At 33.6% G+C, this 72,089-nt stretch overlaps 1 protein-coding gene across 4 annotated transcripts; it reads right to left on the minus strand.

Annotated features, from left to right (window-relative positions):
• Nucleotides 1-26,078: 26,078 nt before the first annotated feature.
• LOC143226853 (uncharacterized) lies at nt 26,079-50,016 on the minus strand. 4 transcript variants are annotated; one of them, XM_076458351.1, is made up of 5 exons: nt 49,896-50,016; nt 48,931-49,067; nt 45,876-45,988; nt 31,360-31,522; nt 26,079-27,521 (listed from the first exon to the last, which is right to left on the minus strand). In XM_076458351.1, the coding sequence occupies exons 2-5, from the start codon at nt 49,037-49,039 to the stop codon at nt 26,491-26,493; spliced, it is 1,416 nt and encodes a 471-aa protein (XP_076314466.1). In that variant the 5' UTR covers nt 49,040-49,067; nt 49,896-50,016; the 3' UTR covers nt 26,079-26,490. The 4 variants fall into 4 exon arrangements, with proteins under 4 accessions (XP_076314466.1, XP_076314463.1, XP_076314464.1 ...); XM_076458348.1 differs by having other exon boundaries at nt 31,360-31,537; XM_076458349.1 differs by lacking the exon at nt 49,896-50,016 and adding an exon at nt 49,767-49,895 and having other exon boundaries at nt 31,360-31,537.
• Between the last annotated feature and the right edge of the window lie 22,073 nt (nt 50,017-72,089).

Consider the following 72,089-nt stretch of genomic DNA (forward strand, 5'->3'; position numbering starts at 1 on the left):
TTATAACTATATTCAGTAGTTTAATCAAGGTAGACAGAACTGAACAGTAATGTTAATAATAAATTCTAACTTCCCTCTCTACTTCACATATATCCTTGTTATAACTATATTCAGTAGTTTAATCAAGGTAGACAGAACTGAACAGTAATGTTAATAATAATAAGCTTCCTCTCTACTTCACATATATCCTTGTTATAACTATATTCAGTAGTTTAATCAAGGTAGACAGAACTGAACAGTAATGTTAATAATAAATTCTACCTTCCTCTCTACTTCACATATATCCTTGTTATAACTATATTCAGTAGTTTAATCAAGGTAGACAGAACTGAACAGTAATGTTAATAATAAATTCTACCTTCCTCTCTACTTCACATATATCCTTGTTATAACTATATTCAGTAGTTTAATCAAGGTAGACAGAACTGAACAGTAATGTTAATAATAAATTCTACCTTCCTCTACTTCACATATATCCTTGTTATAACTATATTCAGTAGTTTAATCAAGGTAGACAGAACTGAACAGTAATGTTAATAATAAATTCTAACTTCCTCTCTACTTCACATATATCCTTGTTATAACTATATTCAGTAGTTTAATCAAGGTAGACAGAACTGAACAGTAATGTTAATAATAAATTCTACCTTCCTCTCTACTTCACATATATCCTTGTTATAACTATATTCAGTAGTTTAATCAAGGTAGACAGAACTGAACAGTAATGTTAATAATAAATTCTACCTTCCTCTCTACTTCACATATATCCTTGTTATAACTATATTCAGTAGTTTAATCAAGGTAGACAGAACTGAACAGTAATGTTAATAATAAATTCTACCTTCCTCTCTACTTCACATATATCCTTGTTATAACTATATTCAGTAGTTTAATCAAGGTAGACAGAACTGAACAGTAATGTTAATAATAAATTCTACCTTCCTCTCTACTTCACATATATCCTTGTTATAACTATATTCAGTAGTTTAATCAAGGTAGACAGAACTGAACAGTAATGTTAATAATAAATTCTACCTTCCTCTCTACTTCACATATATCCTTGTTATAACTATATTCAGTAGTTTAATCAAGGTAGACAGAACTGAACAGTAATGTTAATAATAAATTCTACCTTCCTCTCTACTTCACATATATCCTTGTTATAACTATATTCAGTAGTTTAATCAAGGTTGACAGAACTGAACAGTAATGTTAATAATAAATTCTAACTTCCTCTCTACTTCACATATATCCTTGTTATAACTATATTCAGTAGTTTAATCAAGGTAGACAGAACTGAACAGTAATGTTAATAATAAATTCTAACTTCTCTACGAGTGTGTAAATGCTGTTAATACACATATATCCTTGTTATAACTATATTCAGTAGTTTAATCAAGGTGGACAGAACTGAACAGTAATGTTAATAATAAATTCTAACTTCCTCTCCACTTCACATATATCCTTGTTATAACTATATTCAGTAGTTTAATCAAGGTAGACAGAACTGAACAGTAATGTTAATAATAAATTCTACCTTCCTCTCTACTTCACATATATCCTTGTTATAACTATATTCAGTAGTTTAATCAAGGTAGACAGAACTGAACAGTAATGTTAATAATAAATTCTACCTTCCTCTCTACTTCACATATATCCTTGTTATAACTATATTCAGTAGTTTAATCAAGGTAGACAGAACTGAACAGTAATGTTAATAATAAATTCTACCTTCCTCTCTACTTCACATATATCCTTGTTATAACTATATTCAGTAGTTTAATCAAGGTAGACAGAACTGAACAGTAATGTTAATAATAAATTCTAACTTCCTCTCTACTTCACATATATCCTTGTTATAACTATATTCAGTAGTTTAATCAAGGTAGACAGAACTGAACAGTAATGTTAATAATAAATTCTACCTTCCTCTCTATCCCACATATATCCTTGTTATAACTATATTCAGTAGTTTAATCAAGGTAGACAGAACTGAACAGTAATGTTAATAATAAATTCTAACTTCCTCTCTACTTCACATATATCCTTGTTATAACTATATTCAGTAGTTTAATCAAGGTAGACAGAACTGAACAGTAATGTTAATAATAAATTCTACCTTCCTCTCTACTTCACATATATCCTTGTTATAACTATATTCAGTAGTTTAATCAAGGTAGACAGAACTGAACAGTAATGTTAATAATAAATTCTACCTTCCTCTCTACTTCACATATATCCTTGTTATAACTATATTCAGTAGTTTAATCAAGGTAGACAGAACTGAACAGTAATGTTAATAATAAATTCTAACTTCCTCTCTACTTCACATATATCCTTGTTATAACTATATTCAGTAGTTTAATCAAGGTAGACAGAACTGAACAGTAATGTTAATAATAAATTCTAATTTCCTCTCTACTTCACATATATCCTTGTTATAACTATATTCAGTAGTTTAATCAAGGTAGACAGAACTGAACAGTAATGTTAATAATAAATTCTAACTTCCTCTCTACTTCACATATATCCTTGTTATAACTATATTCAGTAGTTTAATCAAGGTAGACAGAACTGAACAGTAATGTTAATAATAAATTCTACCTTCCTCTCTACTTCACATATATCCTTGTTATAACTATATTCAGTAGTTTAATCAAGGTAGACAGAACTGAACAGTAATGTTAATAATAAATTCTACCTTCCTCTCTACTTCACATATATCCTTGTTATAACTATATTCAGTAGTTTAATCAAGGTAGACAGAACTGAACAGTAATGTTAATAATAAATTCTAACTTCCTCTCTACTTCACATATATCCTTGTTATAACTATATTCAGTAGTTTAATCAAGGTAGACAGAACTGAACAGTAATGTTAATAATAAATTCTACCTTCCTCTCTACTTCACATATATCCTTGTTATAACTATATTCAGTAGTTTAATCAAGGTAGACAGAACTGAACAGTAATGTTAATAATAAATTCTACCTTCCTCTCTACTTCACATATATCCTTGTTATAACTATATTCAGTAGTTTAATCAAGGTAGACAGAACTGAACAGTAATGTTAATAATAAATTCTACCTTCCTCTCTACTTCACATATATCCTTGTTATAACTATATTCAGTAGTTTAATCAAGGTAGACAGAACTGAACAGTAATGTTAATAATAAATTCTACCTTCCTCTCTACTTCACATATATCCTTGTTATAACTATATTCAGTAGTTTAATCAAGGTAGACAGAACTGAACAGTAATGTTAATAATAAATTCTACCTTCCTCTCTACTTCACATATATCCTTGTTATAACTATATTCAGTAGTTTAATCAAGGTAGACAGAACTGAACAGTAATGTTAATAATAAATTCTACCTTCCTCTCTACTTCACATATATCCTTGTTATAACTATATTCAGTAGTTTAATCAAGGTAGACAGAACTGAACAGTAATGTTAATAATAAATTCTACCTTCCTCTCTACTTCACATATATCCTTGTTATAACTATATTCAGTAGTTTAATCAAGGTAGACAGAACTGAACAGTAATGTTAATAATAAATTCTACCTTCCTCTCTACTTCACATATATCCTTGTTATAACTATATTCAGTAGTTTAATCAAGGTAGACAGAACTGAACAGTAATTTTAATAAAAAATTCTAATTTTCTCTCTACTTCACATACCGTGTTTACTCGCTTATAAGACGGGGATTTTTCCTCGAGATTTCGAGCTCAAATTGGGAGGCCCGTCCTATAGGCGAGGTCTACAGACATAGAAAATAAATATGAGGCAGAAATGGAATGAATGGATGGTCAACGGTGAGAAGCAGCTGACGAAGGCGGGAAACCTTAAACGACCGGAATTAGCTACAGTTTGTCAGTGGATTGTGGACTCTTGGAACGAGATTCCGTAAGATATGGTTATCAGATCGTTCCTCAAATGCGGAATTTCGAATTCCATTGACGGCAGTGAGGATGATGAACTTTTCAGTGAGTTTATCGGCGGCAGAGATGACGTAGAGCAGGAGGAGAACACGGAGGGATGTGACCTCTACGTTGATGGATTGTCCGAGGAGCAGTTTTATGAACTGTTTGGAGATAGCGACAACGAATAATTTGAAGGCTTTTGAATTTCATAACTTGCATACTGATTTGCTGTGTTCTATTAAAGTGCAGTTTGCGTAAACTTTTTAATACTTTGAAGAAATGTGGTTTAAAAGTTAGCATAAACGTACTTTGATACTGAAATATGTTGTGATAAGTTTTGTGCGTTAGATTGTTCTTTGTTATGTGTTTTAAATATGAGTATTTATCATACAGTAAATAAAATAGTTGATGAAATTCCATTAAACGCTTGAACACCGAGTTTGGATTTATTCATTTATTTTCACTTTTCTATCTCTTCTATTTTTCTCCTTCTAATCTGAAATCGAAATATCGTATACGAAACCCAAAATTAGGTTTATATTAATTTCCATTGTTTTCACTTTTCTCTCGTTACCTGCTTTCCTTCCTTCGTCTTATAAACGAGTCTAAACAGAATATCGACAATCTCTCAGGTGAAGTTGGGACCCGTCTTATAAGCGAATCGTCTTATAAACGAATAAAACGGTATATCCTTGTTATAACTATATTCAGTTATTTAATCAAGGTGGACAGAACTGAACAGTAATGTTAATAATAAATTCTACCTTCCTCTCTACTTCACATATATCCTTGTTATAACTATATTCAGTAGTTTAATCAAGGTAGACAGAACTGAACAGTAATGTTAATAATAAATTCTAACTTCCTCTCTACTTCACATATATCCTTGTTATAACTATATTCAGTAGTTTAATCAAGGTAGACAGAACTGAACAGTAATGTTAATAATAAATTCTACCTTCCTCTCTACTTCACATATATCCTTGTTATAACTATATTCAGTAGTTTAATCAAGGTAGACAGAACTGAACAGTAATGTTAATAATAAATTCTACCTTCCTCTCTACTTCACATATATCCTTGTTATAACTATATTCAGTAGTTTAATCAAGGTAGACAGAACTGAACAGTAATGTTAATAATAAATTCTACCTTCCTCTCTACTTCACATATATCCTTGTTATAACTATATTCAGTAGTTTAATCAAGGTAGACAGAACTGAACAGTAATGTTAATAATAAATTCTAACTTCCTCTCTACTTCACATATATCCTTGTTATAACTATATTCAGTAGTTTAATCAAGGTAGACAGAACTGAACAGTAATGTTAATAATAAATTCTACCTTCCTCTCTACTTCACATATATCCTTGTTATAACTATATTCAGTAGTTTAATCAAGGTAGACAGAACTGAACAGTAATGTTAATAATAAATTCTACCTTCCTCTCTACTTCACATATATCCTTGTTATAACTATATTCAGTAGTTTAATCAAGGTAGACAGAACTGAACAGTAATGTTAATAATAAATTCTAACTTCCTCTCTACTTCACATATATCCTTGTTATAACTATATTCAGTAGTTTAATCAAGGTAGACAGAACTGAACAGTAATGTTAATAATAAATTCTAACTTCCTCTCTACTTCACATATATCCTTGTTATAACTATATTCAGTAGTTTAATCAAGGTAGACAGAACTGAACAGTAATGTTAATAATAAATTCTAACTTCCTCTCTACTTCACATATATCCTTGTTATAACTATATTCAGTAGTTTAATCAAGGTAGACAGAACTGAACAGTAATGTTAATAATAAATTCTACCTTCCTCTCTACTTCACATATATCCTTGTTATAACTATATTCAGTAGTTTAATCAAGGTAGACAGAACTGAACAGTAATGTTAATAATAAATTCTACCTTCCTCTCTACTTCACATATATCCTTGTTATAACTATATTCAGTAGTTTAATCAAGGTAGACAGAACTGAACAGTAATGTTAATAATAAATTCTAACTTCCTCTCTACTTCACATATATCCTTGTTATAACTATATTCAGTAGTTTAATCAAGGTAGACAGAACTGAACAGTAATGTTAATAATAAATTCTACCTTCCTCTCTACTTCACATATATCCTTGTTATAACTATATTCAGTAGTTTAATCAAGGTAGACAGAACTGAACAGTAATGTTAATAATAAATTCTACCTTCCTCTCTACTTCACATATATCCTTGTTATAACTATATTCAGTAGTTTAATCAAGGTAGACAGAACTGAACAGTAATGTTAATAATAAATTCTACCTTCCTCTCTACTTCACATATATCCTTGTTATAACTATATTCAGTAGTTTAATCAAGGTAGACAGAACTGAACAGTAATGTTAATAATAAATTCTAATTTCCTCTCTACTTCACATATATCCTTGTTATAACTATATTCAGTAGTTTAATCAAGGTAGACAGAACTGAACAGTAATGTTAATAATAAATTCTACCTTCCTCTCTACTTCACATATATCCTTGTTATAACTATATTCAGTAGTTTAATCAAGGTAGACAGAACTGAACAGTAATTTTAATAAAAAATTCTAATTTCCTCTCTACTTCACATACCGTGTTTACTCGCTTATAAGACGGGGATTTTTCCTCGAGATTTCGAGCTCAAATTGGGGGCCCGTCTTATAGGCGAGGTCTACAGACATAGAAAATAAATATGAGGCAGAAATGGAATGAATGGATGGTCAACGGTGAGAAGCAGCTGACGAAGGCGGGAAACCTTAAACGACCGGAATTAGCTACAGTTTGTCAGTGGATTGTGGACTCTTGGAACGAGATTCCGTAAGATATGGTTATCAGATCGTTCCTCAAATGCGGAATTTCGAATTCCATTGACGGCAGTGAGGATGATGAACTTTTCAGTGAGTTTATCGGCGGCAGAGATGACGTAGAGCAGGAGGAGAACACGGAGGGATGTGACCTCTACGTTGATGGATTGTCCGAGGAGCAGTTTTATGAACTGTTTGGAGATAGCGACAACGAATAATTTGAAGGCTTTTGAATTTCATAACTTGCATACTGATTTGCTGTGTTCTATTAAAGTGCAGTTTGCGTAAACTTTTTTAATACTTTGAAGAAATGTGGTTTAAAAGTTAGCATAAACGTACTTTGATACTGAAATATGTTGTGATAAGTTTTGTGCGTTAGATTGTTCTTTGTTATGTGTTTTAAATATGAGTATTTATCATAAAGTAAATAAAATAGTTGATGAAATTCCATTAAACGCTTGAACACCGAGTTTGGATTTATTCATTTATTTTCACTTTTCTATCTCTTCTATTTTTCTCCTTCTAATCTGAAATCGAAATATCGTATACGAAACCCAAAATTAGGTTTATATTAATTTCCATTGTTTTCACTTTTCTCTCGTTACCTGCTTTCCTTCCTTCGTCTTATAAACGAGTCTAAACAGAATATCGACAATCTCTCAGGTGAAGTTGGGACCCGTCTTATAAGCGAATCGTCTTATAAACGAATAAAAACGGTATATCCTTGTTATAACTATATTCAGTTATTTAATCAAGGTGGACAGAACTGAACAGTAATGTTAATAATAAATTCTACCTTCCTCTCTACTTCACATATATCCTTGTTATAACTATATTCAGTAGTTTAATCAAGGTGGACAGAACTGAACAGTAATGTTAACAATAAATTCTAACTTCCTCTGAACTTCACATATATCCTTGTTATAACTATATCCAGTAGTTTAATGAAGGTAGACAGAACTGAACAGTAATGTTAATAATAAATTCTACCTTCCTCTCTACTTCACATATATCCTTGTTATAACTATATTCAGTAGTTTAATCAAGGTAGACAGAACTGAACAGTAATGTTAATAATAAATTCTAACTTCCTCTCTACTTCACATATATCCTTGTTATAACTATATTCAGTAGTTTAATCAAGGTAGACAGAACTGAACAGTAATGTTAATAATAAATTCTAACTTCCTCTCTACTTCACATATATCCTTGTTATAACTATATTCAGTAGTTTAATCAAGGTAGACAGAACTGAACAGTAATGTTAATAATAAATTCTACCTTCCTCTCTACTTCACATATATCCTTGTTATAACTATATTCAGTAGTTTAATCAAGGTAGACAGAACTGAACAGTAATGTTAATAATAAATTCTAATTTCCTCTCTACTTCACATATATCCTTGTTATAACTATATTCAGTAGTTTAATCAAGGTAGACAGAACTGAACAGTAATGTTAATAATAAATTCTACCTTCCTCTCTACTTCACATATATCCTTGTTATAACTATATTCAGTAGTTTAATCAAGGTAGACAGAACTGAACAGTAATGTTAATAATAAATTCTAACTTCCTCTCTACTTCACATATATCCTTGTTATAACTATATTCAGTAGTTTAATCAAGGTAGACAGAACTGAACAGTAATGTTAATAATAAATTCTAACTTCCTCTCTACTTCACATATATCCTTGTTATAACTATATTCAGTAGTTTAATCAAGGTAGACAGAACTGAACAGTAATGTTAATAATAAATTCTACCTTCCTCTCTACTTCACATATATCCTTGTTATAACTATATTCAGTAGTTTAATCAAGGTAGACAGAACTGAACAGTAATGTTAATAATAAATTCTACCTTCCTCTCTACTTCACATATATCCTTGTTATAACTATATTCAGTAGTTTAATCAAGGTAGACAGAACTGAACAGTAATGTTAATAATAAATTCTACCTTCCTCTCTACTTCACATATATCCTTGTTATAACTATATTCAGTAGTTTAATCAAGGTAGACAGAACTGAACAGTAATGTTAATAATAAATTCTACCTTCCTCTCTACTTCACATATATCCTTGTTATAACTATATTCAGTAGTTTAATCAAGGTAGACAGAACTGAACAGTAATTTTAATAAAAATTCTAATTTCCTCTCTACTTCACATACCGTGTTTACTCGCTTATAAGACGGGGATTTTTCCTCGAGATTTCGAGCTCAAATTGGGGGGCCCGTCTTATAGGCGAGGTCTACAGACATAGAAAATAAATATGAGGCAGAAATGGAATGAATGGATGGTCAACGGTGAGAAGCAGCTGACGAAGGCGGGAAACCTTAAACGACCGGAATTAGCTACAGTTTGTCAGTGGATTGTGGACTCTTGGAACGAGATTCCGTAAGATATGGTTATCAGATCGTTCCTCAAATGCGGAATTTCGAATTCCATTGACGGCAGTGAGGATGATGAACTTTTCAGTGAGTTTATCGGCGGCAGAGATGACGTAGAGCAGGAGGAGAACACGGAGGGATGTGACCTCTACGTTGATGGATTGTCCGAGGAGCAGTTTTATGAACTGTTTGGAGATAGCGACAACGAATAATTTGAAGGCTTTTGAATTTCATAACTTGCATACTGATTTGCTGTGTTCTATTAAAGTGCAGTTTGCGTAAACTTTTTAATACTTTGAAGAAATGTGGTTTAAAAGTTAGCATAAACGTACTTTGATACTGAAATATGTTGTGATAAGTTTTGTGCGTTAGATTGTTCTTTGTTATGTGTTTTAAATATGAGTATTTATCATACAGTAAATAAAATAGTTGATGAAATTCCATTAAACGCTTGAACACCGAGTTTGGATTTATTCATTTATTTTCACTTTTCTATCTCTTCTATTTTTCTCCTTCTAATCTGAAATCGAAATATCGTATACGAAACCCAAAATTAGGTTTATATTAATTTCCATTGTTTTCACTTTTCTCTCGTTACCTGCTTTCCTTCCTTCGTCTTATAAACGAGTCTAAACAGAATATCGACAATCTCTCAGGTGAAGTTGGGACCCGTCTTATAAGCGAATCGTCTTATAAACGAATAAAAACGGTATATCCTTGTTATAACTATATTCAGTAGTTTAATCAAGGTGGACAGAACTGAACAGTAATGTTAATAATAAATTCTACCTTCCTCTCTACTTCACATATATCCTTGTTATAACTATATTCAGTAGTTTAATCAAGGTAGACAGAACTGAACAGTAATGTTAATAATAAATTCTACCTTCCTCTCTACTTCACATATATCCTTGTTATAACTATATTCAGTAGTTTAATCAAGGTAGACAGAACTGAACAGTAATGTTAATAATAAATTCTACCTTCCTCTCTACTTCACATATATCCTTGTTATAACTATATTCAGTAGTTTAATCAAGGTAGACAGAACTGAACAGTAATGTTAATAATAAATTCTACCTTCCTCTCTACTTCACATATATCCTTGTTATAACTATATTCAGTAGTTTAATCAAGGTAGACAGAACTGAACAGTAATGTTAATAATAAATTCTACCTTCCTCTCTACTTCACATATATCCTTGTTATAACTATATTCAGTAGTTTAATCAAGGTAGACAGAACTGAACAGTAATGTTAATAATAAATTCTACCTTCCTCTCTACTTCACATATATCCTTGTTATAACTATATTCAGTAGTTTAATCAAGGTAGACAGAACTGAACAGTAATGTTAATAATAAATTCTAACTTCCTCTCTACTTCACATATATCCTTGTTATAACTATATTCAGTAGTTTAATCAAGGTAGACAGAACTGAACAGTAATGTTAATAATAAATTCTACCTTCCTCTCTACTTCACATATATCCTTGTTATAACTATATTCAGTAGTTTAATCAAGGTAGACAGAACTGAACAGTAATGTTAATAATAAATTCTACCTTCCTCTCTACTTCACATATATCCTTGTTATAACTATATTCAGTAGTTTAATCAAGGTAGACAGAACTGAACAGTAATGTTAATAATAAATTCTAACCTTCCTCTTCACAAATACTTCACATATTTATCCTTGTTATAACTATATTCAGTAGTTTAATCAAGGTAGACAGAACTGAACAGTAATGTTAATAATAAATTCTAACTTCCTCTCTACTTCACATATATCCTTGTTATAACTATATTCAGTAGTTTAATCAAGGTAGACAGAACTGAACAGTAATGTTAATAATAAATTCTACCTTCCTCTCTACTTCACATATATCCTTGTTATAACTATATTCAGTAGTTTAATCAAGGTGGACAGAACTGAACAGTAATGTTAATAATAAATTCTACCTTCCTCTCTACTTCACATATATCCTTGTTATAACTATATTCAGTAGTTTAATCAAGGTAGACAGAACTGAACAGTAATGTTAATAATAAATTCTACCTTCCTCTCTACTTCACATATATCCTTGTTATAACTATATTCAGTAGTTTAATCAAGGTAGACAGAACTGAACAGTAATGTTAATAATAAATTCTAATTTCCTCTCTACTTCACATATATCCTTGTTATAACTATATTCAGTAGTTTAATCAAGGTAGACAGAACTGAACAGTAATGTTAATAATAAATTCTACCTTCCTCTCTACTTCACATATATCCTTGTTATAACTATATTCAGTAGTTTAATCAAGGTAGACAGAACTGAACAGTAATGTTAATAATAAATTCTACCTTCCTCTCTACTTCACATATATCCTTGTTATAACTATATTCAGTAGTTTAATCAAGGTAGACAGAACTGAACAGTAATGTTAATAATAAATTCTACCTTCCTCTCTACTTCACATATATCCTTGTTATAACTATATTCAGTAGTTTAATCAAGGTAGACAGAACTGAACAGTAATGTTAATAATAAATTCTAACTTCCTCTCTACTTCACATATATCCTTGTTATAACTATATTCAGTAGTTTAATCAAGGTAGACAGAACTGAACAGTAATGTTAATAATAAATTCTAATTTCCTCTCTACTTCACATACCGTGTTTACTCGCTTATAAGACGGGGATTTTTCCTCGAGATTTCGAGCTCAAATTGGGGGGGCCGTCTTATAGGCGAGGTCTACAGACATAGAAAATAAATATGAGGCAGAAATGGAATGAATGGATGGTCAACGGTGAGAAGCAGCTGACGAAGGCGGGAAACCTTAAACGACCGGAATTAGCTACAGTTTGTCAGTGGATTGTGGACTCTTGGAACGAGATTCCGTAAGATATGGTTATCAGATCGTTCCTCAAATGCGGAATTTCGAATTCCATTGACGGCAGTGAGGATGATGAACTTTTCAGTGAGTTTATCGGCGGCAGAGATGACGTAGAGCAGGAGGAGAACACGGAGGGATGTGACCTCTACGATGATGGATTGTCCGAGGAGCAGTTTTATGAACTGTTTGGAGATAGCGACAACGAATAATTTGAAGGCTTTTGAATTTCATAACTTGCATACTGATTTGCTGTGTTCTATTAAAGTGCAGTTTGCGTAAACTTTTTTAATACTTTGAAGAAATGTGGTTTAAAAGTTAGCATAAACGTACTTTGATACTGAAATATGTTGTGATAAGTTTTGTGCGTTAGATTGTTCTTTGTTATGTGTTTTAAATATGAGTATTTATCATACAGTAAATAAAATAGTTGATGAAATTCCATTAAACGCTTGAACACCGAGTTTGGATTTATTCATTTATTTTCACTTTTCTATCTCTTCTATTTTTCTCCTTCTAATCTGAAATCGAAATATCGTATACGAAACCCAAAATTAGGTTTATATTAATTTCCATTGTTTTCACTTTTCTCTCGTTACCTGCTTTCCTTCCTTCGTCTTATAAACGAGTCTAAACAGAATATCGACAATCTCTCAGGTGAAGTTGGGACCCGTCTTATAAGCGAATCGTCTTATAAACGAATAAAAACGGTATATCCTTGTTATAACTATATTCAGTTATTTAATCAAGGTGGACAGAACTGAACAGTAATGTTAATAATAAATTCTACCTTCCTCTCTACTTCACATATATCCTTGTTATAACTATATTCAGTAGTTTAATCAAGGTAGACAGAACTGAACAGTAATGTTAATAATAAATTCTACCTTCCTCTCTACTTCACATATATCCTTGTTATAACTATATTCAGTAGTTTAATCAAGGTAGACAGAACTGAACAGTAATGTTAATAATAAATTCTACCTTCCTCTCTACTTCACATATATCCTTGTTATAACTATATTCAGTAGTTTAATCAAGGTAGACAGAACTGAACAGTAATGTTAATAATAAATTCTACCTTCCTCTCTACTTCACATATATCCTTGTTATAACTATATTCAGTAGTTTAATCAAGGTAGACAGAACTGAACAGTAATGTTAATAATAAATTCTAATTTCCTCTCTACTTCACATATATCCTTGTTATAACTATATTCAGTAGTTTAATCAAGGTAGACAGAACTGAACAGTAATGTTAATAATAAATTCTAACTTCCTCTCTACTTCACATATATCCTTGTTATAACTATATTCAGTAGTTTAATCAAGGTAGACAGAACTGAACAGTAATGTTAATAATAAATTCTAACTTCCTCTCTACTTCACATATATCCTTGTTATAACTATATTCAGTAGTTTAATCAAGGTAGACAGAACTGAACAGTAATGTTAATAATAAATTCTACCTTCCTCTCTACTTCACATATATCCTTGTTATAACTATATTCAGTAGTTTAATCAAGGTAGACAGAACTGAACAGTAATGTTAATAATAAATTCTACCTTCCTCTCTACTTCACATATATCCTTGTTATAACTATATTCAGTAGTTTAATCAAGGTAGACAGAACTGAACAGTAATGTTAATAATAAATTCTAACTTCCTCTCTACTTCACATATATCCTTGTTATAACTATATTCAGTAGTTTAATCAAGGTAGACAGAACTGAACAGTAATGTTAATAATAAATTCTACCTTCCTCTCTACTTCACATATATCCTTGTTATAACTATATTCAGTAGTTTAATCAAGGTAGACAGAACTGAACAGTAATGTTAATAATAAATTCTACCTTCCTCTCTACTTCACATATATCCTTGTTATAACTATATTCAGTAGTTTAATCAAGGTAGACAGAACTGAACAGTAATGTTAATAATAAATTCTACCTTCCTCTCTACTTCACATATATCCTTGTTATAACTATATTCAGTAGTTTAATCAAGGTAGACAGAACTGAACAGTAATGTTAATAATAAATTCTACCTTCCTCTCTACTTCACATATATCCTTGTTATAACTATATTCAGTAGTTTAATCAAGGTAGACAGAACTGAACAGTAATGTTAATAATAAATTCTACCTTCCTCTCTACTTCACATATATCCTTGTTATAACTATATTCAGTAGTTTAATCAAGGTAGACAGAACTGAACAGTAATGTTAATAATAAATTCTAACTTCCTCTCTACTTCACATATATCCTTGTTATAACTATATTCAGTAGTTTAATCAAGGTAGACAGAACTGAACAGTAATGTTAATAATAAATTCTACCTTCCTCTCTACTCACATATATCCTTGTTATAACTATATTCAGTAGTTTAATCAAGGTAGACAGAACTGAACAGTAATGTTAATAATAAATTCTAATTTCCTCTCTACTTCACATATATCCTTGTTATAACTATATTCAGTAGTTTAATCAAGGTGGACAGAACTGAACAGTAATGTTAATAATAAATTCTAACTTCCTCTCTACTTCACATATATCCTTGTTATAACTATATTCAGTAGTTTAATCAAGGTAGACAGAACTGAACAGTAATGTTAATAATAAATTCTACCTTCCTCTCTACTTCACATATATCCTTGTTATAACTATATTCAGTAGTTTAATCAAGGTAGACAGAACTGAACAGTAATGTTAATAATAAATTCTAATTTCCTCTCTACTTCACATATATCCTTGTTATAACTATATTCAGTAGTTTAATCAAGGTAGACAGAACTGAACAGTAATGTTAATAATAAATTCTAATTTCCTCTCTACTTCACATATATCCTTGTTATAACTATATTCAGTAGTTTAATCAAGGTAGACAGAACTGAACAGTAATGTTAATAATAAATTCTAACTTCCTCTCCTAATTCACATATATCCTTGTTATAACTATATTCAGTAGTTTAATCAAGGTAGACAGAACTGAACAGTAATGTTAATAATAAATTCTATCTTCCTCTCTACTTCACATATATCCTTGTTATAACTATATTCAGTAGTTTAATCAAGGTAGACAGAACTGAACAGTAATGTTAATAATAAATTCTACCTTCCTCTCTACTTCACATATATCCTTGTTATAACTATATTCAGTATTTTAATCAAGGTAGACAGAACTGAACAGTAATGTTAATAATAAATTCTACCTTCCTCTCTACTTCACATATATCCTTGTTATAACTATATTCAGTAGTTTAATCAAGGTAGACAGAACTGAACAGTAATGTTAATGATAAATTCTACCTTCCTCTCTATTTCATATATATCCTTGTTATAACTATATTCAGTAGTTTAATCAAGGTAGACAGAACTGAACAGTAATGTTAATAATAAATTCTAATTTCCTCTCTACTTCACATACCGTGTTTACTCGCTTATAAGACGGGGATTTTTCCTCGAGATTTCGGGCTCAAATTGGGGGCCCGTCTTATAGGCGAGGTCTACAGACATAGAAAATAAATATGAGGCAGAAATGGAATGAATGGATGGTCAACGGTGAGAAGCAGCTGACGAAGGCGGGAAACCTTAAACGACCGGAATTAGCTACAGTTTGTCAGTGGATTGTGGACTCTTGGAACGAGATTCCGTAAGATATGGTTATCAGATCGTTCCTCAAATGCGGAATTTCGAATTCCATTGACGGCAGTGAGGATGATGAACTTTTCAGTGAGTTTATCGGCGGCAGAGATGACGTAGAGCAGGAGGAGAACACGGAGGGATGTGACCTCTACGATGATGGATTGTCCGAGGAGCAGTTTTATGAACTGTTTGGAGATAGCGACAACGAATAATTTGAAGGCTTTTGAATTTCATAACTTGCATACTGATTTGCTGTGTTCTATTAAAGTGCAGTTTGCGTAAACTCTTTAATACTTTGAAGAAATGTGGTTTAAAAGTTAGCATAAACGTACTTTGATACTGAAATATGTTGTGATAAGTTTTGTGCGTTAGATTGTTCTTTGTTATGTGTTTTAAATATGAATATTTATCATACAGTAAATAAAATAGTTGATGAAATTCCATTAAACGCTTGAACACCGAGTTTGGATTTATTCATTTATTTTCACTTTTCTATCTCTTCTATTTTTCTCCTTCTAATCTGAAATCGAAATATCGTATACGAAACCCAAAATTAGGTTTATATTAATTTCCATTGTTTTCACTTTTCTCTCGTTACCTGCTTTCCTTCCTTCGTCTTATAAACGAGTCTAAACAGAATATCGACAATCTCTCAGGTGAAGTTGGGACCCGTCTTATAAGCGAATCGTCTTATAAACGTCTTATAAACGAATAAAAACGGTATATCGGTATATCCTTGTTATAACTATATTCAGTAGTTTAATCAAGGTGGACAGAACTGAACAGTAATGTTAATAATAAATTCTACCTTCCTCTCTACTTCACATATATCCTTGTTATAACTATATTCAGTAGTTTAATCAAGTTAGACAGAACTGAACAGTAATGTTAATAATAAATTCTACCTTCCTCTCTACTTCACATATATCCTTGTTATAACTATATTCAGTAGTTTAATCAAGGTAGACAGAACTGAACAGTAATGTTAATAATAAATTCTACCTTCCTCTCTACTTCACATATATCCTTGTTATAACTATATTCAGTAGTTTAATCAAGGTAGACAGAACTGAACAGTAATGTTAATAATAAATTCTACTTTCCTCTCTACTTCACATATATCCTTGTTATAACTATATTCAGTAGTTTAATCAAGGTAGACAGAACTGAACAGTAATGTTAATAATAAATTCTAATTTCCTCTCTACTTCACATATATCCTTGTTATAACTATATTCAGTAGTTTAATCAAGGTAGACAGAACTGAACAGTAATGTTAATAATAAATTCTAACTTCCTCTCCACTTCACATATATCCTTGTTATAACTATATTCAGTAGTTTAATCAAGGTAGACAGAACTGAACAGTAATGTTAATAATAAATTCTAACTTCCTCTCTACTTCACATATATCCTTGTTATAACTATATTCAGTAGTTTAATCAAGGTAGACAGAACTGAACAGTAATGTTAATAATAAATTCTAACTTTCCTCTACTTCACATATATCCTTGTTATAACTATATTCAGTAGTTTAATCAAGGTAGACAGAACTGAACAGTAATGTTAATAATAAATTCTAATTTCCTCTCTACTTCACATATATCCTTGTTATAACTATATTCAGTAGTTTAATCAAGGTAGACAGAACTGAACAGTAATGTTAATAATAAATTCTAACTTCCTCTCCTATTCACATATATCATTGTTATAACTATATTCAGTAGTTTAATCAAGATAGACAGAACTGAACAGTAATGTTAATAATAAATTCTACCTTCCTCTCTACTTCACATATATCCTTGTTATAACTATATTCAGTAGTTTAATCAAGGTAGACAGAACTGAACAGTAATGTTAATAATAAATTCTACCTTCCTCTCTACTTCACATATATCCTTGTTATAACTATATTCAGTAGTTTAATCAAGGTAGACAGAACTGAACAGTAATGTTAATAATAAATTCTACCTTCCTCTCTACTTCACATATATCCTTGTTATAACTATATTCAGTAGTTTAATCAAGGTAGACAGAACTGAACAGTAATGTTAATGATAAATTCTACCTTCCTCTCTATTTCATATATATCCTTGTTATAACTATATTCAGTAGTTTAATCAAGGTAGACAGAACTGAACAGTAATTTTAATAAAAAATTCTAATTTCCTCTCTACTTCACATACCGTGTTTACTCGCTTATAAGACGGGGATTTTTCCTCGAGATTTCGAGCTCAAATTGGGGGACCCGTCTTATAGGCGAGGTCTACAGACATAGAAAATAAATATGAGGCAGAAATAAAATGAATGGATGGTCAACGGTGAGAAGCAGCTGACGAAGGCGGGAAACCTTAAACGACCGGAATTTGCTACAGTTTGTCAGTGGATGAATGAGATTCCGAAAGATATGGTTATCAGATCGTTCCTCAAATGCGGAATTTCGAATTCCATTGACGGCAGTGAGGATGATGAACTTTTCAGTGTGTTTATCGGCGGCAGAGATGACGTAGAGCAGGAGGAGAACACGGAGGGATGTGACCTCTACGATGATGGATTGTCCGAGGAGCAGTTTTATGAACTGTTTGGAGATAGCGACAACGAATAATTTGAAGGCTTTTGAATTTCATAACTTGCATACTGATTTGCTGTGTTCTATTAAAGTGCAGTTTGCGTAAACTTTTTTAATACTTTGAAGAAATGTGGTTTAAAAGTTAGCATATACGTAGTTTGATACTGAAATATGTTGTGATAAGTTTTGTGCGTTAGATTGTTCTTTGTTATGTGTTTTAAATATGAGTATTTATCATACAGTAAATACAATAGTTGATGAAATTCCATTACACGCTTGAACACCGAGTTTGGATTTAGTCATTTATTTTCACTTTTCTATCTCTTCTATTTTTCTCCTTCTAATCTGAAATCGAAATATCGTATACGAAACCCAAAATTAGGTTTATATTAATTTCCATTGTTTTCACTTTTCTCTCGTTACCTGCTTTCCTTCCTTCGTCTTATAAACGAGTCTAAACAGAATATCGACAATCTCTCAGGTGAAGTTGGGACCCGTCTTATAAGCGAATCGTCTTATAAACGAATAAAAACGGAATATCCTTGTTATAACTATATTCAGTAGTTTAATCAAGGTAGACAGAACTGAACAGTAATGTTAATAATAAATTCTACCTTCCTCTCTACTTCACATATATCCTTGTTATAACTATATTCAGTAGTTTAATCAAGGTAGACAGAACTGAACAGTAATGTTAATAATAAATTCTACCTTCCTCTCTACTTCACATATATCCTTGTTATAACTATATTCAGTAGTTTAATCAAGGTAGACAGAACTGAACAGTAATGTTAATAATAAATTCTAATTTCCTCTCTACTTCACATATATCCTTGTTATAACTATATTCAGTAGTTTAATCAAGGTAGACAGAACTGAACAGTAATGTTAATAATAAATTCTACCTTCCTCTCTACTTCACATATATCCTTGTTATAACTATATTCAGTAGTTTAATCAAGGTAGACAGAACTGAGCAGTATATTAATAATAAATTCTACTTTCCTCTCTACTTCACATATATCCTTGTTATAACTATATTCAGTAGTTTAATCAAGGTAGACAGAACTGAACAGTAATGTTAATAATAAATTCTAACTTCCTCTCTACTTCACATATATCCTTGTTATAACTATATTCAGTAGTTTAATCAAGGTAGACAGAACTGAACAGTAATGTTAATAATAAATTCTACCTTCCTCTCCACTTCACATATATCCTTGTTATAACTATATTCAGTAGTTTAATCAAGATAGAGAGATCTGAACAGTAATGTTAATAATAAATTCTAACTTCCTCTCTACTTCACATATATCCTTGTTATAACTATATTCAGTAGTTTAATCAAGGTTGACAGAACTGAACAGTAATGTTAATAATAAATTCTACCTTCCTCTCTACTTCACATATATCCTTGTTATAACTATATTCAGTAGTTTAATCAAGGTAGACAGAACTGAACAGTAATGTTAATAATAAATTCTACCTTCCTCTCTATTTCACATATATCCTTGTTATAACTATATTCAGTAGTTTAATCAAGGTAGACAGAACTGAACAGTAATGTTAATAAAAAATTCTAATTTCTTCTCTACTTCACATATATCCTTGTTATAACTATATTCAGTAGTTTAATGAAGGTAGACAGAACTGAACAGTAATGTTAATAATAAATTCTAATTTCCTCTCTACTTCACATACCGTGTTAACTCGCTTATAAGACGGGGATTTTTCCTCGAGATTTCGAGCTCAAATTTGGGGGGGCCGTCTTATAGGCGAGGTCTACAGACATAGAAAATAAATATGAGGCAGAAATGGAATGAATGGATGGTCAACGGTGAGAAGCAGCTGACGAAGGCGGGAAACCTTAAACGACCGGAATTAGCTACAGTTTGTCAGTGGATTGTGGACTCTTGGAACGAGATTCCGTAAGATATGGTTATCAGATCGTTTCTCAAATGCGGAATTTCGAATTCCATTGACGGCAGTGAGGATGATGAACTTTTCAGTGAGTTTATCGGCGGCAGAGATGACGTAGAGCAGGAGGAGAACACGGAGGAATGTGACCTCTACGATGATGGATTGTCCGAGGAGCAGTTTTATGAACTGTTTGGAGATAGCGACAACGAATAATTTGAAGGCTTTTGAATTTCATAACTTGCATACTGATTTGCTGTGTTCTATTAAAGTGCAGTTTGCGTAAACTCTTTTAATACTTTGAAGAAATGTGGTTTAAAAGTTAGCATAAACGTACTTTGATACTGCAATATGTTGTGATAAGTTTTGTGCGTTAGATTGTTCTTTGTTATGTGTTTCAAATATGAATATTTATCATACAGTAAATAAAATAGTTGATGAAATTCCATTAAACGCTTAAACACCGAGTTTGGATTTATACATCTATTTTCACTTTTCTATCTCCTATTTTTCTCCTTCTAATCTGAAATCGAAATATCGTATACGAAACCCAAAATTAGGTTTATATTAATTTCCATTGTTTTCACTTTTCTCTCGTTACCTGCTTTCCTTCCTTCGTCTTATAAACGAGTCTAAACAGAATATCGACAATCTCTCAGGTGAAGTTGGGACCAGTCTTATAAGCGAATCGTCTTATAAACGAATAAAAACGGTATATCCTTGTTATAACTATATTCAGTAGTTTAATCAAGGTGGACAGAACTGAACAGTAATGTTAATAATAAATTCTACCTTCCTCTCTACTTCACATATATCCTTGTTATAACTATATTCAGTAGTTTAATCAAGTTAGACAGAACTGAACAGTAATGTTAATAATAAATTCTACCTTCCTCTCTACTTCACATATATCCTTGTTATAACTATATTCAGTAGTTTAATCAAGGTAGACAGAACTGAACAGTAATGTTAATAATAAATTCTACCTTCCTCTCCACTTCACATATATCCTTGTTATAACTATATTCAGTAGTTTAATCAAGGTAGACAGAACTGAACAGTAATGTTAATAATAAATTCTACCTTCCTCTCTACTTCACATATATCCTTGTTATAACTATATTCAGTAGTTTAATCAAGGTAGACAGAACTGAACAGTAATGTTAATAATAAATTCTACCTTCCTCTCTACTTCGCATATATCCTTGTTATAACTATATTCAGTAGTTTAATCAAGGTAGACAGAACTGAACAGTAATGTTAATAATAAATTCTAACTTCCTCTCTACTTCACATATATCCTTGTTATAACTATATTCAGTAGTTTAATCAAGGTAGACAGAACTGAACAGTAATGTTAATAATAAATTCTACCTTCCTCTCTACTTCACATATATCCTTGTTATAACTATATTCAGTAGTTTAATCAAGGTAGACAGAACTGAACAGTAATGTTAATAATAAATTCTACCTTCCTCTCTTCTTCACATATATCCTTGTTATAACTATATTCAGTAGTTTAATCAAGGTGGACAGAACTGAACAGTAATGTTAATAATAAATTCTACCTTCCTCTCTACTTCACATATATCCTTGTTATAACTATATTCAGTATTTTAATCAAGGTAGACAGAACTGAACAGTAATGTTAATAATAAATTCTACCTTCCTTTCTACTTCACATATATCCTTGTTATAACTATATTCAGTAGTTTAATCAAGGTAGACAGAACTGAACAGTAATGTTAATAAAAATTCTAATTTCCTCTCTACTTCACACATATCCTTGTTATAACTATATTCAGTAGTTTAATGAAGGTAGACAGAACTGAACAGTAATGTTAATAATAAATTCTAATTTCCTCTCTACTTCACATACCGTGTTAACTCGCTTATAAGACGGGGATTTTTCCTCGAGATTTCGAGCTCAAATTTGGGGGGGCCGTCTTATAAGCGAGGTCTACAGACATAGAAAATAAATATGAGGCAGAAATGGAATGAATGGATGGTCAACGGTGAGAAGCAGCTGACATAGGCGGGAAACCTTAAACGACCGGAATTAGCTACAGTTTGTCAGTGGATTGTGGACTCTTGGAACGAGATTCCGTAAGATATGGTTATCAGATCGTTCCTCAAATGCGGAATTTCGAATTCCATTGACGGCAGTGAGGATGATGAACTTTTCAGTGTGTTTATCGGCGGCAGAGATGACGTAGAGCAGGAGGAGAACACGGAGGAATGTGACCTCTACGATGATGGATTGTCCGAGGAGCAGTTTTATGAACTGTTTGGAGATAGCGACAACGAATAATTTGAAGGCTTTTGAATTTCATAACTTGCATACTGATTTGCTGTGTTCTATTAAAGTGCAGTTTGCGTAAATTCTTTTAATACTTTGAAGAAATGTGGTTTAAAAGTTAGCATAAACGTACTTTGATACTGCAATATGTTGTGATAAGTTTTGTGCGTTAGATTGTTCTTTGTTATGTGTTTTAAATATGAATATTTATCATACAGTAAATAAAATAGTTGATGAAATTCCATTAAACGCTTGAACACCGAGTTTGGATTTATTCATTTATTTTCACTTTTCTATCTCCTATTTTTCTCCTTCTAATCTGAAATCGAAATATCGTATACGAAACCCAAAATTAGGTTTATATTAATTTCCATTGTTTTCACTTTTCTCTCGTTACCTGCTTTCCTTCCTTCGTCTTATAAACGAGTCTAAACAGAATATCGACAATCTCTCAGGTGAAGTTGGGACCAGTCTTATAAGCGAATCGTCTTATAAACGAATAAAAACGGTATATCCTTGTTATAACTATATTCAGTAGTTTAATCAAGGTGGACAGAACCTGAACAGTAATGTTAATAATAAATTCTACCTTCCTCTCTACTTCACATATATCCTTGTTATAACTATATTCATTTAATCAAGGTAGACAGAACTGAACAGTAATGTTAATAAAATTCTAATTTCCTCTCTACTTCACATATATCCTTGATATAACTATATTCAGTAGTTTAATCAAGGTGGACAGAACCTGAACAGTAATGTTAATAATAAATTCTACCTTCCTCTCTACTTCACATATATCCTTGTTATAACTATATTCAGTAGTTTAATCAAGGTAGACAGAACTGAACAGTAATGTTAATAATAAATTCTACCTTCCTCTCTACTTCACATATATCCTTGTTATAACTATATTCAGTAGTTTAATCAAGGTAGACAGAACTGAACAGTAATGTTAATAATAAATTCTACCTTCCTCTCTACTTCACATATATCCTTGTTATAACTATATTCAGTAGTTTAATCAAGGTAGACAGAACTGAACAGTAATGTTAATAATAAATTCTACCTTCCTCTCTACTTCACATATATCCTTGTTATAACTATATTCAGTAGTTTAATCAAGGTAGACAGAACTGAACAGTAATGTTAATAATAAATTCTAACTTCCTCTCTACTTCACATATATCCTTGTTATAACTATATTCAGTAGTTTACTCAAGGTAGACAGAACTGAACAGTAATGTTAATAATAAATTCTAACTTCCTCTCTATTTCACATATATCCTTGTTATAACTATATCCAGTATTTAATCAAGGTAGACAGAACTGAACAGTAATGTTAATAATAAATTCTAATTTCCTCTCTACTCCAAATATATCCTTGTTATAACTATATTCAGTTGTTTAATCAAGGTAGACAGAACTGAACAGTAATGTTAATAATAAATTCTAATTTCCTCTCTACTTCACATATGTCCTTGTTATAACTATATTCAGTAGTTTAATCAAGGTGGACAGAACTGAACAGTAATGTTAATAATAAATTATACCTTCCTCTCTACTTCACATATATCCTTGTTATAACTATATTCAGTAGTTTAATCAAGGTGGACAGAACTGAACAGTAATGTTAATAATAAATTCTACCTTCCTCTCTACTTCACATATATCCTTGTTATAACTATATTCAGTAGTTTAATCAAGGTAGAGAGAACTGAACAGTAATGTTAATAATAAATTCTAACTTCCTCTCTACTTCACATATATCCTTGTTATAACTATATTCAGTAGTTTAATCAAGGTAGACAGAACTGAACAGTAATGTTAATAATAAATTCTATCTTCCTCTACTTCACATATATCCTTGTTATAACTATATTCAGTAGTTTAATCAAGGTAGACAGAACTGAACAGTAATGTTAATAATAAATTCTAACTTCCTCTCTATTTCACATATATCCTTATCATAACCATATTATTAAATATTTAATTCTTTGTAGATGGTGAGAATTAGAAATCTATGTTGGATATGAAATCCTACATTTCTTATCATCATTCCATTGAAAAATTTAATAATCACAAAGACCAAAGAAGTGTCAGTTGATTCTTATATTTCAAGGAGATACAAGTATATAATTTGTTCTGTTTTGTTTTTCATGTATGACTAAAAGTGAGCACCTTGTTTCATATTTAAGGTTTCATGCAGTAAAAGTCGTAAACTTTACAGTTTACATAAGGTTTCCTGTAGTAAAAGTCCTAAAATTTACAGTATACGTGAGGTTTCCTGCAGTAATAGTCCTAAACTTTACAGTCTACATAAGGTTTCCTGTAGTAAAAGTCCTAAACTTTACAGTCTACATAAGGTTTCCTGCAGTAAAAGTCCTAAACTTTACAGTCTACATGAGGTTTCATGCAGTAAAAGTCCTAAACTTTACAGTTTACATAAGGTTTCCTGCAGTAAAAGTCCTAAACTTTACATTCTACATAAGGTTTCTTGCAGTAAAAGTCCCAAAATTTACGGTCTACGTAAGGTTTCCTGTAGTAAAAGTCCCAAAATTTACAGTCTACGTAAGGTTTCCTGCAGTAAAAGTCCTAAACTTTACAGTCTTCATCAGGTTTCCTGCAGTAAAAGTCCTAAACTTTACATTCTACATAAGGTTTCCTGCAGTAAAAATCCTAAACTTTACAGTCTACATAAGGTTTCCTGCAGTAAATGTCCTAAACTTTACAGTCTACATAAGGTTTCCTGCAGTAAAAGTCCTAAACTTTACAGTCTCCATCAGGTTTCCTGCAGTAAAAGTCCTAAACTTTACAGTCTACATCAGGTTTCATGCAGTAAAAGTCCTAAACGTTACAGTCCACATCAGGTTTCATGCAGTAAAAGTCCTAAACTTTATAGTCCACACCAGGTTTCATGCAGTAAAAGTCCTAAACTTTACAGTCTACATAAGGTTTCCTGCAGTAAAAGTCCTAAACTTTACAATCTATACCGAGTTCCATGCATGCTCTATTAGCCAGTGTGCATTATTTCTCATTTTTCTAAAGTGCCAATTTAGTTTAAAAAATTTGCTACACACTAGACATGTGTAAGGTTTTCTGTCCCTATACTCATCTCACATTCAGCAAACAATATTATTATTCAAGTTGTTACCACAAACTGAATAATTAGAAAGTTTCTCACAAATGTCCTCTGTGGTGTATTTCCAACTAATTGTTTCATACAAATCGTTTTCCACAAACCATAGAGAATACCAGGTTGTTAAATAGGCTTGATGCATCATCGTAAAAGAGTGGTTGAAATTTTGAAAAAGTTATCATCAGATAAGGTGGATGCTGTTAATTTAAACCAGATTAAGTAAAAGCTTGATAAATAATCTAATCATTAGGACTACTTTCCTTGGGTTAGTTTATCTACTGAACAGGACAGCCTTTAATGTTATATGCTATGTTACAAAAGTTAAAGAACTGGGTATGTGGCCTGCACCACATGCTTCGATAAAATCCCAATTTTAGCATTACAAGAAATCAGACATACTGCTGAGTTGTTCATGCTCACATGAATGTAGTTTCTAGCAGTTGCATATCCTCCAAGATATTTTTAAACTATATTTATTTATAAACTAGTTTTCACAAACTCAATGACTGGAAGGTTTCCGCCCAGTATGTAATTTATTTTTTAAAGTAAATATTTTTTTTTTACAAATGTTTTTTGCTAAGTCAAGAACCATAGAATTCTCAGTGTGAGGTATTTTGTTATTTGTAAGTTGCAGGTTCATAAAAACTGTTTTACAAATAACATAACTGTAATGTTTTTCACTACTATGTATTATATTTGATGTATTTTTAAATCACCTTTTGTTTCAAACTGACTCCACACACTGTACAATGATAAGGTTTCTCTCCTGTGTGTATTCTTTAAGTTATTGCTTGATATAACTTGTTTAGAACACGGTACACAACTGTAAGGTTTCTCACTGGTATAGATTTAATTTGTGTCTTTTTAAATCACTGTTTGTTCCAAACTTCACAACTGTAAGGTTTCTCACCCGTGTGTACTCTTTGATGTTTTTTTAATTCACTGTTTGTTCCAAACTGTTTTCCACAAGCTTCACAACCATACGGTTTTTCACCAGTATGTATTCTTTGATGTCTTTTTAATTCACTATTTGTTCCAAACTGTTTTCCACAATCTGTACAACTGTAAGGTTTTTCTCCAGTATGTATTCTATGATGTTTTTTCAAGTTACCACTCGATATAAATTGTTCAGCACATACTATACAACTATAAAGTTTTTCACCAGTATGTATTCTTCGATGTCTTTTTAATTCATTGTTTGTTCGAAACTGTTTTTCACAAACTCCACAACTATATGGTTTCTCACCAGTATGTATTCTTTGATGTCTTTTTAATTCACTGTTTGTTCGAAACTGTTTTCCACAATCTGCACAACAGTAAGGTTTCTCACCAGTGTGTATTCTATGATGTTTGTTTAAGTTACCACTTGATATAAATTGTTTTCCACACACTATACAACTGTACGGCTTCTCACCAGTGTGTTTCCTGTGATGTCTTTTTAATTCACTGTTTGTTCCCAACTGTTTTCCACACACTGTACAACTGTAAGGTTTCTCTCCAGTGTGTACTCTTTGATGTTTTTTTAAGTAAGTATTTGTACCAAACTGTCTTCCACACACTGTACAACTGTAAGGTTTTTCCCCAGAGTGTAATACTTGATGTCGTTTTAAATGACTATTCCTATTAAAATTTCTTCCACAAACTGTACAATGATATAGTTTCTGTCCAGATTGTATCCTCTTTCGTTGTGTTAGTTTATCAAATGTTTTTCTACAGCTGTATAGTTTATCATCATTTTGATGTATATTAAATACTGCAAAGTTATTAACACCTAACTTTGTTTCTCCACTAATATTGTTGTTTAGTGATTTTACATCTTCTGTAATGTGATCTTCTTGTTTTATAACATGATAACCAGGAACCTGACTTCCATAACAGGTGTCCACACTGGTCTTTATATCTAAAATAGATATAAAATGATGTCACAAATTAGTTAATAATAAATATATATTACTTTATGTGTTAAACAGACATTTATAAACATCAATATTTAGACTAAACTAACATATTTATCTATATATTATTTATGGAGTTCAGGTATCATTCCTGTAACTATAAACTGTTTCATTACTGACTTCAACATGTTAAACTGTATATTTGTGATCAGTTAAGTGTCAGATTCTATAGACTGGTAGTGTTTCTTGATGCTTTATTTTATAAAAACAAGCACTATTCTCCCAATTCATTTGAGGCAAACATAAACTTAAATTTTTTTTAAATGTTTTGTTTTCATTTTTAATTAGAAGTAAAAAAAAAGACAAACCAAACACAGATCTATAAACGTGAAGTTAATCGTGCCTCATGTGGTTAAATAAACATTAAAAGATTATTAAAAATTCAATAAATTATTTGACCCTCTTACTACAGTTAGGTCAAAATGCATATCACAACGTATTGGATAGTTACATTAAAAACTTGGTATCAAAACATAGTTAATGAATTAAACAGATATCAAAATGCATGCCACAATGTATTGGATAGCTACATTCAAAACTTGGTATCAAAACATAGTTAATGAATTAAACAGATATCAAAATGCATGCCACAATGTATTGGATAGCTACATTCAAAACTTGGTATCAAAACATAGTTAATGAATTAAACAGATATCAAAATGGATGCCACAACGTATTGGATAGTTACATTCAAAACTTGGTATCAAAACATAGTTAATGAATTAAACAGATATTACAAATCATTTAAGATATTACTTTTAGTAGAAAACATTTAGAAAACAATCCTCAATTTTCCTTAGTATGAAAGCTGTAACATTTGTTCTCTAGTTCTTTTATCTTTTTAAATTTATTTAATATTCTTCTGAGAGGTACAGAATTAACATAAATTACTCATTATAATATAGGTATTATTAAGACAAAGTATAATTTTAAGAGCCTTCAAGGCTAGATGCTTACAAAACCATAACCTAGAAAGCCAGACCAACCTGCCATATCTTCTTTTACACATATTGTAAATAAATCTCTGTATCTCAGAATGGCTGGTAAGGGTATTAACACTTGGAGATGACCTAAGAAGATCAAAACGTTCTCTCCTTATCAGTAAAAGTATTAATACTCACACCAACTGTTCTGAGATACATTTTTATTTCAAGTGGGTTTCTTATCATTAAGTAATCTCTCTTTATACTACATTACTCATAACCAACAAAAAGCCAATGTCACAATCTATCAAATCTGTCTGTTTCTAGTACAAAAGGAAGCTTTAAAGGTGCTTATGCCATAGTAAGAAAGCCAGATAAATTATGATAGTTACAAAACATTGTTTGCTCAGATAATGCATCTAAGAACAGAAGTATTTAGTGTACTTGTACCATAAGAATAAAAAAATTGGCTTAAAGTTATTCAGAATCTGGTAGCAAATCACAGGCAATTTATTTATTGTTTTGATGTATATTTTATATTTATTACTATAAAAATCATTAAAATATAAAAATTACAACCATGTTAGGTTAGGTAAGATAATGAAAAATAATAATATAAAAAATCCTCATGAGGCATGCTCACAAGCAATTTGTATGTTAAGTACTCAATAGAGTAGCATATGCTACATATTCATCAAATAACTTACAACTATTGCAGGATTATTAATTTGACATGGGTGAAAGGGTAATCAGATATATATATATATATATTATTAACTTAAGTTTTTAAGCCATAAACAAAACACATTAAAATTAAACAGAATACGCTACCTATTTTCACAAAGATCTTAGGTTACAAGCTACAATGTGGGATTATAAAATGTATCTTAAGTTTTGGAGGTGACTGAAGAAGTAGGACCCACATTACAGTGGGGATACACCATCTATCAATCTTATCCTCCATGTTGCTAGTCTCACATAAGAAAATTTAGAAATTAGGAGAGCCAGATGTGGATGTTCAAGCCCACATCTCTGTTACCATTCACTGCTTGCAGGCAGTTGTGGGAAGGTGACTGCTATCCCAAGTTAAAGTAAGAATAAGATAAACATGAAAAGATAAAAAAAATTAATAAATAAAACAAAAAATAAGGAAAATAAGGTACTACCATATTGGGGTAAGTAAGATAAAACTTACCTCTTGACGTTAGCATTCCAACTCCCAATATGGTAGAGGCACTAATTAGCACGATATCAGTAAAGCGATAGTTTACTGTGACTGTTGTGCTTTTATACACAGCTCAAGGTGTACATCTGCATAAAGTAGTGCTTCTTCAATGACCTTATTTTTAACTAAAAATAATTATTAGAAATTTTTAGTAATATTTCTCTGATTTTACTTTCTTTGTATTTATTACAGAATAATTTAAATAATTTTATTTAAAATTTCTTTATTAAATACATCAACTATTATATTCAATATCAGTATATCAACATTATCAATAAGATATTGCAATCTGTTACAAGTTTTACGATATTTGAATAACTGTAAAGTTATAATGTTTACAATAGATGGGTAGGACACATTACTATGTAAGGAGAGTAAACCATAAATTGGAAAGTCAAAAGCTTTTGCTCTGCCAAAAATATTTATATTGATATCCATTTTTATCAATGACTTTAATTTCTAAAGTATATACATTATTCAGACTTAGAATTGAGCCGCACATAAAAGCACGACAGTCAGAGTAAACTATCACTTTACATATGTCGTGCTAATTAGTGCCTCTACCATATTGGGGGCAAGAATGCTAACATCAAGAGGTATATTTTATCTTACTTACCCCAAAATGGCAGTACCTTAATTTCCTTAATTATTATTTTATTTATTAATTTTTTTATCTTTTCACATTTTTTTATTCTTACTTTAACTTGGGAGAGCAGTCACCTTTCTACAACTGTTTGCAGGCAATGAAGGATGATATAGATGTGGGATTTTGTGGGATTGAGCACCCACATCCCGCTCTCCTAACTTCTAATCTTCTGATGTGAGACCAGCAAATTGGAGGTTAAGACTGATAGATGGTGTATCCCATCACAATGTGGGTCCTACTTCCACATCCACCTCCAAAACCTAGGATACAATTTATAAACCCATGTTGTAGCTTGTACTCCAGGATCTTTTTAAAAATATGCAGCTTATTTTGTTTAATTTTAATGCGTTTTGTTTATGGCTGTAGTATAATTAATCAGAGGTTGGGATTTGCTATTTTTAACACAGTCCTTCCTCATGATTTTGTTTCATTTGGATGTAATTAATTTCTTTAACATACATATAGTTAGGAGTTTTAAGCTATTTAAAATAAACAATTTCTACAAAGAGAAAATGATAATTTAGATGTATTTGGTGTTTTAAAGTTAGTTACAAGGTTGATTATATCAATAGATTATGCATAGAGTTAGGGTAAATGAAATGAGATAAAACATAGTTTTAATGGAAAAAAATATTAATTTATGATACTAAAAATTACTCAAGTAGAATTTAACCATTTTCAGATGAAGAAAATATTTTTACTCTGTATTTGGACTAGTTAAAAGCTGATTCCAAATATTCATAGATAGATTTTCAGTCAAGAAATCTACTTTTCTGTGTACAAAACACACGTAATGTTGATTGAATTTATAAAACATATAGAAAGTTACAGTTTAGAAACTCTTATGTTTACTCTAAGATTACAGGTCAATTATACTGACCAAGTTATTATGTTAATGGTTGAGCAAGTGTCAACCAACTTAAGTTTTAGGTGATATATGTACTTACCAATTTCAACAAACTTAAGTTTTAGGTGATGTTTGTACTTACCAGATGTTCTTCCTAACCCTGATTCAATATCTCTTTGATATTCAGTTTCTGTTTTCACATTCACAACATTATAACATGAACCATCCTGGTCCTCATCATCACTGTAACTGAACTTAGAAATGACATCATCTTGTAGCAGATCACCAGGTTTCTCTATTTTCACCTGAACAGATATATTCTAAAATCAAACAGTTGGAAAAGTTAAAAGAAACAATAACCATTGTTATTATTTACATATAGATTCTACAGTTCACTATATTAAAACACTATGATATAACTAGTAAACCAGACATTTCAAAACTGAGTGTAAACAGTCCTATAACTATTTAAATACACCATATTTTACTGGAAAACAAAACAGTGACACAGAGTATACAAAAAAAAAATCTTATTTAAACTGTAAACAAATTATTCTACAGGAAGCATCCAATAACTTATGTATCTCAGGATAGCTGGTATGAGTATCAATACTTTTACTAATAAAGCAGAGAACAGAATTTTGACCTTCTTAGGTCATCTTCAGGTTAACCTAAAAAGGCCGAAATGTTGTTCACTGCTTCGATGGTTTTAAAAAACTAACCAACCATTACACCAAGATCCCTTTCTTAGAAATATTATTATTAACTTTGACATGGGATTTGAGATAATTACGTTTGAGAGGTGTATTAAAAGTGATAAGTTAATTACGTTCGAGAGGTGTATTAAAAGTGATAAGATAATTACGTTCGAGAGGTGTATTAAAAGTGATAAGATAATTACGTTCGAGAGGTGTATTAAAAGTGATAAGTTAATTATGTTCGAGAGGTGCATTAAAAGTGATAAGTTAATTACGTTCGAGAGGTGTATTAAAAGTGATAAGTTAATTACGCTTGAGAGGTGTATTAAAGTGATAAGTTAATTACGTTCGAGAGGTGTATTAAAGTGATAAGTTAATTACGTTCAAGAGGTGCATTAAAAGTAATAAGTTAATTATGTTGAGAGCTGTATTAAAGTGATAAGTTAATTATGTTCGAGGTGCATTAAAGTGATAAGTTAATTACGTTCGAGAGGTGCATTAAAAGTGATAAGTTAATTACGTTCGAGAGGTGCATTAAAAGTGATAAGTTAATTACGTTCGAGAGGTGTATTAAAAGTGATAAGTTAATTACGTTCGAGAGGTGCATTAAAAGTGATAAGTTAATTACGTTCGAGAGGTGCATTAAAAGTGATAAGTTAATTACGTTCGAGAGGTGTATTAAAAGTGATAAGTTAATTATGTTCGAGAGGTGCATTAAAAGTGATAAGTTAATTACGTTCGAGAGGTGTATTAAAAGTGATAAGTTAATTACGTTCGAGAGGTGTATTAAAAGTGATAAGTTAATTACGTTCGAGAGATGCATTAAAAGTGATAAGTTAATTACGTTCGAGAGGTGTATTAAAAGTGATAAGTTAATTATGTTCGAGAGATGCATTAAAAGTGATAAGTTAATTACGTTCGAGAGGTGTATTAAAAGTGATAAGTTAATTACGTTCGAGAGGTGTATTAAAAGTGATAAGTTAATTATGTTCGAGAGGTGTGTTAAAAGTGATAAGTTAATTACGTTCGAGAGGTGTATTAAAAGTGATAAGTTACGTTCGTGATGTGTATTAAAAGTAGGTGCAAAGATTTTTTTCAAGACACTATTCTTTAATTCCATCATGACTGTAAGTCAGATTACTTAGTGTTTTTAATGATGTGACTTCTCTATTGAATAGATTGAGTTTTTTGTTCTTAAGTTATTGTGTGGGTTGTTAGGTGGGAAACATGAGTGAAAAGCATTGAATTTATGTCAATATAACTGTTCACCTTGCTGTGAGTATGGTCATTCAAGTCTGGAGAATTTGGGTTATAAATGGATGTTTCATAATAATCAGCTGGCCAGGCATGGCCAAGTGGATAGGGTGCTTGTTTTTAATTTAAAAGGGGTTGGTTCAAATTTTAACCCACCAAACCTACTTACCCTTTCAGCTATGGAGGTATTCTAATGAGATGGTCAATCCCACCATTCATTGATAAACAAGTAGCCCAAGAGTTAGCCGTGGGTGATAATGACTAGCTTCTTCCCTCTAGTCTTTTGCTGGTAAATTAGGGACAGCTAGCACAGATACTCGTAATTTTGCGTAAAATTCAAAAACAAACAAACAATCTGCCAATAAATTGACTTTTTCTGTATCTGTTCTAGATATAGTGCTTATATGTTTTATATAATGGTAAAAAGAATTATTATTTTTGTTATTATTAGTGTTTATATGTTTTATATAATGGAATAAAGAATTATTATTTTGTTATTATTGGTGTTTATATGTTTTATATAATAGTAAAAAGGAATTATTATATATTTTTGTTATTATTAGTGTTTATATGTTATATATAATGGTAAAAATAATTATTATTTTTGTTATTATTAGTGTTTATATGTTTTATATAATGGAATAAAGAATTATTATTTTTTATTATATATTTTTGTTATTATTAGTGTTTATATGTTTTATATAATGGTAAAAGGAATTATTATATTTTTATGTTATTATTAGTGTTTATATGTTATATATAATGGTAAAAATTATTATATTTTTTTGTTATTATTAGTGTTTATATGAATTATTATATATTTTTGTTATTATTAGTGTTTATATGTTTTATATAATGGAAAAAAGAATTATTATTTTTGTTATTATTAGTGTTTATATGTTTTATATAATGGAATAAAGAATTATTATTTTTGTTATTATTAGTGTTTATATGTTTTATATAATGGTAAAAAGAATTATTATTTTTGTTATTATTAGTGTTTATATGTTTTATATAATGGAATAATGAATTATTTTTTTATATTTTTTTTATTATTAGTGTTTATATGTTTTATATAATGGAACAAATTATTATTATTTTTCTTCAAAGAAAGCAATGTAACTTTTTTCCAGAATTCTTTGGGTGTGTTTTGAGAACTTTTCTAAATTATTACAGAAATCTAGCCAGTAAATTTGTTTTAGTGTTTTGATGCTTTGTTTTATATATGTGTGTGTAGTTCGGTAACCTGAATTTTGAGGTTAGGATCTCAAAAACAACATTTCACTTTATGAGATGTCTTTGTTCAATAATTAACTGGTAAATCTCAGGAGTTAATTTTGTGTCAGGATAGGGCTTTGTTGATAGTTTTAGTTACACTTTAAACATGCTAGTTAAGTTCTTGTTTATATTTTTTTATTATGGGTGGTAAGTAGTTTGTTAAATGCCTGCCAGTCAGTTGTACTCTAGTAATAGATCCCAGTGTAGGGGGCCTACGTGTTTGTATTGTAAAGGGGTTGCTCACAATTTCCTGGTGGATCGTGAAATATGTTTTTGTCAATAGGGTGGATGGGACTATTATTAGATCTTCAAACATATTTGTTGTCCAGTTGAAATGTGTTGGAGTTGTATCATTAATGATATGCATGCTATTTGGAGTTGTATCGTTAATGATATGCATGCTATTTGGAGTTGTATCATTAATGATATGCATGTTATATTCTTCATTCTTCTTAAACTTCTATAGCCATTTAGGGTTTTGTGACAAACATTTAAACACCTATAGTAAAGGTTGTTGGTTTATAGACATACACTGTTGAAAATAGAGTTGATATTTTTGGATGGTGAGCAGTATGTGGAAGAATGAAAATGGTTGTTGTTCATATGGCAGAAAACAGTTTTGTTTATATATGACTTTAAGTTTTCTTCTGTTGATATAATATGTTATTTAAAATATACCATTCCTCTGCTGGTTTGTATGTATAGTATGGTAAAAGATTTAAGTTGGGACATTAATATTTTGAATTTGTTTACTTAGTGTTTCTGGTATTATTAGAATGTTGGTTTTGATTTGTTCACTTGGACTGTTAATTTTAAATTGTTTGGTGAGTAAATCTTTTTATTGTGTCTGTAGATTTGGTCCTAATTGTGTTCATTGTTGAATTTTAACTGTTAAGTGATGTGTTTTAGGTTTGAAATGTTGGAGTGGTATCTGGCTGTTGAACATTGTTTTCAATGAGTTCTGTCTGTGTCTTGAAACTCAGTAATCTGGATAGTTCTACTAACACAAGAAGGTAAAACTGGTGTACTTAGCAGAGTCAATTTGGTTTTTGTGGGCATTTCATTGTTACCTGCTGATGTTAGCTTAGATGTGTTTGTGTTTTCTGGAGTTGTAGGCTGGGGTTGTGTAACTGTAGTGGGGTGTTGTGATGGTGTTGGTAGAAGTGGCTGATGCTGTTGTGATAGAGGTGAATACTGTAATATAGATGTTTTTTTGTTGTTGTTGGAAATTAAAATAGGATTTGTAACAAGCAGAATGGTATAAGTGATCTAGTTGTGTTTATTTGTGTATTGGGCTACATTATGTTTGCCACAACATTGTACTCATTTAGATGGAGTAGTCCAATGGTGTCTTAACTTCTGACAGTTGTAACATTGAAAGATTTGTTTCTCTACTGATTTATCTGGTTATGTGTGGTAATTTTTGAAAGAGTGTACAACTGTCCCTCAGTAATCTGTCATACCATTCTCTGTTTTCAACATTTACTTGAGACTATTGGAGTTTTAAGTTTGAATAAAAACCTTATAACACAAACTCTTTCAAAAGGTAGACCTTTTAGAAACAAATTGGGAATTGTGGTGTAAGCAAATGAGTGATATATAAGTGAGTTCAATGACATCATGAAGGTTTTCAACAAATTGTTGTTTTCTCTATGTACTGTTTAACCCGTTCACAAAGGGTCATGGTTTAAGAGCCATGTCATCGTATTTGTTGACTTGTATTCAATATTACAATGAACTACTATTTTATGAAGTTATGTCAATCTGTTTTGAATCAAATTATAGATTATAATTCAAACTCTAATATTATATACGAGTCAATATTTTAATTTAAAAGTAAATATTAAAAGAACACATCTAAATATAGATTGTAGTGAGTCATGTGATACGTTGAATGCAGCACTGTTTAAATTTAGATGTTTCTGATGTCAGAATAGTAAGTCTATAGTTTCATACAAATTGAGAATTTAAATCACTTAAATCAAATAAATTAAGAATTTCATATCTTTTTATTGTGCTGAAACATGGCATATGTACTGAATCAAACACATTCAACACTTTCTATTATGTGCTGAAACATGGTATATGTACTGAATCAAACACAGTCAACACTTTCTATTATATACTCTTACTGCAGTATATGATATATGAAAGAATAACAAATCAACAGTTTAGAATGTCTCCAGAATGGTTATGTCAGCCATTTTAATTTGTGAAAAGGCTAACACACTCTTTCAATCCAAGTTTCAAGAAGATAGGTTGTATCTGCTCAAAGTTTCATACATTTTTAAAAAAAATCTGCATATCTTAGTTACTAAGCTTACTAAATTATAGTGGAATTCTTTGGTATTAATGAAGTAATTTGCGATTTTTTTGGTTATTCAATTGTATATATAAAACCTTAAAAATTTGTTTGATATCTTCCATGAGCCAAATTTTAAAAGGCTTAGTAACTTATGTCCAGCAACAACCAAGTGCAAAGGTCGTAGTGAGAAGAGTAGTTTGCTTTACTTCTTGTTTATTGTTTAATATTTTAGGAAAACAAGTTGAATAATTTATTTCTAAATAGTAATAACTTATATACATATATAATGTATAATAATTGAAATGTGACTGTGTATTACAAAATACTATTCCACTAAAACACAGGCAGAAGGAAGACTAAAGGTCAGTCTTAAATTACTGGATATGTACCATGAGTGCATATCACCATGTCAATGCAAGTTATGTAATGTTAGCTAGGCATGACTGGAAAGTCAATGTAATAAAAAATAATAAATGTATATATATAGCATTACAATACTTAAGCTACTTAGACTAAATATTTGTATTTTTAGGTTATAGTCATGGTAAAGAGCATATAGTATATAGTCATGGTGAAGAGCATATAGTATATAGTCATGGTGAAGAGCATATAGTATATAGTCATGGTGAAGAGCATATAGTATATAGTCATGGTGAAGAGCATATAGTATATAGTCATGGTGAAGAGCATATAGTATATAGTCATGGTGAAAGAGCATATAGTATATAGTCATGGTAAAGAGCATATAGTATATAGTCATGGTAAAGAGCATATAGTATATAGTCATGGTAAAGAGCATATAGTATATAGTCATGGTAAAAGCATATAGTATATAGTCATGGTAAAATAGCATATAGTATATAGTCATGGTAAAGAGCATATAGTATATAGTCATGGTAAAGAGCATATAGTATATAGTCATGTAAAAGAGCATATATAGTATATAGTCATGGTAAAAGAGCATATAGTATATAGTCATGGTAAAGAGCATATAGTATATAGTCATGGTAAAAGAGCATATAGTATATAGTCATGGTAAAGAGCATATAGTATATAGTCATGGTAAAAGCATATAGTATATAGTCATGTAAAAGAGCATATAGTATATAGTCATGGTAAAAGAGCATATAGTATATAGTCATGGTAAAGAGCATATAGTATATAGTCATGGTAAAGAGCATATAGTATATAGTCATGGTAAAGAGCATATAGTATATAGTCATGGTAAAGAGCATATAGTATATAGTCATGGTAAAGAGCATATAGTATATAGTCATGGTAAAGAGCATATAGTATATAGTCATGGTAAAGAGCATATAGTATATAGTCATGGTAAAGAGCATATAGTATATAGTCATGGTAAAGAGCATATAGTATATAGTCATGGTAAAGAGCATATAGTATATAGTCATGGTAAAGAGCATATAGTATATAGTCATGGTAAAGAGCATATAGTATATAGTCATGGTAAAGAGCATATAGTATATAGTCATGGTAAAGAGCATATAGTATATAGTCATGTAAAGAGCATATAGTATATAGTCATGGTAAAGAGCATAGTTTTATACTTATTTTCTAATTTTTTTATGATCGCTATGAGGTTGTTCAAGTGACAGACTCCACATAGTTAGAGTATAGGAAATGTGAGGTTGTTCAAGTGACAGACTCCACATAGTTAGAGTATAGGAAATGTGAGGTTGTTCAAGTGACAGACTCCACATAGTTAGAGTATAGGAAATGTGAGGTTGTTCAAGTGACAGACTCCACATAGTTAGAGTATAGGAAATGTGAGGTTGTTCAAGTGACAGACTCCACATAGTTAGAGTATAGGAAATGTGAGGTTGTTCAAGTGACAGACTCCACATAGTTAGAGTATAGGAAATGTGAGGTTGTTCAAGTGACAGACTCCACATAGTTAGAGTATAGGAAATGTGAGGTTGTTCAAGTGACAGACTCCACATAGTTAGAGTATAGGAAATGTGAGGTTGTTCAAGTGACAGACTCCACATAGTTAGAGTATAGGAAATGTGAGGTTGTTCAAGTGACAGACTCCACATAGTTAGAGTATAGGAAATGTGAGGTTGTTCAAGTGACAGACTCCACATAGTTAGAGTATAGGAAATGTGAGGTTGTTCAAGTGACAGACTCCACATAGTTAGAGTATAGGAAATGTGAGGTTGTTCAAGTGACAGACTCCACATAGTTAGAGTATAGGAAATGTGAGGTTCTTCAAGTGACAGACTCCACATAGTTAGAGTATAGGAAATGTGAGGTTCTTCAAGTGACAGACTCCACATAGTTAGAGTATAGGAAATGTGAGGTTGTTCAAGTGACAGACTCCACATAGTTAGAGTATAGGAAATGTGAGGTTGTTCAAGTGACAGACTCCACATAGTTAGAGTATAGGAAATGTGAGGTTGTTCAAGTGACAGACTCCACATAGTTAGAGTATAGGAAATGTGAGGTTCTTCAAGTGACAGACTCCACATAGTTAGAGTATAGGAAATGTGAGGTTGTTCAAGTGACAGACTCCACATAGTTAGAGTATAGGAAATGTGAGGTTGTTCAAGTGACAGACTCCACATAGTTAGAGTATAGGAAATGTGAGGTTCTTCAAGTGACAGACTCCACATAGTTAGAGTATAGGAAATGTGAGGTTGTTCAAGTGACAGACTCCACATAGTTAGAGTATAGGAAATGTGAGGTTGTTCAAGTGACAGACTCCACATAGTTAGAGTATAGGAAATGTGAGGTTGTTCAAGTGACAGACTCCACATAGTTAGAGTATAGGAAATGTGAGGTTGTTCAAGTGACAGACTCCACATAGTTAGAGTATAGGAAATGTGAGGTTCTTCAAGTGACAGACTCCACATAGTTAGAGTATAGGAAATGTGAGGTTCTTCAAGTGACAGACTCCACATAGTTAGAGTATAGGAAATGTGAGGTTGTTCAAGTGACAGACTCCACATAGTTAGAGTATAGGAAATGTGAGGTTGTTCAAGTGACAGACTCCACATAGTTAGAGTATAGGAAATGTGAGGTTGTTCAAGTGACAGACTCCACATAGTTAGAGTATAGGAAATGTGAGGTTGTTCAAGTGACAGACTCCACATAGTTAGAGTATAGGAAATGTGAGGTTGTTCAAGTGACAGACTCCACATAGTTAGAGTATAGGAAATGTGAGGTTGTTCAAGTGACAGACTCCACATAGTTAGAGTATAGGAAATGTGAGGTTCTTCAAGTGACAGACTCCACATAGTTAGAGTATAGGAAATGTGAGGTTGTTCAAGTGACAGACTCCACATAGTTAGAGTATAGGAAATGTGAGGTTGTTCAAGTGACAGACTCCACATAGTTAGAGTATAGGAAATGTGAGGTTCTTCAAGTGACAGACTCCACATAGTTAGAGTATAGGAAATGTGAGGTTCTTCAAGTGACAGACTCCACATAGTTAGAGTATAGGAAATGTGAGGTTGTTCAAGTGACAGACTCCACATAGTTAGAGTATAGGAAATGTGAGGTTCTTCAAGTGACAGACTCCACATAGTTAGAGTATAGGAAATGTGAGGTTCTTCAAGTGACAGACTCCACATAGTTAGAGTATAGGAAATGTGAGGTTCTTCAAGTGACAGACTCCACATAGTTAGAGTATAGGAAATGTGAGGTTCTTCAAGTGACAGACTCCACATAGTTAGAGTATAGGAAATGTGAGGTTCTTCAAGTTACAGACTCCACATAGTTAGAGTATAGGAAATGTCTTACTAAAAATAAACATTTGAAATGTATTTAGGAGATTTTAGAGATTATGCTTGATTGATTGATTTAGTGTTTTATAGCACAAAGTAGCAAGGCTATCTGTGACAAACATCCGGTAAAACATTAAAATTAAAGTAAATTTTGTAAAATTCATAAAAGTAAATTAAGGTAAAGCAAAACACAGTTTAAAAAACATAAATAGCATAAAACCAATGTTTACATCTTGTCTACAACGTTAAGAGAAAAACTACAGTAATACAAGTTTTAAAGGACTTCCTGTAGCATAATTGTAATTATCATAACTCACTAGGAAGAATAACAGGTAAGTATAAAAACCACTATCAGACACCTGAAGTTGGCCTTTCCTGTCCTGGTTCCAAGTTATTTGATGTTATGGCCATTTTCAAAAGGAAAGTAATAAAACGGTTTTAAAAGATGTGTAGCAAACTTTTAATAATAACTCACCAGGATGATTAACAAATAGTTCAAACAGCAGAGTTAGTCACCTGAAGTTGGTCTCTCCAGTCCTGGTTTCAAGTTATTTAATGTTACAGCCAGTTTCTGATTGCAAATCAAACTAGAGAGACTGTGATTCTTAAAAAGGAGCCACATGAAAAAGATGTAATGTATAAATTAAAAAACTTGATTAGTATTAAAAAGATTAATGGCCTTTAAAAAACTAAAAACATTACCAAGATGGACAGTGTAACCATCACCAGTAACACTGTCTAATGTTATGGATAAACCTTGGGATAAAACATGTTTAAAATGGTGCCATGGTAATGACGACAAAAAAGTAAAATGTGGTTTATTGTGATCTGAGTGTTACACAAACTACACACTGGTGCATCAGTTCCAGGTATTAAAAAAAAAAAAAGTTAAAAAATTGTGACCAATGCGTAATCTAGTTAGAACAACTACCTTTATCCAATCCTTACGGAAGCAAGACAGCCAAAGTCCAATAAAAGGTTTTACTCAGAAAAGCTTGTTTTAACATTGCTCACTCCAAGTCGACTGCCAGCTGGCACGGAGCTGAGCCTTGAATACAGGATCATAGTCCATGTATGGAACAGGCACAGCGGTGATAGTGCCAGAGCAGATAGATTTAGCTACAGTGTTGGCAAGCTCATTCCTGCAAATACCAACATGGACTGGCATCCAGAAAAACTGGAGAGAAGTAGATGTTAAAGAGAAATGGGCCAGTTGGTTTTGAATATCGATGAAAACAGGGTGTGAACTAATGTGAAGCAATTCCAGAGCCAGTAGAGAAGTAAGTGAGTCAGTATAAATAGTGCAGTTTGAGTACCGCTTAGCTTCTATGTGATCCAGGGTAAGAGAAATGGCGTACAGTTCAGCAGTGAACACAGAAGCTGTAGAAGGGACTCTATGTGCAAAATGCCATACCTCCATGTTGTATCATAAGCCTTCTCAATGTCAAAGAATATTGATACAAGATGTTGTAATTTGAGAAAGGCTTCTCTGATTGACGTTTCAAGTCAAAGCAAGTGGTCTATGGTGGAGTGCTGTCGTCAGAACCCACACTGGGTGGGTGAGAGGAGGTTGTTTGATTCAAAGAAACCAAACAAGACAAGCATTTGACATCCTCTCTAAGGTCTTACAGAGATAGCTCATCAAAGCAATTAAATGGTAGTTGGAAGGAATCTTGGGATCCTTCCCAGACTTAGAGAAAGGTAGGACAATGGCTTGGGGGCAGGCATCAGTAAAAACAATCAGAAGAATAGCAAGAGAAGCAGGAGATAGGTGGCACAGCATTTCATAGTGTACATCATCAGGTCCAACCGATGTAGTGCCAGACCAATAAAGGGCCAGCTTGAGTTCCAATCAGCTCGAAAGGAAAGAGGTATTGCTCTGCCTGAGTCTTGATGGCTAAGAAGGTGGAAGAAGAAGCAGAAGTGCTAGATATCCAGCAAAAGTTTTTACCTAGAGTATCTGTGATGCTCCAGGTATCAGCTACTTCCTAGCCAACAGAAAGCAAGATCGAGAAGGGGACAAAATTATATTGCCCACTGACCTTTCAATTCTTGTCCCATATGACTTTGGAACTGGTGGTAGAAGATATGCGAGTTGTGAATTTAATCCAAGTTTCCTTATGGCTTTGACGCCTTACCCACTGAGCATGTGCATGGGCCTCCTGGAAAGCGATGCAGTTCAAGAGTGTGAGATATCCCAGGCCCATTTTTGAGCCTTCCATGCCACAGAATTCCATCACGAATGAGGATATAGTGGAAAACGTGTAGAGGTTTTACAAATACATTAAGCAGCTGCTTGTATAATACAGTCAGTTACTGCTGACACACAGTCGTCTGTTGATGGCTTACAGATGGTGGCAGGATCAAGTTCTGTGAGAGTAGTGAAAGAGGGCCTCTTTGTGTGATCCAGCTTCCACTGGGGCATGTGGGTTGGATGGTATCGACCACGGCCAGTCTCTCTCAAAATGATAGGAAAATGATCACTGCCTCGTGGTTTATTGTCAACCCTCCGTGAAAAATAGTGAAGGGGAGCAAACTGACAGATCCACAGCAGTAAAGGACTGACTAGGTGCATGAAAATAGGTAGAAGAACCAGTAATGAAATGAGAAAGGTTGTGATCAGAGAGCATACGCTCTACAGAGCAACCGCTCCTATCAATAAAAGCACTTTCCCAGAGGGGATGGTGTCCATTAATGTCCCCCTGGATGAAAAAGTGAGACAGCAACTGTTCAATGAGAGCAAAAACGTCTGATTGATCATATGTCTCTCCAGGTGATAGGTAGAGAGAACAAACAGAGATGGTATGAGCCAAGGAAACATGAATAGCTACGGCCTCCAAGGGTGTATTGAGTGGCAAAGACAGGGTGGACACATGCTGATCAACCAACAGTGCTACCTCTCCAAGCACTTGTCCATCACACAACCTGTCATTTCTGTACAAAGAAAACTGCCGAAAGGTGACTGTATCAGCAGGTTTCAGAAATATTTCCTGCAAAGAAAGACATACAGGATGGTAGGAAGCAATCAATGTTTTGATGTCATCTAGATTAGGATGTAAACCTCGACAGTTCCATTGTATTAGGGTGGCTATTTGTATTTATATGTAGGTGAATTGGGTGGAGAACCCTTCTGTTTATGACCACATCTTTTTTCCTTACTGTCCTTATTTGAGGGAGGTCTATGAATCTCCATGGAGCCTGTCCTGGGTCCGTTGGGCAGGTCTTTGTTGTTGGAAGGGGATTCCTGTGACTGAGGACTTGAATGAATGATTGTTTTGCATCTTGGGGTGGAAGGAGATGTATCCGAGGAAATGCATGTACCTGGAATCAAAGGATGTGGATCTTGGGGGTTGTTTGAATGTATGTAAGGGACAGAGATAAATATTGAAGTTTATTCATCAACTTTTTTATCTATGGTGGACAAGAGACTTCATTTGTTTGGAGAACAATTCTTTTGGAGGGACAGAGAGATCTGTCTCCACTCCCACTCTAATTGTGGAACAAAGTGCAGCAGCATATATCCAAGATGAGGTGGTGGACAGCAATTATCCAGCCTCAGGATAAGTAATGTTATGAATCGTTTTTAAATGCTGCACCTGTTTTTCTTCCAACCATTTAGGGCAAGAACAAAAGTAGGACAGGTGAGAGCTGTTGCAACTGATGCAATGAGGATCCGTTTCACACTTGTAGGCATCATGGTCCTTGCAGCTGCAACAAGCACGCATCAAGGAACCACAACATGATGTCATCAAGTGACTGAACCACTGACACTAGAAACATAGGAGATGGTTTGGAATGTAACCTGCCTTGATGGTGGAAGGCAGATGTGGTAACGTAAATGTGAGAATGAGGACATTGGTCTGCACCATAATTCCATCTTTGCGAATGTTTATATGCCTCACTGCAGAAACTCCTTGGGTGGAGAAACCAGAGAGAATCTTCGACTCTGGGATGATCTTCAAATCCCTCTCAACAATAACTCCTCATGATGAATTCAAAGTAGCATGAGGTGTAACCTCAATAGGTATATCCCCAATTGCCTTGAATAAAAGAGGAGTTCACTGTGTTGAGGTATGGATGTTTCACCAATATGTCACCAGATCAAAGCTTCTTTACTAACTTCCAAGAGCCAGCAAGTCCCTCTAGTCCCTTCTGAATGCAAAAGGGAGACATTTGCCCCGAAAGGTTTGTCTGAAAGTGAGTGTAATATAAGAAAATGAGGTACATCAGGTGGTACGAATGGTGAGGATTCCTGCTCAGAATCTTCAAGATGTGGTCGTTTACCCATAATCTGTTTTTTCACTATTTTATTTATGTTTTTATATAAAGGATCCATAATAAAAAAATAATATTTCGGTGCCCACTAAGCCCACCCACCATGGAGCCTTATGAGGGGACACACTACAATGTCAAACAAGGACACTGCAGCAAACACTAGGGTTTCATGAGTACTATACCCAAACACCAAAATCAGATACAATGTCCACAACACCTATCAAGAACATCCAACACTGGTACTTGGTTGACCCTAGCCCAAGTGGACCAGCCAAATGACCCAAAGGAGGCCACCCCAAAGCTGCCCATCTTCAGGAATTCAAGGACAAAGTGGTGTGTTAGAGTTGGACTCCTTAACCACCAGGATTCTCTCATCCCCTTCACAGGTCACCATGCACGGCAAACACGCAGGTGGATGTTTAGATCCCAGAGGAGGTAAACTGAAAGAACAGAACATTCCCTGGGAGGTGCCCTCACCACGTACAGGAATCCACACCAAGGGGTCCATGTTACTATTCAAGGGCTATAAAAATAGTAGAAAGTGGCTCATATATTAAATAATAAATATTCTTTGAAACTCTTTCCAAATATTACCTTGAATGAAAGACTTACCACTCTTTAAAATTTCCATTTCTTCTTAATATTTTGATTTTGCAAAGACTTCAATACACACACACACACACACATAACATAATGTCTGATCAAACACAGATGTGTATATGATATGTAAGCAAACACTCAGTTATTTATTATCAGTACATAACCTATAAGATGATTAAACACAGAATTCTACTCAATCCCATTATGTAAATAAAATGAAGGGTAAAGAAAAAGGAAGTAAATGTAATCATTTAATGATTCCATAGCAAACACCACTAAACAACCACTTATATGAACCACCACCCAGACAGACTTGCAGCTAATCATGGTAACTATAGCATGGCAGAAATCCATTAGCATGAAGATACGTGGCAAAACAAGCTCACCCATGTGCCTCAAGAAAACAGCACTCAAATGGTTACAACCCATTAACTTAAGCTGCTTTCTGTTTACAGTTACATATTATCTACAATAACACAACTGAATGTAAAAGTTTAATTACCTCACATTTATCTGATGTTACATCACACTTTTCTTCTTGTTCCTCTCTTGTTACATGAAACTTCAAAATTGTATGTAGAGAACTTTCTTCCAGAAAATCAGTTTTTCTTACAGCTAAAAGTACAAATAATATTGGTTTGTCTATATTAAGTTTGTCTCTTACAAGATTCAATACAGGTTATGCTTCAATAAATCATGACCATAAAATGTATTTAGAAGTTCTTATATGATATAGAAGTGCATAAAAACAGAATCAACTTTCAGCAAATGTCAAGTTCTAAAAATATACCTGGACTACCATCCACATTGTCAGTTGTAGTTCTACTAAAAATATACCTGGACTACCATCCACATTGTCAGTTGTAGTTCTACTAAAACTATACCTGGACTACCATCCACATTGTCAGTTGTAGTTCTACTAAAACTATACCTGGACTACCATCCACATTGTCAGTTGTAGTTCTATTAAAACTATACCTGGACTACCATCCACATTGTCAGTTGTAGTTCCAAATGGTGACTTTCCAGGTAGCCAGGTAAGTGAGTAAAACATTTTCCTATACCTGGTAGAAGAACATTACACTGGGAATGACAAGTAAGGAAGGTTCATACAACACAAAGAACATTACACTGGAAATGACAAGTAAGGAAGGTTCACACAACACAAAGAACATTACACTGGAAATGACAAGTAAGGAAGGTTCATACAACACAAAGAACATTACACTGGGAATGACAAGTAAGAAAGGTTCATACAACACACAGAACATTACACTGGGAATGACAAGTAAGAAAGGTTGATACAACATGCAGAACATTACGCTGGGAATGACAAGTAAGAAAGGTTGATACAACACAAAGAACATTACACTGGGAATGACAAGTAAGGAAGGTTGATACAACACAAAGAACATTACACTGGGAATGACAAGTAAGGAAGGTTCATACAACATACAGAACATTACACTGGGAATAACAAGTAAGGAAGGTTCATACAACATACAGAACATTACACTGGGAATGACAAGTAAGGAAGGTTCATACAACACAAAGAATATTACACTGGGAATGACAAGTAAGGAAGGTTCATACAACACACAGAACATTACACTGGGAATGAGAAGTAAGGAAGGTTCATGCAACACACAGAACATTACACTGGGAATGACAAGTAAGGAAGGTTCAAACAACACAAAGAACATTACACTGGGAATGAAAAGTAAGGAAATAAAGTGTGTGAAAGTTTAGCAGTATGGTGTACCCTCATCCTGACTGTAACTACGAGACAACCAATGGAAGATATACGTGATGTCTCTAATATCTCAAAATGCTATGCATGGATGTACATGCTGAGGTAGAGAACTAAACAATATAATTTGTTCACCTCCAACAAATGAGTATTAAAATTCTGAAAGAATAAGCAATGTCTAATACTAACAGAAAGCAAAAAAATATTTCAATATAAAATAATCTCACATAAGACTATTCTCCTTCTGATATGCAGGAATATCTTATGTTTTTATTAACTGCTGTTATTAATACAGAAATTGTAATATTTGTTTTATTTAGTTTGTACCAGTATTGACATAAACACATGTACAGAAAACTGAAGTTGTCTGGTTACATATGACAGATAATATCTATGCTGGTTAAAAGGATTTTCTGCAGAACATTAAAAAGAGTCAACAACTGAAACATGTTTCCCAAGAATAGTGGATGATACCTTTACATTAGAGTCAACAAATCATGTGAAAGATGAACCTGTGATACCACTAAGCCATCACAAAAAAAAGAATACAAGTCTGACATGATTGAAACATTCACACTTGGATATAGTTCTACAGAAGTTGGTTCCAAGGTGTGGAAAGCAGTAGAAATATATTCAGACTTAATAGAAATGATTGTGTAAGTGTCTACACAAGTACAAACACATTTCTGTTTACTTTATTATGTAAATAAAGACTGTATTCAATTTTTTATTAAGTTATCCAGTCTCCTCAATTTCTAATACAGGTTTAAAACATAGTTGTTTTTAATTACGTGTATTCTTTAAATTTTCTCTTCTAACCTGCTGTTATTAAACAGAGTTATCTCCTACTATCATGGAAATTAATTCACATTGGAATACTACATTCTCTTGTATTATAGAAATATGTTCAATATCCATGCAAACAAAACACCTGAGTGATAAAGTCAATAAGCATCAGTTCATCATTCCTGTCCTTACAAAGAGAACTTGGGAAGTGACCAAACTTATACATCAAGTGAATATTGACAGTGTTCCACTACAATGGGACTAACCTGAATTAGAAATAATAATATACAAACCAAAAGTGGCTCAATATTCATGAATCAAGCTTTTAGAACAATCATAAACATAAGAACATAAATAATTTATTTGTAAACCCATAGTTAGTATAAATATGTTGATTAACATATGCCAATAAACCATGAACAAGATCCTTGCATCTTCATATTCAATCTGTATATATATATATAGGAACAACAAAGGATCATTGAAATCCTTGTGCATCTCATTAAATACAAATATATGTATTAGTGGTTATTACTTCATATAACAGTAAAATATGTAATACATCCCTTCTAAATTCATTGTCTGAACCAAATATATTTATCAATGACTGTCAAAAAAAGCATCGATGGACCTCCATAGTCACATATACAATAAGGTCTCAATTAGATTAGTCTTCTCAAACAGTTCATAAACCACATAAAAGGCAGATATGTGAAAAATTGTTGGTTAAATATGATGTATGTATTCAGGTTTAACATCATACACAGGTGATGGTATAAAATACAATTACATAACTGTCAGTGGTTTCAGATCTCTGGAATCAATTACCAAAATAACCAAGAGAAAGCAGCCTAATTTTACTTACTGACATAAATCCCTAAAACCAGAAAAAAAATCCTGATAATAAAATTTGAATTAACAATGGAAAATTCAGTCATAGTACTAAATTAAAATAAGCAAAATTGATGCTATTATATTTGTAAGAAGACAAAACATTAAAATTCTAAATATATAAACTGACTGTTGTTTATTGTGGAAATTTCATCTTCCTTTTTCATCCATTTGATATCCAATAAATCATTCTGCTTCACATCAGAAAGTGGTTCAACCTTCATCTTTAACACTTCCATGGTTACACAGAAGCTTCACCTTTATATTCTGTACAAAAAAAACAACAGAAGTTTGCAGTTAGACTACAGTGAAGTAAGTTAAGAGCTAGGAATCACAACCTACATAAATATCACAAAAAGTCAATAAATACTATTCTCAAAATTCACATTATCTTTATCAAATCATATGTTTTATCTTTTTCACATATTTATATTAAAATATCGATATTATCTCAAATGGAATAAGTTTAATACAATATGAGTGATGAAATAACAACAAAACTTTTATCAAGTTTGATGCAGTTTAAACATATAATGATTGGGATTAAGCCTTTCTTCTATTGCCTATATACACCTCGTATACAAAAATACACTACACAACGAAAAACTAGGACTACCAAAATATGAATAATTCAGGAGTTACTGATAGTTTCAGTCGTTTGGTAATTCGCAATGAATTTTTTACTTGTTACATAATTTTAATAAAATACCATCATTCAGGTTCTGGCAACAAACCCATCAGAGTACTCAAATCAAAAACTTCTTCGACTGTAAATTCTTGCACAATATTCACTAACTGGTTAGTAATGTCTGATATATATTTTTTCACATTACCCTCTATCATTAGTATTTCTTCATTATAAACACCTCTTTGTAATATTCTTTAAAGTTAACCATATTTTTAGTTTTTTTTTAGAACTAATGGAACTTCTTTGAATATTATCGAATTTATCTATACGATTAGCACCTTTTCTTCCTCGAAACAGAATTAGAATGTGATAAATATTTCTTTCCATCAACCTTTAATAGAGGTAGAATTAACTGTTACTAAGATATTGAAACTCAGTTTTTAACGTCAATAACTTTTCAGACTTACCGCTCAGCTAATGCAGAATCCCAGAATATCTGCTTTAATGTTTAATAATAGTTTGAAACAACATCTCTAGAGGGCGCTTAATTATCAGATACACTTTGCCATCTCGTGAAACGTTTGAAATAATAAATAATATCAGTTGCAGTGAATAAAAATAATGACGTAACAATTCGGTTGTGTTGTTGCAAAACACAAACCGAATATTTTGTTTCGAGTTATATCAATTCAAGATGGACTTTCAAGTAAGTTTTGTTACAGCATTTCAAAAACAAATAAAATGAGCTTAAAGGTTTCAACAGAGATGGCAGAATACTATTTTGATATTTTCTGTACAGGGTGATATATTTGATTGCATTTAGAGAAAATGGCATTACAAAAATTTTAATTTTGGTTTTTGGAATTTCGCGCAAAGCTACTCGAGGGCTATCTGCGCTGTTTTTGGAATTAAGCAAGAAGCTACACAATGGATTTTTTGTGTTCTGCTAAATTTATTTTTAATAATTTGTAAATGTGTACGCTATATAATTAATAAAAATTATAAGAAGAAAATTCTATAATGTTAGAAACATATTGATATTCTGCTTGCCTTCGTGATGAAAGTCATGTATTCATAAAAATGGAAGTGTAATATAAAACATACTTTTATTGACGACTTGATGATTTTGTTTATGGTTAAAACCATGCTGTAATGTTTTGAAACGTTCTTAATGCTACATTATAAAACCCAGGTCAGTTCTAATTTTAATTTACTACTAATAATCATTTTCTCTGGTATTAACATTGATATTACAAATATAAATCAGATTGCTGAATATAAGAGAACCATTTCTAATTTTGCGTGAATAACATTAAATATTTAAATGCTGATCAGTATACAAAAACATCCAGATCTGTGTTTAGTGTTGCTGTACTGGGTTTAGTATTATCGACTAAACTATAAGCCCTTGTTCTCTAAGATATATGTACTGTGTCAATTTATTTTATTCAGTGTTAATAATGAAATGATTAGTCCTTGCTCACTGAGATCTAAAAGTATTTGTTTAACACAGTGGTTCCTAAATTGTACGCCGCGGGATATTTCAAATTTTTTTAAGGAAACACCGCGCGAACTACTAGCTTGAATTAGTTCACAGTTTTAACATTAGATCGCACTACATTCCTTCCGATGACATTCTCTAATGTTTGATATATGTTTTTGTTTACTTGTACTTCCAGCTACACCAGTAACTTCCCGAATTTTCTCATTTCTTAGATTATCCGTCAGTAATCGAAATTTTTTGTTTTTGTTTTGTTTTTTGAATTTCGCGCAAAGCTACTCAAGGGCTATTTACACTAGCCGTCCCTAATTTAGCAGTGTAAGACTAGAGAGAAAGCAGCTAGTCATCGTCACCCACCGCCAACTCTTGGGCTACTGTTTTACCAACGAATAGTAGGATTGACCGTAACATTATAACGCCCCCACAGCTGAAAGTGCGAGCATGTTTGGTGCGACGGAGATTCGAACCCGCAACCCTCAGATTACGAGTTGAACGCCTTAACCAACCTAGCCATGCCGGGCATATTAATCGAAATAACTGAAGGGTGTTGCGATCAAATGTTTGCGAAGCCTAGCGAAGTTCAGTGAATTATTTTGTTGATTTTTAGTCCTTGAACGTAAAAATGGAAATATTTTTTAACATTAATAAGAAGTGTTGGAGTGAAGAAAAGGATGGCAAACCGCAGACCAGTGGGAAAATTGTGAAGAAACAAAAATATCGGAAATATGACAATAGTTATCTAGATTTTAGTTTTACTTCAGTTGATCTCAATAATGAAGTGTGTCCGCAGTATGTATTATGTCTAAAAGTTTTGGCTCCAGAATGTTGACTTTCAAATAAACTAAAACGCCACTTTGAGATCAATCACCCTAACATGGCTGGTAAATATCGTGATTATTTTACCAGAAAGTTAAACGGATTTAAAGAATAAAAAAAGTACATTTTTGAAAGAAGCATCAACACCAAGCAATGCTTTGCTAGCATCCTACAAGGTGGCATATAGAGTCGCAAAATGTAAAAAGTCTCACACCATCGCAGAAAAATTGATTTTACCGACTTCAGTGGATATGGTGAACATTATAGTTGATGAATCTGCGGGAAGATTGCTTTCAAAGGTAACTTTATCCAACTTTATTATCAGTCATAACACATGGCTGAAGACCTCAACAATCAGCTAATTGAAAAAATGAAAGAGAAGGGATTCGGGTAACAGCTAGATGCTCATTTCATTTGGTACACACAGTTCGTGGATGATGATAAAATTGTGGAAGACGTCTTCTGTAAACGTATCACTGCAGATACAAAGGCTCAAAACTTGTTTGAGATTCTTGACACTTTTATGTATGAAAACAACTAAGACTAGACTAAGTGCGTTGGTATCTGTACCGATGGTGGTCGCTCTATGTCCTGCTGTTATGGAGGATTCCAGGCACTCATACAAAGCAAAAATCTTCATACACTGTGGATCCACTGAATAATCCATACAGAAGCCCTTTCGTCAAAGTACCTGAGTCCTCCACTAAATCTAGTCCTGGAGAGTGTGTTGAAAGTGGTTAACTTTATAAAAACTCGGCCATAGAAGGCGAAGTTTTTAAATAAACTGTGTGAGTATATGGGGTCTGAGCACACATCTTTGTTGTGCTGCTGTAGCTCGCGATGGCTCTCCCGTAGAAATGTACTGTCCCGTGTTTTCGAATTACGACAGGAACTCTACACGTATTTCGATGAAGAAGAACACAAATATGCTAAAAACAAAATTTGGCAGCATGAAACTAAGTTTTGGATATCAGTTGCTGAGTGTTAAAGCTCATCGAATCCAAATTCCATTTGCGACGTGATATATCTGCGAAGTTGGGTTTTCGGCAGTTGCTGTGATAAAAATAAAAAAATCGATGTGAAATAGGAAATGACAGCGGTGGTGTCCAAGGTTTGAAAAGCTGTGCAGGACCCAACAGGCGCACACATCCCTTTAGTAAGTGTAGTTATTTAAAAATGACACAAAATATTGTTTTTGCTTTCAATTTACGTGCATTATTCTTTTAAAAGGCTGCTATGTTGTTAGAACATGAATACTTACTAAGTATTAAGTTGTTTGGACCTAACTATCAGATAAGCCAATAAATAATTTACGAAAATTTAATACAGAAATTGCATCATCATTTCTTTCTCTGTAGAAGGCTTTAATGACTAACATATGTAGTAGAACGTGTATAAAAATGTTCAGACAAATAAAAGAAACTAGCCCAACTACACTTTTTCATATCATTAATCCAATAAATTCTTATGAAGATGGATGTGTCTGAGGAGCACATTAGGCATAATCATAAATCAGAAATCACATAAAATATTCAAGGTGTTTATGGTGCAGAGTCTCTCAATGGAAGAAAATGTCGAAGGTGGTTTCAGAAGTTCAGTTCAGCTAACTACAGCTTAATTGATTTGCCATGTTCAGGTCGTCCTGTTAAGTTTAATGATGACTTGCTGCTGGCTGCACTTAGTGAAGATTGTGCTGTAACAGTTGAAGAACTAGTATAGAAGCTTAATTCAACTCATTTAACAGTTCACTGTCATCTGCAACAGTTTGGAAAGATGTCAAAACTTGGAAAATGGGTCCCCCATAATTTGACAGAAGCCAATCTTAGAGCAAGAGTGGATATTTGCACTTCTCTGCACTTTCGTGAACGTAACTCAACTTTTTTGGACAGGTTAGTGACTGGAGATGAAAAATGGATATATTATAAAAATGTTAAGCGCCGTAGACAGTGGCTCAGTACAGGTAAACTGGCTAAAGCACAGCACAAAATTGACTTCCATCCTAGGAAAGTCTTGTTCAGCCTTTTGTGGGATATTGTTGGTGTGATCCACTTTGAGTTACTGCTACTCAATGTAACGATTACATCAGACTTCTATTGTTAAGAGTTAGAGCATTTGAATGCTGCACTGAGAGAAAAGGGTCCAGCTTTTATCAATCGTAAAGGTGTTGTGTTACACCAGGATAATGCACGACCCCATACAACAAGGATCACATCTGCAAAGACTGAAGAAGTAGACTGGGAAAATCTTCCACATCCTCCTTATTCTCCAGACCTTGTCCCATCTGATTATCATCTATTCCGAAGTTTGCAGAACTACCTTGATGGAAAAGAGCTTGAAACACATGATGTCAAAACTACCCTCTCTACATTCTTCTCCTTCAAACCTCAAGAGTTTTATGTAAGTGACATTCAGAAACTTGTGAATTGTTGGCAGGAAGTAATTAATAATAATGGAACATATATTGGCCTGGCATGGCCAAGCGCGTAAGGCGTGCGACTAGTAATCCGAGGGTCGCGGATTCGCGCCCGCGTCGCGCTAAACATGCTCGCTCTCCCAGCCGTGGGGGTGTATAATGTGACGGTCAATCCCACTATTCGTTGGTAAAAGAGTAGCCCAAGAGTTGGCGGTGGGTGGTGATGACTAGCTGCCTTCCCTCTAGTCTTACACTGCAAAATTAGGGACGGCTAGCACAGATAACCCTCGAGTAGCTTTGTGCGAAATTCCAAAACAACCAACCAACCAACATACATTATTGATTAAATAACATTAAAAGCGTTTGGAATCCTTTCTTTGTTTCTGAACCTAAAATCGGACATTACTTAAGGGATGATCTGATACTTAATAAACTGAACTGTTAGGGTTTCCTTCTTGCCTAGGAGCGCCGTGAAAAAAATTGCTGAGACACCAAGGGTGCTGTGAACTGAAGAAGTTTGGGATACGTTGGTCTAACAGGTTCAGTACTACAGACAAACGATAAATCGTTGTTTACCAGATCTTTATAGAGTGTTTATCCAGTCCGTTGAGTACATGGTGACTAAAATATATATATTTGTTTAGTCACGTCCATGAACAGTGTTAATATAGTAGGTTCAGTATCATTGATTTAAGAATCAGTCCTCGTTCTTTGGGATCTACTTTCAGTATTGTTCTAGCGAATTGACTATTATCAATTATTTTCTAACTCTAGTCGGTTCAGCATTATGAATTAAAATAAGTGCCTTTGTTCACTAAGATCTTTGGACAGTCTTGCTATTATATATTATAGCTTGAAAGCTCTTGTTCATCTAGATATGTATACAGTGTTACTCTAGTAGTAAATAATAAAACTACAAATATTAGATAAGGAATTTGATACGTTTTAAAAACTCCAAGTCCTGTTAGTCGTTTAATATTTAGGACTGTATATACATTAGGTACTTTGAATATTGCAAAAATCTGTTAGAATAAGAAAACATGGCGTCATCATATTATAAAAATTTATAGGTAAATATTTTTTTATGATTATAATACACAAGTATGAGGAAAAAACTGGTTTTTGAATAATGAACGAAGCATCAATGAGAGAATTATCTTGTGTTCTAAAGTGTGGTAATCCAGTATACGTAAACCTAACAGAAAAGGATAAAATGCAAACATGAGTTTCGAAATAAAAACAAATATCTATTTATGTAATTAACACTGCGTGGTCTCTAACTAAATGTATCAGTTTCAAGATTTGGTATTGAATTTCATTTCACCGAGACAGTGAGAGAGGATTCCCAGCCTCTGTAGAAAGTGTAAGTAGTAAAGATGTGGCTTTGGAAGCGGAAGTAAACACGACACAGTTTCGTCAAGGTAACATATAATATATAATTATATTATATATTTACAGGTTTTTTACGACGTGATGCACCGCCGATAGTGCGACTCAATTTTTACAAGGTAGCATGAATCAATCATATGTAAATTTAAAATATTTCGGGATAAACTCCATTGTATGTAAGTACATGATGAAATATATATATAAATCTGTATATAATGGTACTTTGAGGCATGATTTTATGAAACAATTAAAGAGTGAATAAGAATAGTTAAGGAAGTAAAACTTAACAATGAAAATGGTACTTGTTTTATGAAGAATACCTTTAAACAAGTTATTAAAACCCTTGAAAATTTACTTAGTTTAAGCCATATATTGAAAGAGTAAACGTGCGCTATGAACAACAGCCAGATTTCCTGAAATGTCTATTCAACGATAGTGAAACTGGGTTAAATGTAAGTCTAATAGTGGTAAGAAACAACTACATTAATTTCACATATTGTAACAAATAATTTTAAATTATTTTTCTTTCCTCAAAAGATATGTAGTAAACGTTCCAGAGCTGAAGTGTTTACTATCACCCAAACTTCACTAAGACATGCCAGAAATCTCTGCCATGTCTACAACTTTTAAAGTACTATTCAAAGAAGATTATTCAGGTAGTCCTTGATGAAAATTCTAAATTCATTTAATATTAAGATACAGAATATACTGGACGAGGCCACACATCTTTAAAATCAAAAGATAAGGTCAATGTCCGTATATTCTCTTGATAAACCAATTAAGATATGTTCAAAAGATAAGAATGTGTTTTCGCCAAACATGATCCTGTCAAATAACTAGAACGTTGGTCAGAGTGAAAAGGTTTAGTATCAGATTCATTTAAAATTGAAGTTACAAATTTACAGATACCTATAGGTGTCAGCTGGTAAACGATCACTAATGTTAAAACTGGTTGTTTGAAAACCATCGGTAAAACTATACACCAATTATATCTGTAAGCCTGCGAACACATGGGAATATCGAGCAGAACTGATATAAAACTATGAATTCAAATTCTACCATACTCCAACTCCACCAGCACACACATAGTGTAATCATTAACTTCACTATCTTGTTTACGAATTTCAAAGTCATTCCATCTGAACGTCAAATGTTGAATTTTTGATTAACGAAAGTTTATCCATTATAAATTAACTCCCAACTTTAAATAATAACACAACTTCACTACAATTAAGGCTGTTTTCTGAATAATTATATAATATTGTTTAATTTTTTCAATCTACTTCATCCTTTTATTCTATATTTAATTACTTTTTATAAAATTTATAAATAATTGTACCTAATAATGAGTTTGTCTGAGTGTATGTTTTTATAGCAAAGCCACATAGAGCTATCTGCTGTGCTCACTGAGAGAATTTGAACTCCTGATTTCAGCGTTGTAAATTCTAAGATTTAACCGCTGTTCCAGCAAGAAACATACATAATAATATACCCTGTTCAATATAGTTTGTTTGTTTGTTTGTTTGTTTATTTAGAATTAAGCACAAAGCTACCCAATGGGCAACTGTACTCTGCCCACCATGAGTATCGAAACCTGGTTCAGTATAGATTACTGAAAATAGAATATGCGTATTATAAAACGTTCTCAGAATTAAACTTTTGTTACTGTACAAACCAATGACAGCGTTCCAATTTAGGTTTAACTGGATTAATGAAACTTGTAGGATATTGAAAACCATTGTCGAAGCTGTAATAGCGAAATATCGAGCTAATAAATGTGCATGCTAGCGATATAGTCGTGATTTTATTTACGTTTATAGATATGACACATAACAATTCAAAAACATGTTGTTTCTTTGGATACTTTCAGTAGAGTTATCTACATAGGACCTTCATATCTCAAACAAACGTTCCTCTGGTTTGGATTGGGGTTAGTAACTTAAATAACCATTATTGTGCGAGTTATTGTGATGTTTGTTATGATAATGACTGCATAATCAATCAATTTCTGACTTGTCCTTATTGTAACACATATTATAAATCTGTCGCTCGTGAACTGGAACATTAACGTGATCTTTCATGCCTTCACGTACCTCCATTCAAACCTCTCTTTGAAAGCATATTTGCTCTTCCTGATCTGCAGATGTCGTAGGTCGGATATTTTCGCTATCAATATTACCAGGACGTTGTACCACTCCTTCAACGTTATCCTTTATCTGGATCACACTTTTCTTCTTAAGACATGTGCGGTCGAGAAGGTCAGTCTTCCTTTTTCCCTATCTGCCTATCTTATATTTCTTCTTGCTATGAATAGACTCCTCTGTCCTGTCTGTTCCCTCAGTTGTTTTACTGCCTGCTGCCTGTGGTTATTCTACAGACTTTGGCATGACTGTGATACGATGTAAGTATAACTAATTCTTTATTTTCCTCCAGGGTAATCTGCCTCAGTATCACTTTGGATCTTAATTTATGACGAGTGGTGTGTGTAGACCGAATGTATTTCAATCACATGGCTATAACCATTTACAGACATCTTACTGTCAAATACACAACTTTTGTACATTTTACACGGCTATGTATGGTTACACTTTAGATGGGGTATTTCAGAAGATTACTAGAGTCTAAATACCTTATGATAAATGCATCATAATATGTCCGTCATAGACAGCATGGGTAAAGCACAAGGAGGATTGCTGTCCTTCCCTACCATATCTAGATTGAATAAATCAGGGTGATCTGCTTTTAAAAATAGGGTTTCATTTTGACCAATTACACTGTCCTGCGTTTTGCAGTCCCTCCAGACTCTACACTGTCTTGATTGTTGCAGTTCCTCCAGACTCTACACTATCTTGATTGTTGCAGTCCCTCCAGACTCTACACTGTCTTGAGTGTTGCAGTCCCTTCAGACTCTACACTGTCTTGAGTGTTGCAGTCCCTCCAGTCTCTCCATTACATTTCTTTCCTTTCTTGCAATGGAGTACGAAAGTTCTTACAATTTTCCAGTGAAAAGCTACTGTGTTGGTTAACCAGAGAGACAACCTGCTGAATGGGTTCTACAACAATGGCTATAATTCTTCAGTTCAGATTAAGGAAGTGGTGTTCTGTTAGTGTGGAGGAAGTTACAAGATTTTACAGTAACTAATTTCCAGATCTGAAACACCCAAACTGCAGCTCACCTTTCCTATTTGGTGACCTCCTTTTACCCTCGCGTGGATGTCAATACTTAGCAAGTGAGGTTTAGGACATCGAGTGAACCAATCACATGAGTTCTCACACAGCTTTTTGGCTTGTTTATATTCTCCTCTTGACTTGTGGCGCTCCTCCTCAGATCATCTGATCTGTTTCTCTTATTTTGGTGGTGTATGTTTCTAGAGATAAACCTGTGCTTCCTTTGCACCAATCTTTCCACCCCCAAAGGAGAATACCTTATTGAAAGTTATACTTTTACTGAATGAAAATGTATTTCCAATACGTACGAGGGCTGTTAAAAAAATACGCGGACTGACGTCATAAAACAAAATGTACTTCATTTAGAAGTTACAGGTCTGGGACCCCTTCAAAGTACTCTCCTCCCCGACGCACACACTTATCCCAACGGTGTTTCCACGTGTTGAAACAGTCCTGGTACGCTTCTTTTGTAATGTCCTCCAGCTCCTTCGTCGCATTTGCCTTAATCTCGGAAATCGTCTCAAATCTTCTTCCTTTCAAGGGTCTTTTAAGTTTGGGGAACAAGGAGCAAGGTCAGGTGAGTAGGGTGGGTGGGTTGAAGAACAGTGATCGAGTGTTTGGCCAAAAACTCACGAGTTCTGAGGCACAAATTTCGCAGCAACGCGGTGCATCTTCAATTTTTCGGTCAAAATCTCGTAAGAAGATCCAACTGATATCCCACACTCTTCAGCAAGCTCCCTGATAGTCAGACGTTGATTTGCCCGCACCAGGGTGTTGATTTTGTCGACGTGTGGGTCGTCAGTTGACGTGGAAGGACGTCCAGGACGCTCATCATCTTCAATGGACTGTCGACCATCCTTGAAACGTTTATGCCACTTGAAGCATGCCATACGCTTCATAGCAACATCACCGTAAGCCGTGTTAAGCATAGCAAAAGTTTCAGTCGCAGATTTTCCAAGTTTAACACAAAATTTTACAGCAAGTCGTTGCTCCTTCAGGTCATTCATTCTGAAATCCGCCAAACGAAAAAATCGTACTTCACTTAAAACCGCGTAGCTAATACACAAATGAAGATATCTGCAATCGGGAAATGGCGTCGTAATCAGCTGATCTGTGCGAACCTAGCAACACCAAGCGGATTCCCCTGGAACCAACTGGAGCCGCGCAATTCAAACAGTCCGCGTATTTTTTTAACAGCCCTCGTACTTCTCTTCTCTCACACTTTTCAGCCATCATACCCACAATTTTCTGGTGCTTGTGTCTTCTGCCGAACTACGAATTGATAGTTCGGTAGTGGTGCATGAAAAGAGTCATAGTAGTGTTCTCCTACTGGTGGAGAGGTAATGCATGATGATTTACACGAGAGACGTGTTGGAACATTGAATTCCAACAGAGGAATGATGAGGGTTTGTGGCATGTGTTTCTGAAAGTTGGCATACAGAAGGCAGCAAAAAACAAGAAAAGCTAATCGTGTGAGGAAGTACGTATAGAAAATTTTGATTTAGGAAAGTTATAACTTTACAAGAAAAAGGTCTAATACAACATCCCTTGTTGCTGACAAGATATTTGAAAAAATGTTAAAATTAAAGTGTAATGAAAATGAATGGATAGAATAATCTGTATTAATACAAAATGAAACAAACTATTTAAGTTCACAGGTTTTATCTTTGTAGTTTTTTACTTATAGACTTTGTAAGTTCTGGTTTTAACCAGTATATGTTGATTAGTATTTCAAGATGTACAAGGACTTTGCTGCTGTGAGCAGTGAATGAAAGCAATTTATGTAGTTAAGTATTTCTTCATATTGTGTTAATGTGCTGTTATGATTGTTTTTCATGTATTTCATTTTTCAAAAGAAATAAACACTTCAGGTTCGGGGACTTTTATGGTTCTGAACCCTCAATCTCATATTATTTCATGCTGAAGCAGACAATTACATTGTTTTAATATGGTACTTCCCTCCATCACGTAACACATGATGCACTATTAACAAAACATCACTTCTTGTTTTGTAGTGCCTAACATCAGACGTCTTTCTTGTTTCCATTCTGCTATGGATTGGTTTAAATTAGCTTAAGTAACATTTACTTTCACTTATGTTCATGAAAAGTTCACTTTCATTTGAAATCATGTATTTAACTGTGATATCCTGCCAAATCTATCACTTATTTGTTTGATGTCAAGCATGAATTTCGAACATCATTTCACTATTTTAGGTCCATTTCATTTTTCTAATGCAATACTTCAGGTCACAGGTGCAAGTGACCCATGGGGAGATTTATTGGCATTTACTTGCAGAGAGATTGAGCATTACATGGAATATTCTTTGTCTCCTCCTGTGCATTTTGATCCTGGCCACACTGACACCCCCACCCCCGCCTTGTTTGTGTTCAGATTTCATTTTTTAGGTGCATGACGTTTTGTCTCATTTTTATACCCCTTCTTTCCCTTTACATGATTCTGCCTACAAAGTTTATTTAATTTCCCCATCTCCTGATATTTAGGTTCACACTGAATCTTTCATCTCTCAGTTAATTGATGACACTAGTATACCTGATCCCATAGGCATTGGATCAGTCCACTCTCTTTTCACAATATAGACTATCCTTATCTGGACCAGCAATTAACAGTTTCAATTTGCCTGTCTAGGGGAGGGGCTGGTACCAAATCTCCTTTTCATCTAACAGGTACCCAGCGTTTCCATATTTGGCTTACCATGAATACTCTGTTGCAGAACCTTTCCTCGTTCTAACTCCTGTCCAAGGCTTTTTTATAGGAAAAATCTTAGAAGTTTTGTCGGGACATCTTCCGTTCCACATTGACCTACTGGTCTTCTTTGGCTCTATCCTGAAAACTTGGTTTCTTTGTTGTTGAAATCTTTTGAATCATAATGACATATTATTGTGGATCTGTCTCTTGGCTTTTTATCTGTAGAAAATTTGTTTGACCCTGTTTGTAAGACATTACGTGTTTGGCACGACTCTAGAGTCTTTGGAGTCAAAGGTTGCTTCTGTCCAACAACAATCTACCATTTCTCATCTGCTGGCCTCTTTCTTCTAGTCGGAGCTGAGTGCAGCACCAAATCTTGTCTCATAAACTTCCCTTTCTGAGCACTTACCTGTTTCTTCTTCCCGCATTGTTACCAGTGGTTCTGGTGATTATCCAGTTCGACTTCATCTGGATGCCTTCATCATCGGCAAAGCCCATTCATGGCTGATATTTCAGTTCATGGAGTATTATCAGAACATTTCGTCATTCCATTTCTTCTCCTTTACCCAGCATGTCCGTTTTCTTTAATCCTCTCCAGGTGCTCTTGTCGTGTCAGCGTATTTTCGAGACGGTACAAGATATCTTAGTACAATAGACTATCGAACCTGCCTCATACGGTTCGAAGGATTTTACTGCCTCTCCTGTTTGTGGTTACCAAAAAGACTGGTCATAAGACCTGCTCTGTCTCAATTAATATGCTCACCCCACACGATTCACCATGGAACACTACCTTACTCTCTGGTGGGATATTTTTCAGTGTCTTGGGAAAACAAGAAGATGTCACTAATGATTATCTGTATACTCCCATCTCGGACTATTCTTATCCTTAACTTCAGTTTGTCCATCGTGGAACGGGGTCCAATTTTGCACTCTAACTTTCAGACTGACTTTGGTTTTAACACATTTGCTTTTCCCCACTTTCTTTCTGCGGGATTGGATTATTTATTTACCTAATTGGGATCACTTTCCGGACTTATGCTCTCCTAGTAGAATGTTCTCCCTTCCTTTCCGCTAAGTGCATTCATTTCTGTTCATTGTGAAAAGATACCTATTTCAGGAGGTACATCTGTTCTTCCCTCTCACTGTCTTCTCTTCCTTTTCATTGTGGAATTCAAGTTAATCTTGTGAGCAGAAGGAAGTACTGTATCAGAAGTTTTAATTTTTATATGCTGAAATTGCATACCACATGGCCAAAAGTGTGTGGACACCCGACCATCATGTGCTTGTTAAACATCTCATTCCAAAACCATGGGAATTAATATGAAGTTGATCCCCCTTTGCTGCTGTAACAGCCTCCACTCTTCTGGGAAGGCTTTTCACTAGATGTTAGAGCATGGCTACAGAGATTCGTTGCTATTCAGCCATAAGAACATTAGTGAGGTCGGACACCGATGTCGGGCGAAAAAGCCTAACTCACAATCAGTGTTTCAATTCATCTTAAAAGTGTTCGATGTGGTTGAGGTCGGGGCTCTGTGTAAGCCATTCAATTTCTTCCATACCAACCTCAACAAACCATGTTTTACGGACCTTGCTTTGTGCACAGGGGCACTGTCAAGCTGAAACGAAAAGGGCCTTCCCCAAACTGTTGCCATAAAGTTGGAATCACACGACTCTCTACGATGTCATTGTATAGTGGAACCAAACCATGAAAAACAGCCCTAGACCATTAGTTCTCCTTCACAAAACTTCACACTTGGCACTATGCATTCAGGCAGGTAGTGTTCTCCTGGCATCCGTCAAACCGAGATTCGTCCGTCAGACTGCCAAATAGTGAAGCGTGATTCATCGCTCCAGAGAACGCGTTTCCACTGCTCCAGAGTCCAATGGTGGTGTACTTTACACATCTCCAGCCGACACTTGGCATTATGCATGGTGATATTGGGCTTGTGTGCAGCTGCTCTACCATGACAACCTATTTCTTTACGAACAATTCTGGTGCTGACGTTGAATCCAAAGGCAGTTTGGAACTCGGTATTGGGTGTTGCAACTGTGGACAAACAATTTTTACGCGCTTCAGCACTCGGCGGTCCCGTTCTGTGCGCTTCTGTGGCTTACCAGTTCGTGACTGAGCTATTATCGCTCCTTGACGCTTCCACTTCACAATAACATCACTTAAAGTTTATTGGGCAGCTTTAGCAGGGCATAAATGTGACGAACTGACTTGTTGGAAAGGTGGGATTCTATAACAGTACCACGTTGAAAGTCATTGAGCTCTTCAGTACGACCCATTCTACTGTCAATGTTTGTCTGTGGATATTGAACGGCTGTATGCTTGATTTTATGCAACTGTTATCAATGGGTGCGGCTGAAATAACCGAACCAACCAATTAGAAGGGGTGTCCACATACTTTTGGCCACTAGTGTATTTCCTATTGGTACTTCCTCTCCTGTCTCACTACCAATGTTCCTCCCTCACAATCTTCTGATGCTTACGTCTTCTGCCAAACTTTGAAGTGACGGCTTGATAGCAGTGCACTAAGGTAGTCACATCCGTCACGTGATGGTGGTTCTCTCCTGTTAGTGGAAAGATGATATATGTTGCAAAAAAAAGGCTTGTGGCATGTGTTATAAAAATTTCGCACATAGGGAGCAGCACAAAATGGGCAAAGCTAATATTGTGACACGAGGTAAGTACCTGTGAGAAATACATTTTCAGTGCAGGAAAATTATAACTTAATAGGTAAATTTAAAGGAATTTGTTTTAAATTTGTTAAAATAATGAGCAACGTATTGATAAACAGTTTCATTTGGTCAGGGCTATGGCATTTCTAGATAATTAACTTGCATATACAGGAACTTAAAACTATTGATGACAGTCAATATGCTTAGGATAATATATTAGAATTACATGTAATACTCAACTAGGTAAAGTTATAAGATGTTTGTTAAAGTGAAATAATGGAGGATATTATTAGAAGGAAGGAAAGTTGGTTGTTGAGGCAGGACACCAACATATCTAAATAGTTTTTTTACACTTGTCTACTGTAAACCTTTATGGATGGAAGACATGGCAGTGGTTGTGGTGCTATACTATCATATTTGTGTACTTTATTTTACACTTTGTACATTACAAACCTTTCTGGTTGGAAGACAGGCTGGCTATTGTGATACTATATCACCATATTTGGATAATTTGTTTCACACTTGTCTACTGTAAACCTTTCTCTTAAATATCAATTTTGTATGCCCATTTTACGTCTTCAATAGTTTTAACTGGGGATAAAATACTTATAAATTGTGGAGCCATGAAAATTGTTTGTTTGAACTTAAGTGCAAAGCTACACAATTTATTATTTATGCTCTGCCCACCACAGGTATCGAAACCCGGATTCTAGCTTTGTAAATCAGCAGTCACACCGCTGTGCCACTGAAGGCACAAAAATTGTATCACAATTATTTTCACTATTAATGGTTTGATATTTAACTTTACATTGTATTATACCTTTAAAATGAAGTATATGTTACAAACTATAACTATCTTAATTTTACATGCTGATGTAAGCACCTGTATTACACTATTGGAGCGAACATAGAAGGCCATCAAATGATGTGTGATACTATATACGTTACATAATGTATATCTACTTTAAATATGACAACAAGGGTAAACATGTGTTGTCAGTGTCAAATTCCTGACGATAATGTTTTAAAAGAAGAAAATCTCTTTACTGTAGTCAGCAAATACCTAAAACTAAACAATTATGTTTGTGGAAAGACAACATTAAACTGATGTAACATAAAATAATGTAATGCACATAAGTGTAGTGATACACCTTATGGTTATATAACTTAGAGAAAATAATTGTAACAGTTACTAACCTAAAACAACACAATATGTACTGGGGAGAAATCTTACAGTTGTTCAATTCGTGGAGAGTACTTTTGAACAAGTAATGTATTTCAAAGCATGAAATCTTACAGTTGTGCAATTTGTGGTAAAAACTTTAGAACAAATGCTGAATTAAAAATATGTCAAAATATACATACTGGGGAGAAACCTTAAATTTTTTATTTTTGTTGGGAAAATTTGGAATTCATGGAAATTTAAAATGAGCGAACACGCTTTGGGGAAAGACCTTACACTTGTACAGTATGTAATAAACACCTTACAACACATAGTGATTTAAAATATCTTAAAGGAGTGCATATTGAAGAGAAAGTTATAGCTGTGACGTTTACGGAAAACAATTTTGGAGTAACTCAAATTTAACAAAACACGAACGAGTACGTGCTGGAATGAAACCGCAGAGTTGTGTAATATGGAATAAACACTTTGGGGCAAACAGTGCGTTAAGATATCATCAAATAATACATACTACATAGACACCGTACAGTTTTGAAGCTTGTGGAAAACTGTTTGGAACAAGTAGTAAATTAAAAATACATTTGAGAATGAACACCCGGGAAAAATCATACCGTTGTGTACTCTGTTATAAAGAGTTTGAAACAAACTGTATATACTGCTGAATATGGTAGTTGTTTAAAGCTTATAGAACCATACAAGATATGATTAAGGCGTCTATCTTTAGTTTGTTTTTGATATTTTTGGTTAGGAAATATTGTATGCAAGTATTTGATATGATAAAAGTGACAAAAAAGAAATTTAAAGATATTAAATCCTGTTTGAAATATGTGGATAAAATAGCATTTTCTTTATGGTACGTTATCTTCTCTCACGTAAATAACTATTCTCATTCAGTGGCGCCCTCTATGTGCAAACATTTTTATGCATGCCACAAGTCTTTTATTTTCCCTTCATTAGAATTGACTGATTCCAATGCATCTCTCATGCAAATGTCACGTGTCGACTGTCTATCAATAAGTGTGATATACTGTCATGATGCATGTGACTACCTGTAATCAGTCGACTGTCTATCAATAAGTGTGATATACTGTCATGATGCATGTGACTACCTGTAATCAGTCGACTGTCTATCAATAAGTGTGATATACTGTCATGATGCATGTGACTACCTGTAATCAGTCGACTGTCTATCAATAAGTGTGATATACTGTCATGGTGCATGTGACTACCTGTAATCAGTCGACTGTCTATCAATAAGTGTGATATACTGTCATGATGCATGTGACTACCTGTAATCAGTCGACTGTCTATCAATAAGTGTGATATACTGTCATGATGCATGTGACTACCTGTAATCAGTCGACTGTCTATCAATAAGTGTGATATACCGTCATGGTGCATGTGACTACCTGTAATCAGTCGACTGTCTATCAATAAGTGTGAAATACTGTCATGGTGCATGTGACTACCTGTAATCAGTCGACTGTCTATCAATAAGTGTGATATACTGTCATGATGCATGTGACTACCTGTAATCAGTCGACTGTCTATCAATAAGTGTGATATACTGTCATGATGCATGTGACTACCTGTAATCAGTCGACTGTCTATCAATAAGTGTGATATACTGTCATGATGCATGTGACTACCTGTAATCAGTCGACTGTCTATCAATAAGTGTGATATACCGTCATGGTGCATGTGACTACCTGTAATCAGTCGACTGTCTATCAATAAGTGTGATATACCGTCATGGTGCATGTGACTACCTGTAATCAGTCGACTGTCTATCAATAAGTGTGATATACCGTCATGATGCATGTGACTACCTGTAATCAGTCGACTGTCTATCAATAAGTGTGATATACCGTCATGGTGCATGTGACTACCTGTAATCAGTCGACTGTCTATCAATAAGTGTGATATACCGTCATGATGCATGTGACTACCTGTAATCAGTCGACTGTCTATCAATAAGTGTGATATACCGTCATGATGCATGTGACTACCTGTAATCAGTCGACTGTCTATCAATAAGTGTGATGTACTGTCATGATGCATGTGACTACCTGTAATCAGTCGACTGTCTATCAATAAGTGTGATATACTGTCATGGTGCATGTGACTACCTGTAATCAGTCGACTGTCTATCAATAAGTGTGATATACTGTCATGGTGCATGTGACTACCTGTAATCAGTCGACTGTCTATCAATAAGTGTGATATACTCATGTCATGATGCATGTGACTACCTGTAATCAGTCGACTGTCTATCAATAAGTGTGATATACCGTCATGATGCATGTGACTACCTGTAATCAGTCGACTGTCTATCAATAAGTGTGATATACTGTCATGATGCATGTGACTACCTGTAATCAGTCGACTGTCTATCAATAAGTGTGATATACTGTCATGGTGCATGTGACTACCTGTAATCAGTCGACTGTCTATCAATAAGTGTGATATACTGTCATGATGCATGTGACTACCTGTAATCAGTCGACTGTCTATCAATAAGTGTGATATACCGTCAATCAGTCGACTGTCATGTGACTACCTGACTACCTGTAATCAGTCGACTGTCTATCAATAAGTGTGATATACCGTCATGATGCATGTGACTACCTGTAATCAGTCGACTGTCTATCAATAAGTGTGATATACCGTCATGATGCATGTGACTACCTGTAACCAGTCGACTGTCTATCAATAAGTGTGATATACCGTCATGGTGCATGTGACTACCTGTAATCAGTCGACTGTCTATCAATAAGTGTGATATACCGTCATGATGCATGTGACTACCTGTAATCAGTCGACTGTCTATCAATAAGTGTGATATACCGTCATGGTGCATGTGACTACCTGTAATCAGTCGACTGTCTATCAATAAGTGTGATATACCGTCATGGTGCATGTGACTACCTGTAATCAGTCGACTGTCTATCAATAAGTGTGATATACTGTCATGGTGCATGTGACTACCTGTAATCAGTCGACTGTCTATCAATAAGTGTGATATACTGTCATGATGCATGTGACTACCTGTAATCAGTCGACTGTCTATCAATAAGTGTGATATACTGTCATGATGCATGTGACTACCTGTAATCAGTCGACTGTCTATCAATAAGTGTGATATACCGTCATGATGCATGTGACTACCTGTAATCAGTCGACTGTCTATCAATAAGTGTGATATACCGTCATGGTGCATGTGACTACCTGTAATCAGTCGACTGTCTATCAATAAGTGTGATATACCGTCATGGTGCATGTGACTACCTGTAATCAGTCGACTGTCTATCAATAAGTGTGATATACTGTCATGGTGCATGTGACTACCTGTAATCAGTCGACTGTCTATCAATAAGTGTGATATACCGTCATGATGCATGTGACTACCTGTAATCAGTCGACTGTCTATCAATAAGTGTGATATACCGTCATGGTGCATGTGACTACCTGTAATCAGTCGACTGTCTATCAATAAGTGTGATATACTGTCATGATGCATGTGACTACCTGTAATCAGTCGACTGTCTATCAATAAGTGTGATATACTGTCATGATGCATGTGACTACCTGTAATGAATTAGTCATGATGCATGTGACTACCTGTAATCAGTTAGTCATGATGCATGTGACTACCTGTAATGAATTAGTCATGATGCATGTGACTACCTGTAATCAGTCGACTGTCTATCAATAAGTGTGATATACCGTCATGATGCATGTGACTACCTGTAATCAGTCGACTGTCTATCAATAAGTGTGATATACCGTCATGATGCATGTGACTACCTGTAATCAGTCGACTGTCTATCAATAAGTGTGATATACCGTCATGGTGCATGTGACTACCTGTAATCAGTCGACTGTCTATCAATAAGTGTGATATACTGTCATGGTGCATGTGACTACCTGTAATCAGTCGACTGTCTATCAATAAGTGTGATATACTGTCATGGTGCATGTGACTACCTGTAATCAGTCGACTGTCTATCAATAAGTGTGATATACTGTCATGATGCATGTGACTACCTGTAATCAGTCGACTGTCTATCAATAAGTGTGATATACTGTCATGATGCATGTGACTACCTGTAATCAGTCGACTGTCTATCAATAAGTGTGATATACTGTCATGATGCATGTGACTACCTGTAATCAGTCGACTGTCTATCAATAAGTGTGATATACTGTCATGATGCATGTGACTACCTGTAATCAGTCGACTGTCTATCAATAAGTGTGATATACTGTCATGATGCATGTGACTACCTGTAATACCGAACCATCACCTCTTCTTTGGCGGTACTCGTATTAAGACGTTTTTATTTTATTTTGGTATTATTCATGTGAATCGTAACTTTAACAGTTTTATTTCTAAACTGAGATTTTTTCATTACTATTTTTTCTTTCAATGGAAAAAGTCTTTTAACCTAAGTACGCAGTCTTTATTTTATACTCACACTTAACATATATTACGTCAAACACTTTTGTTCAATTTACGTATTTGTACAATGAATTCTGAGGTTTATATTCCAACATCAGGTTGTATACCATGATACTATTTTTCACAAGATGCAGGTGGGGGAAACATGTCGTTGGAATAACTTTACTATTACCTATTATGAAACCGATCGTTGGATGGGTCAGTATTCTTCTCATGCCACACTAATCCTCCTGAACTAAGCCAAACCTTTACAGCCGACAACGATTTGATAGCCTTTTTACATCAATGGATTTTGCCATATTTTTACTTATTCCTCCTGTGGAATTGGCTGAGCACATTATGCCATTTTTTGACATGCATTTTCATATACATTACGTTTTACCTTATTCCCCGTTTTTCTATGATTCTTTATTACCTCCATGTTGGCTTGTTTGTCGTGTTGTGCTCTTACTTCACAAACGTAGATTCACTGTAGTTGGGATTTTTTGGATCATGATGTGACCTTCTCTCGGGTACATTTACCGCCTCTTTCTTTTCGTGATTTTTGTGTTCTTTATTTTGCGATTTGTTTTGACCATGTATTTAAAACTTTGGAATCTCATGTGTAACCTGTGCGTTAACATTTGACCCCTTAATCTTTGGTTCTATGTTTTTCACATTTGGACCTGTGACAAATCCCTATTTCTTTCCCACTCTGGTCCTTATTTACAATGAAGTCGAAAAGCAAAAGGGCGTGCTTGGCCCATATGAACATAAAACAATAAAAACACCCAAGTGGACAAGATATTGAAGAGTTTATAGCCACTTCCAATAGCAGCTGATAAGGGTAACAGGTGGACTCGTGTTTGGAATGAACAAATAGTAGCCAGTCAACCAAAGAAAAAATAAAGTGCAACCAACATATAAGGGATGAATGATTGCTCTGAATGGTTGACTTAATCTTTAGGGCTGAAACAAGTCTGAAGTGCAGTGTGAAAAATAGAGAAACCACCCAGTGGAGAATGAAACGAAGAGAGGTTCACAGGTGATGAAATATTGGGATGTGTAAATAAACACTGGAGAAATTCTCATTGTCATTGATAGACTTGCAGAAAAAGCCCACCTAAAGGTAAGAAATGACTTCAAAGTAAAATCAGGAAGATTGATAATTGGAATGAGGCAGGAAAACTTAGTAGAAGCTATCAGTCTTTTATTTGAAACAAAGACAACAAACAGCCTGGTGAAAGATTATAAATAGGTATGGCAGCCTTGAGAGACAGAAAATCATGTACTACGACAGAAAGATGGAGGCTGATAGCAAAATTCAAAGTCTATGGGAAGAAATTGGTACGATGGACGAAGAAGGTGGGTAGAGAAATAGAAGGATAAGTCCCTCTAATAAAACCTGAAGAACCCATTAAACTGTAGTGAAACACTGGAAGAGAACCGTGTGGTAAATCACCATTACTGTTGGGGACGTGTCCATTAATTTTAAATAAAGCAATGACATGGGAAACCCTTGGAAGAGGAACAGAGACGGGTAAACAGGATTGATTGTTTACCAGGTAACGCACCATATTAAAATTTATAAGTTTCCTATACTGAAAATGTATTTCTGACAGGTACTTATCCTCCAATGTGCAACTATATTATATGGTTCTTTCTCTTCTGCTGTCCATATGATAAGCATAGTTTATCATTGCGTGTCATGTTCTGAATGCTTTCACTCTTGCCATGTATCAGATTTCTGAACAGACAGCATTTATCTGACAGAGTAATTTCTCGATCCTTTTGTTTTCCAGTGGCTTTGACTTGAGTGGAGTATTTCTCACATTGAGGCTTTTGCTGCATTGGCAGGGACAGCTACCAATCTCTGCCATAAGTTATATTAAATAAGTCAGTATGGTCTGCTGTTAAAATTAGAGTTTCATGGTCACAAATACGCTGTCTCAGGAGTTGTTGTTCCCTACAAGCTACAAATCTAGATCACAGAAGTTTACGCTTGGGAGTAATATTTTCGAATTTCATGCTCTGTTAAATCTGTTGTGATGAAAATTTTACTTAATTTTACACTACGTACAAGACGTAGGTAGATTCTGTGATAGTACTTGCAAGCCTTGCATGTATACTTAGGCCTACTGACTGATACTTACAAACTATCGCTTAGATCGAAAAACTTAGAAGCACGCCTATATTAAAGATGTACATTTCGGCTACTTAAAAAGCCTACATCTAGGCCAAATTACGTAATTCGATTGGTAAGAACACGAGAATTACAAGAACAAACACACAATTTGTAAGCCTGTGATGCAATAAAACAATTCAACTGACCAAACTGTAGGGAGACGATTATATGCAC

This window comes from Tachypleus tridentatus, chromosome 9 (assembly GCF_004210375.1).
Source record: "Tachypleus tridentatus isolate NWPU-2018 chromosome 9, ASM421037v1, whole genome shotgun sequence".
Lineage (NCBI taxonomy): Eukaryota > Metazoa > Arthropoda > Merostomata > Xiphosura > Limulidae > Tachypleus > Tachypleus tridentatus.

Bases quoted from the DNA above. Each gene is read 5' to 3' on its own strand.
- LOC143226853 (XM_076458348.1), bottom strand. From the start codon at position 49,039: ATGGAAGTGTTAAAGATGAAGGTTGAACCACTTTCTGATGTGAAGCAG. The intron at 45,989-48,930 runs GTCAGTTTATAT...TTGTACTTTTAG, and splicing joins AATTTCCACAATAAACAACA to CTGTAAGAAAAACTGATTTT. The intron at 31,538-45,875 runs GTAATTAAACTT...GTTTGATTTTAG, and splicing joins TAACATCAGATAAATGTGAG to AATATATCTGTTCAGGTGAA.